Source organism: Aquila chrysaetos, chromosome 5 (genome assembly GCF_900496995.4).
Source record: "Aquila chrysaetos chrysaetos chromosome 5, bAquChr1.4, whole genome shotgun sequence".
NCBI classification, from domain to species: Eukaryota; Metazoa; Chordata; class Aves; order Accipitriformes; family Accipitridae; genus Aquila; species Aquila chrysaetos.
The window spans coordinates 34944465-35016063 of NC_044008.1; the positions used below are offsets into that span (position 1 = coordinate 34944465).

Genomic DNA, 71599 nt, shown 5'->3' on the forward strand with positions numbered 1-71599 from the left:
GAGGAGAAGGTGTGGAGAACTGGGGCTGGGTGGGCAGGGGCTGCCGGCTGGCAAGGCACCCAGGACAGGACAGGGGGATGCACAGGAGGGCCCTGCAGTGGTCAACGAGGTGCATGGGCCACCCCATGGCACTGGTGGGAGAGAGAGGGAGTGAGCAAATGCACCTCTTGCCAAGATGAAAGAAGAGATGAGGGCATGAAGAAGAGAAGGCTGCCAAAGAAACTGAAATTCAGGACCGGCCCACAACTCTCATCCTGACCAAGGGTTGCGACTGAGCGGCACTTGGCTGGTTTTTGTTGCGAGGGAAAACCAATGAGCCCGATGGCGTAATCTGAGATCAAAACAGGCAGATGAGCCTTCAGCTCTTTCAGATGAGTTGCCTTTGTTCCAATGTTTCGTCTGAACATGAAACACAACCAAAATTCAAAGTGAGAGTCCCACAAGCCTGCAAGGCTAATCCCATGCTTTGACAAGGCTCAGAGCAAATCCCCCTCAGACAAGTCGCATGTGTTGCCTCGCTGATTTAGTGACATGACATGTTCAGCAGGATCCCCTCTGCTCCAAAATTAAACCCAAACAGTGCAAAGATCATTCCTCCATTCCCTCCAAGGATGAGAGGAATTGGCTGGTGGCTAAATCCCTTTGAAGCAGGAGTTGGATGCAGCTGCACTGTGGACGAGGGAAGGGAAATTGCAGTGAAAGAGCAGTTGTATTGGCTTGTGAAAAAAAAATGCAAGCCATGTTCCGAAACACTGTGGTAAAGTCCAAACATTCTCCACTATAGGGGTTTCAAATTTTAAAACCTCCTCATGCTTCACTGATGTAGCACTGCCAGATAGATGACTTCTAGAAAGAGGCCGCATCTGCATCTTTCCTCTCTCCCATCAATACGTCTAGCTGCCAGCACACACATCCTGCATTAACTTTCCCTTTCTACTTTTTGATTATGCCGAGAGCATAAAATAATACAGGGCATATTCTGTCACTGACAAGTGCTTTTCAGCCTTCAACTGGCAAAGGCAAACCTGACATTTATTTCCCATAAAAAACACTCTTGCACAGCAGTAAGCGGACTGTGAAACCATGGTATGCTTTCCATGGCTAGCTACTTTTCTTTCCAAGTGCCATAATTTCTGTTGTGATTATTGGTGGAACCGCAGTGTTTCTGAAGCAAAGGCCCTGTAACCTGAGGTATGGTGCCCGGCACATACCCTTGTGCATTGCCCTAGACCTTTCCTGTGCATCAGTTTCAGGCGATGGGTAAAGTTGGATGGCAACTGGGTGCCTCACCTGCTCGGTGGGAGCAGTCATAGCCTTGAGATGCTGAGGGAACTTCTGGGTGCAAGAGGAGGTTCCCAGTGCCTTTAGGTACATGCTGACACTGAGGACTGTAACTTTGGATCTCGTATCTAAGCTAGGATTGTAATTTTGGAGTTGGTATCCAACTAGCTGAAGTTTAGCCATCTGAAAGTTAGCTGTCTAGTCTATTTAAGATTCACTTTTACTAGTCCTAGTTCTTCATGCATGGCACACACTATGTAATGCAGTTTAACTGCTCAGCTACAGCATCCTACCATGGCAGCTCTGCAACTTCTAGGTCTAAATTACTCTATATTTGTCTGGCTGTTATTTCTCCATGTCCAGGTCCTATGAAATAACAGTCTGACTAAAGATCTGACTAAAGATTTTTATTCCAGATCCTGCACAATCTGGAATAAAATAGTCTGCAGAGAAGGATCAAGCTAACATCAAAAATATCCTGAAAAGCTTCACATCCAAACTAGATAGGGCTCTTCAAATGCTTTGTAAAGAATATGTTGACATCCCTTCTTAGGCCCCTGATTTTGTCTATGTGATAGCTCAGGGAGCCTAGGAACCTCACTTCAGGCTCCAGATGATGAAACACCAGCAGTTGTATCCAAAGCTTTTCTGCAATTAATTTAATATTCTTTGGTTTGCACATACACTCTTTCAGTAAATTAGTGATAATCATGATGAGCAATATAGTGATGTTGTTATATTCCAGTTCATGTGGACTCCTTTCCTCGATTTACAGCCTTATCTTTTTATCTGTAAGTTAAATTTGAAACATTTCCTCCTGCCCCCTTAATATCTAGACTGTTTATTCTCTGCAAGGTTTTGCTGGGGGGGAAAAAATCCTTTCCTCTGAGAACAGCAGTAATGTGAGAGTTTGATAGGGTCTTAATGACCTAAATTGACCAAAGTTCTTCTTGATGAGACAGCTCTGCAAGCCATTTTTATCTTCAGTTTGCAGGAGCTAATTAAACTAATTTGAAGACAGAGAAGACAGCACCAAAATGCAAAGTCAGACATGATTGTTCCCAGAGGATAAAATATTCACAATGTCTTTAGCCAAACTTTGGCAATATTCAGTGTTAGGCTTTGATTCAGACCCACCTAGAAATAACTAATTATTTCCAGAAAGTCTCTGCTTGAATACTGATGAAAGTGTCACTTTGTAAAAAGCGTAATGTTTTCCATTTATTTTCTTAACAATTGATTAGTATTGGAGAAACAGTACACATAATAACAATTGATTCATAGAAGGGTAGTTTCTTTTATTGTGTATTACTTCCTCAAATCAAATGTTCCAGTTGTGTTGGCCACGTCAGGCTAACAACATCTCAATTTTCTGAACTCAGTATTTTTTATTTACCATAATTGACATACAATCTGCCCAGAACAAACATCAGCTTCAGAAATCCCCCAGTTGTCATTGGTAGCCGTTGCCTCAAAGTAGTCATTAGCTTAGTAATATTGATGCTTAGGGCTTGAAAACAATGGGATTCTTTCTATTCACTTCAGGAAAGTCTTCCTCAGACCCCTTTGTGAGCGATGAATACTGTGGTTATTAAAGCAACATTCTTGGATAATGTTGCAGCTTTTACATTTCCACATAACAATGAACAACTTCTCCTTAAAAATACTTTTGAGGAAATTACCTCAGCACATTCAGTTGCACAAAGAGGAAAGAACATTTTGGTGACCCCCATCACACGCCCACCAGAGTGTTTCTGTTCAACATGTACGTGACACCGCGTGCAAAGGCAGCGAGGAATTCCTTCGCTTTCTGTGCCTGTTAGAGATCCCAGCAACATTAAAACGCTAATTTAATACCTATTTATTTTGTAATCCCATGCACAGCACACAGTAAACTTACATGCTGAGTAGGTGGGCAAGCGGCATTTTGAATGCACCACAAGCAGTCTTCCAGGACTGACACAAACCGCTGTGATTAGACTCCGAATGAGAAAAGAGGTATGTCACCCCAAGCACCTGTACGGTTATAAAACAAGCAGCCACTCTTTCTCCAGGGTCAATTCCCCCCCGCCCCTAGAGATTTCAACATGTGTTTTAATGTATTTGCAGGGAAGCTTCTGTAAAAGCTGTCACATGAGGGTCACGGTGTCAGTTTGGAACAAAAAGACTGGGGCACTGTCTGGAAATATATCAGGAACTGGAAAATGGGGAACCAGTCAAGAGCGTAGTACAACCGTGAGACAACCGGTTTCCCAAATTCTAGGGTCAGGGTGATAGCAGAAGCACATCTATTCAGATATCTGCTATATAGTTAGGGCCAAACTGTGCCATGAATTTTATTGATAAATATTTATTCTCAGTTACACTCAGAAACAGAAACAGCACAGATGTAATCTTCCTGCAGGACACTTGCTAATAAAGCAAGATATCTTGTTCAGCAGAGGAAGAGCTGCTGAATCCTCTATGAGCTGGACACACTGAAAAAGAGACATAACCCCCTTGCTCTGTGATCGTCTGTGACGGCTGTCGGTCTTCCAGTGGCTCAGGCCTATTTCTGACGTGTTCTCATTGTATAAACTTGTCCCAGACTTCTGAGCAAGTAACTCGGCTCTGAAAGGCCACAGGAAGGCCTGTAGAGAGAATGATGCAAAATACGAAGGGTAAAATTACAGACAGAGACGGGGGAGATGGTGTTTGTTGGCAGCTGACAGATTGAAAAGAAAAAATGTCAACACAGAAAGGAATCAAACCCTAAAGGGAGAAAGGTGGAGTCAGCAGATGACAACTCGTCAGCATGGAGGTTTCAATCCCGGGGCAGGGGCCAGCTCTTTCCTTTCCGACTGTCACCTTCTAACCAGCAAAACCTCTTCAGGTGTCTTTTCAGGGCAGCGAGCACGCTAAAGCTTAGACTTGTAGCATTTGGGAGTGATAGCCAACAATTGCTTTACACTATAAATTTGTGCATTTCTTGCTTGCAGAGTCTTTTTGCCCACAGCTCTTTAGCTGGCTCCTTCAGGCTCCTTTGAGCCTGAGCAAAGTGACCCAGGAGAGGGTTGCAGAGGTGCAAAGGGAAACCTTGAGATAAGTCCGTCAAAGCTCGCCCACCACTAGGAAGGATGTAGAGGAAGAGGAGATAAACATTTTTGAAAGAATAGGTTGCTTCAGGTTTCTGCCATTAATCCTCGCCTCTTCTTTATCGTGATCCACCCCTTTTCATTGACTGCCCCCACGAATGCTTGGGTCAAACCTCCTTCTCACCCCAGAGGTCCATAAGGAGGAGTTAAGCTATGACAGTCAGTAACGGGATAATTTAGGTTGGAGAACTAGAAACTCTTGTGCCTGTGGTTCAGGTGTAAAAATACTCCAGGCCAAAGTGTGAGGTATGAGTCTGCTACTGCTGTGACTGGGTCTGTAGAGAGTTTATAGTCTCCTGCTGATCATGCAGCTAGTCCTCACCCAGGAGACACCTGACAGTATGAGGTTGATGGAGAACAAAAATCCTTACATACTAAGATGTGACAGAATGGCTATCAGCAGCACAGAGCCACTAAAAGAGCTACCTTCCCCTCTTTTTCTCTTCAGGAGTACTCCTAGGTATTTGCACAGCACTAACACAGATGACAAGCCAAAATCTGCAACCAAACTAATGCTGTTTTCTAAACATTGAAAATATTCATGGCTTTTAATTTTACTTTTTTTTAGTACCATCGAGAAAATGACAGCCACGTCCAGTAAATCGCTTGATAGTTATTTATATTTTCTTTTCTGTTCCAATTACATGAATTAAAATGCATGATGTGCCAAAGATATGTATTTGGAAGGTCTTTTGAACTAAATATTGTTAGCAATGGGAGATTGTTGATTATATTCACACAGCTCAGCTAGATATTATTAGAGGGTTTTTTTTGTTACGAGTATTTAGTCATATGCCATTTTGTGAATCTCTGCTATGCTTTGAACATTTCACAACTTCTACTAGCTGAAGAGCTTCTGATGTTTCAGACTTATTATTTATAAATCCCTATGAGGTTGCAAATGACATTCAGTGGTAATTAGAAGAAAGTTCATGGATCAAAAACTATGACTAATGGAGACAAATTAGACATTGTGTAGCGCTTTAAAATTAAACCCCACCAATATTAGCCTAATCAATATTGTTTATAGAAAAATGACTTGCATACTACAAACTCCCCAACTTACAATAAGAGACATTTTCCTGGAGCAAATGAGCTGTATATCAATAGACAAAATAATTGCATATTAAAAATGCTACCAAAACTGCATTTTCACCATGGAAGAATAACTCAAGAACAAACAATTTTCACAAAACTCCCACTAACAGCAGCAGTTCATTATAATCAGTAAGTCAAACATTCACTTAGCATCACTGATGCTGACAATTAGTCTTTTGTCTTTTTCGCATCTGGTGCTTTTAGCAAGATTCATTTAATCAAGAAGTTTATCCAGATACTAATTTATTTACTGATACACTCTTGGTTTATTTTGCAGCTTCCATTCATGATCAGAAGATCCTAATTCTTTCCTTTTTAAGAGACTCTGATAATGACTGTATGATTTAAATAAGTAACTACATGGATATACTAAATACATACATAAATAAAAATTAAAGGTTTGTCTACACTGACTTTAAAATAAGTGATATTAGGAATACATCCCAGGGTGTGATTTGTAATCATTTTTGTCACACATCAGAGCAAAAATCAATACAGATTTGCAGGAACAAAACAAGGTATGTCTTGATTAAGGACCAGATGTTACTCTCCTTCATTAATCTGGAAAACAGCGTGACTATGGGTGACAGACTTAGGCTCATTATCAGTGCTTGTATCGTGAAAATATTTTTTTTTTAACCAATGGCAAAACAGAAAAAAAATCCTTTAACCTAAAGAGATTTCTTCTCTTTTTCTTATAAAACAGCTTCTCTCTTCTCCCTGCCCTCTGGAAAATAATGATCAGGTTGAAAATGAATTGTCCATGGTGGGATAATTGAAATAACCTTTGAATTTTTCATGGTTGTATCTAACTAGATTCAATTAAACAGTTTTTTTAAGTGCAGCATCAAAAATATTGAATAAAATGTTTTAACTTTAAAAAAAAATTACTTTTTTTCTACCCATTAATAGAACTCAACTCAATTCTATGAAATTTTGATGTAGACTGTATTTGTACTAAGCAAGCTGTTTCTCTGGTGCATATTGCCAGTTCATAATCCGCAACACTTTTCAGAATAGCTAATTCTCACGTGCGTCACCCTCCTAGCAGCATCCCTTCAGAATGCCACGCAGCATCACCTCTCCTGTAAGCGTGCAGAAACATTTTCTGCACTTACTTACCCAAATTGCTTACAGCAGACTCCCAACAATGGTCGTAACCTGGACATCTCAAAATGTAACCTCTGAGTTTATACAGATCTTCACACAAATAATCACCTTTCATGATCAACAGTACTGTGGTTTCCTCTATAAGAAAGCAATTTATGTAATTCAAGAAACTCAAGTGAAAATAAGCTTCCTTTAAAAGAAACACATTGTTTGTAAGCCACAAAAGAAATAGAAATTGAAAGTCAGTCTTCTTTTTTTGGTGCAATATCATTGATGCAGGTTTTGCTAGCAACTGGAATTATGTACTGAGATAGGAAATAAAAAAAAAAAAAAGAAGAAGAAAAAACTAAGCTTTTGAATAAGCCGTCCATCTCCAAATCCTAACGGTTCAAAGCCAGAAATAACTTTCCCAGACACACCCCATCCTTCTGCTGAGTAATTCCTATGCACATTAGGAAGGATAGGTGATTTTTTGCCAAGAGATAAGAATTTTAGTTGAAAGAAATTAAAAGACAAGAAAAGAAAAAGGTCTGACAACCACCCTGGTTACTTGACATTTACCCATCCTCTCACCTACTAAATTTCCCAGTAAAATGTTATGCTCATTTATGGCACTGGGATTTACCTTACGATGAGAAGAGCTTAGGGCCTGTCCTGTAGCTCGGGTCTGTAGGACTGCATCCATAAATGTACTTTAGTAAAATAGCAGCAAGGAGTAGGCAGTGCCGGACAGCAAACATTGCTCCTGGCGTGGTTTTGGTGCAGACATGATAACACATTGTCCCAAGAGAGCACCCAATAGAGCTGGCAATGGCAACCCGCGCGCAGCCAGGCTGCTGGGGAGAGGAAGGGAATTTAGCTGTCAAGTTCCAGTACCGCCTGGCTGCATTGCAGAGAACCGTCTCCAGCCTATAGTCTTTAGTAACGTAGCTCTAACTTTCATTCTGGCACGTACCTGGAGTTTTAAACCGAGAGGCTCTGCCCAGCTCCCCTTCAGGCTTCCGAATCCTACTCAGCGTACACAGAGTTTCCTATACTTCATCACCCCTCAGGCACAGCAAAGTGAATTTGTTTTATTTTCGCCTGGAGGGGTATCCAGTTCTCAAAGGACAAAGCAAAATCTGTAAAGGAAAACAAAACAACTTTGGAAATGCTGTACTTGATTACCCTCCCCGGACATGCAGGAAGGTAGATGGAAGGTAGGTCGCTTTCCCTTTGAGTGCTAGAAGTCCCTAATGGGAGCTCTAACAACAGAAGAAGTATTGTGAAGCCAGCTCATATAACAGCTGCTATTTCTAAGGGTCCACAGAGCAAAAGAGAGAGCTTAGCCTTGCCTCTTTTCTTAAAAAAAAAAAAAAAAAAAAGAAGGGAAATGAGGTTAGTTTTGTACTGACTTGCAGCTGTCAGCACAAGGGTAACATTTCATTGCTGGCTAACTTCACTTACTCTTTCAAAACAGTAGTGTAGCCATCTAATTTGGGGGTCTGTAAGTTCTTTTCTCAGGCATATTTCTTGTGTCAAAGAGGAAATGCTTTATGTACCTTGTGGCTATGTAAATGTGTGCCATTTCTTAGTCATGTTTAGTCTAGACACATATTCATACGTTAAAAATTTAATTCCCCCAACATCGGCATAAACAAATGTAGGAAATGTGTTCTGGGTGTTATAATGAGATATTCTTATCCATATGATTCTCTTAAGAAGCTAATAGATGTTACATGAGACAGAAGAAGGTGTATGAAATGACTCGTTTTCAGAGTTTGAAGGCTTAAAAAATAAAATTACCTGGGTATCCACAGGCTTCCTGAATAAAGACAAATAACTTGTAAACTAGCAAAGTTTCAGAAAAGTGACTCCATTAATTTAAAGATTTCAGTGAAGTGTAATGAATTGGCTTTCTTCACAGTAAATAAAATTTGTAAATTGTAACCTGACAGATGCCCTTATAAAAGCTAGAGGAAGATTTAAAAATCACATAGCAAAATAATGTCTATATTGCGGTATCTTAAATTGTATGAAAGCAATAGCACAACATTTACAGTTATTTAGGTAATGACAGCTTATTAGGGAAAAACTGTTATTCTCTTTATCACATCTTCACTTGCTCCAAAAGTGTTAAGGCACTTGTTTAATATTGACACAAAGCAGTAAAAATAAATCACAGCAGAAAAGATGAGCATATCTCTGGCTGGACAGGGCTGGGATTTTGAATGAAGACACATCTTGCGGAGCTGACACACATAGTGGGAGTACAAGAATGAATAATCACAATTCTAGGCCAAAAGTCTCCCATTAGATCAATCCCTTTATTAAATAATGGCTCTCGATCGCTTTTTTCAGTGAGTTTGTCTCATGACATACCAGAATAGCTGTAATGCAGCCCTCATGCTGATTTAACTCACTCTAAGAGCAACCAGCAAGTTGCACGGGAGTGATGGAGGGCTTCCTCCTCCTCCTCTGCTGCCATCAGGTCTTGCATGTGCAAGGCATGCCCTACCAGATGGGAAATAACTAAGGATCTCGCTCTAAAAATGCAATTTTTCTCCTTCGTTTTCCCTTCATTACGCGGCTGTGGGTGGCGATTTGCACACACTCAAGCAGGTTAAAATGAGACGGCTGCGTACCGTGCCTGTTTACCCACCGCCCCCTCTCACGGGCATGCCATCCCCTCTGTGGCAACAAGTGAACCATATGTGTAACTCCTGTCAGCCCCCACAACTAAATCAAAGCTTCTTCTGGGCTGTATGAAGATGCCATGCTGTAGGCTGGAGACGTTCAGGAGCTGCTTCGTGTATGATGAAATGGTTCCACTGCAAGACGACTTAGTCTAACAGCTTCTGGACAGATTCAAGCCTCCCATCACTATCTGACGGCCTTTAGAAATAAGTTCTCCATCCTATCATTATTGATAGTCACAAAGGTATCACAAATGTTGTCTGCAGTCATTTGAACCAAGAGTTTAGTGGTTTGACAGGTCTGGTGATCCGACTGGAAGAAGCTTGGTATCGCATATAAAGTTTTCTGGTCTCATTTCTCACACTTTACGGGAGTGATATCCAAATATATTTTGTGTTGGCACAGCTATACATTACTTGAGAGCAAACCTGTTCCCCCTGTTCCCATTAAAAATTCTGAGGTGCAGGGAATAACTCAGGAATGACATTTACTCCTTCAATAATAGGTTAAAGAAATTGCAGTAAGAGGGATGAAAATAACTTTTACAAAGTCAAAGAAAAGGCTATGGCATTGCTCAGGTGTTTTTGGCCAATGTTGCAGATTCTCCATCTAGAAAACATACTGATTTTTTTTAAAACCTTGCTGATAGTTTAAGGAATTATATAACAAGGTTTCAGTTTTCACAGCACACTATTTCAGAATAATTTCTGTAAGGTTCCCTTCACTATGTTTGCAAGAATTAATTTTGCCATGAAAATATTATACAGAGGAGGTGTCTCTCTCATATGTTTTGGGAGCTGTTTATTCCACTGTGCAATGTGAAAATTGCTCATGAAGTGATCTAGATATGATCACATATAACAGCAAAGGAAAAACACTTGAAATGGGTAAACTACATGTCATTGGTGAAGCAAAAGAGGTAAGAATCAGATTTGGTGACAAATATGAGCCTGTTCTCTTGTTTTGTGATCTGGTTTATTTTTATACCATTTTATTGCTTGATCTGTGTCTGCTGTTCCAAATTATGTTATTTTAATTAAGCAGAGCTGTTCTGCCAGAAAGCAGAGGGTCCTCAGCCTTTCTCCCAAACATCGGACCTAAAATAATTGAGGATAGCATGAGGATGGCAGGATGTTTTTTGAAAATACTCTCATGAATGATTTTCCTTTAGTGAGATTTTTTTGGTCATTACTATGTTACAGCACTAACCATATGGCGATGTCTTAGTGAGAAATTTGCTCTTGTGAAGAAGACTTGAGCAAACGTATTCAGTGTCCACGTCTGGTCAGGATGTAGTGGAACATCTGACTGGAGAAATGCTCCAACCAGGTTGAGAACTATGCAAAAATGCACCTTACCTTTTTTTTATTCAATAGCTCTGTAATGAGAGGAGTCACCCAGCACAGGACATCTCTAGACTACTCCCTCTTTTCTCTGAGGAAATTCAGTCTCCGTATCTCATCTGATCACTAAACTATGAGCCACCCTGACAAGACGGGCAGAGAAAGAGGCTCTTAGTCTCTTTTTTTTTAACTGCATCCCATTTCAAACAGGCTAATTGAAGCTTTATTAAATGAAAGGAAGAGAGAACAGTTAGACAACCCCTAGGACATTGGAAGTATGAGATAAGACTTTCAATCCCTGCTTCCCAGGCTAAAGGAAAGATATGAACTTCTTCTCTACCCCTTGTTAAGCTGCTCCAGCCATCAAAAGACCGCGTGTTTGCCTTTGGCATGTCGTGTGGGAAAACTGGCACAGGCATCTGGGTCTGAAAGAGGCTCAGGGTCATGAGCTCAAACCTTCAAACGGAGGACAGGGGTTCAGAAGGGAAAACTCTTCTTGGTCTTTTCTGTGGTTCACAAAGCTCCCTATCAACCTGTCTGTCCATCCGTTCTTTTCCAGGCACTGCACAGTAAACCCTGATTAGAAATAGGCTGTAGGTTTTTCTGATGCTAGCACAGATCCCAGTAAAGTGCTGTCTTTTTCTCGGTCGGTTCCTGGCATCCATATGTTGTTTAATTGATATGGAATGTGTGTGCCTTTCCAGTTCTAATTTCAAAAAGAGAGGCTGAAGGCAAAACTGCCACTTGTTATATTGCTTGCTTTATGGATACGCAAAGTTAGGGTTACTAGGAATGTGCCTGCAGCGTGCAGTTTTTGTGCCTCACTAGTTAGTTTCCAAAAGGACAAGGACATTGCTAAGGAGGAACGGAGCTATGTAAACACAACTTTGGCTTTTGCAGTGCTCCCAGGGAAGATACAGAAAGAAGCCAAACAAGTCAAAGATGATAACGGATTATCTGTAGCAACTTACACTTCCACTTGTCAAGAGCTCTCCAAACCGAGGTCTTGACTGAGCACAGCTGCTCCTTCTTGGACCATCTCCTACACCCAGGGGCTTCTATTCGGAAATACCGCAGGCAACACCGGCCCCGCTCAACACATCCACATCCATGGAGTGTTACACCGATGTGTGTGTTGTCTGGACAGAGAGAGGTATTTAAAAGATAAGATTCACACTAATGCTGAGGCTTTTAAGACTGAATGCAATCAAAGATGCTTTAAACTTTACACCTTAGTTTAATTCTCATCTTATATTCTCATCTATCGTTTATGGTTGGACTCGATGATCTTAAATGATTCTATGTTCCCTGATAATTAAATCTATATGTTAAATATCAAAAGGTTGTGGTGGAAGAGATGTCGTACTGGGAGGCACTATAGAAGTCTGTCAAGCTCATCAAACTTGCCAAGACAGTTTAAACATTACCAATGAGCATTTTGGGGAGAAGAAAATCAGAGGTACTGAAGAGCTCATTAATGTACCAGAACAAAAACTAATGTCTGGAAGTTAAGCCCAAATCCAGCTAGAACCGAGGTACTGCCCCTTTTAGTGATGAACTGGAATTTAGAAACCATGACCAAAGAGCAGGTGGTTCTCCTTCTCCTGCCATCTCTAGATCACATCCAGATGCCCTCCTGTGATCTGCTTTGTCTGAATACAATTAGTGGTCTCGATACAGGGCCAGGAGAGAGAAACCTAGTTTGTTGTCTATGGGATATCTCATGGGAAAAAAACCAGTGGTCCTGAGCCACACGGCTGCAGCCTCGGTGGCTTCAGGTGTCTGGAGTGAGGTGCAACCTTGGGAAGAAGCCGTGACAACCCAGCTCCAGTCAGGTGTGGTGATGGGCATGGCTATGTCATGGTGCACCACACAGAGATACTTGAGCCAACACTCAAGCCTTGCTGAGATAAAGTCGGCAGGGCCGTACTTACATTGCTTCAGGGGTCAAGGTAGTACTTTTGGGCTGTGCGGCACTCCTGTACCTGGTGATTGGCTTCTTTAGAAGGGTCCTCAAATTCCCCCTACACTATAAAAAAAAATTGGTAAGACAGCTTGAATTTGTATTGTTTATGACACGCAAATAAAAACTGGAAAACCAGTTCCTGCAGCAATAAGTGGAAGTCCTCTGATTATTTTTCATATTCCGTTGACAGACTGAATTTCACCCACAACTGTATATTCATTTTTAGAGGTGGGACAAGTAAAGATGGGCAAGGGGAGAAAGAGGCTGGGCCTTTTGCTGCCAGTGCAGCTCAGAACCATTCTCTTCTCCTCACAATGTGATACAGGCAATGGATGCACACAGACCATGCATTTTAACTGGGAGAGGGCTGTATTCTTGGCTCAGTAAATTCATATCTGATTTTCTTTTTAATGCAAACTGCAGCGTGTGCCTAAGAGATTAATCAAAAAGATGAAGTAGTTTTGGTATCCATTCAGGAAATGCTACATTAATCACTGATTTTCATTTACATTACAAAAAGAAATTATCTGAGAGGCCTGACGTCAGGCACTCAGAATTCCATATATTTGTTGCTAGAAGTCTAATAAGAAGATAAAAATTGCTGCTTTTGTTTTGCTGCTGTCCCACATCAGTCTATTTCTTCAAGGCAGTACCTGGTTGATATACTTAACACTTTATGTTTAAGTCAATATTTTTAGTTCTACTTAGCTTTTGAAATCCAATATTCAGAGACTTGACCTGTTCTTCTGGGCAAAATGACTGCTTCGGATGCCTCTATTAAAATATTAATGTGAATTTAAGATTTTATTATAACTATGACTTTAGTCTGCACTTTTGATTCTAATTAAAAACAGTAAATCTGTCAGAAAAATCTAATTCCATACCTTCAGAATCATAATAAAACAGGAACATTTCATACCTCAATATTGTTTTCCAGTAATTCAGCTTTAAAATAGGAAGAAGAGTTGTTTTTAATGACAACATCCCAATAAAGAATTTATGTTACTGTCTTGTTCTTAATCATTAATAGTAAATTCTCATATTAAATCACCAATGGGTTTTATTTGAAATTAAGTTTTCCATTAAGGTTGTCCATCCTGTATTCCACTGAATAGAGGCAAAGCGAAAAAAACCCCCAATGCATCCACAGTGGCCATACTCAGTAAGGTTTTATATAATATTTTCAACACAACTTGATGTCAACCAGTAGTTTTAAACAGCTTCTCCTACAATGTCTATGAGAGGAAGGGTGCTCGAAGGGATTAAACATGATAGTTAACTTCTCCTGCTGCCTTGTTTTGTATTCATAGTAATTGATGTTGCTATGTATTTATTAATTCCTTTACCTACCAATTTTCTGTGACTCTCTCTGGGGAGCAGTTTCAAAGCCAGAGGGGTACGTGTGGAGCCGTGTCTTCCAGAAGCTTGACATGAAGTTTGTAGTTCATAGCTTAAAGAAACAAACATTGTGAAATGGGCTGTGAAGATCTCTCCGGTAAAAAGGGAGAGAGCATTTTAACATAAATACCTGATAAGGTGTGGAAAACTGTCAGCCACCCTCATACATACCCAAAGGTTTTCGCAATAGCTATTTGCAGAAAAAACATCCACAGTTGTGAGATTTTTATGGGCAGACTATCACTCAAAGGCTGGGAACAGGAATTATCTCTGAGTATGTAGGGCTGGTATTAAACTCGTGAGGTTCAGGCACAGACCCTCTCCACCCTGAAACTGCCTCTGTCAGGGAAAGTTTTGAGCATTACATAAAGAATTCAGGTTTTCTGTTGCCTATTTTCTCTCTTGGGTTCTATGGATCACAAAATCATAGAAAAAAAACCCAGGTTGTAAGGGAGCTCTGAAGGCCTCGAGGCCAGGCCAGCTTCTAAGCTAGGTCAGGTTGCTTGAGGCCATGTCTGGTCAGCTTTTGAGTTTTTTTGGGGATGGAGCTTTCACAACCTCTCCGGGCAACAGGCTTTAGTGTTTAACCACCTTCATTGTGGACATGTTTTTCAATACATGCAGTTGAAATTTCTCTTGTTACAACTGGTGTCCATTGCCTCTTACTCTATTAGGGAAGAGACCTTCTTTATGCAGCTATGAGAAGAGTATGGCTCTACCTTTTCTGCAACTACCTTTTAGGCCGTGGAAGGCAGCAGTCAGGTGTCCCTGAAGCCACCTCACCTCCAGGCTGAACCAGCCCAGGTCCCTCAGCCTCTCCTCACAGGTCAAGTGCTCCAGCCCCAACCAGCCTGGAGGCTTTCTGTTGAACTTGCTCTGGTTTGTTGATGTTTCTTGTACTTTACAGTCCACAAATGAACCCAGTAGGACAGCTGCAGCCCATAGCTGCTAAATGGAGATGAAGAGTCATTCCCTCAACCTGCTGGCTGCATCCTTGCTAATACCTTACGAGGCTGGCCGCCTTCACTTCAAGGGCACACTGCTAACTCAAGGTTCAACTTGTCCATCAGGACAACAATTCACAGGTCCGTTTCTGCAAAGTGCTTTCTAGCCAGCCAATGCAGAGTCTGTGCTGTTGCATAGGCTTATTCCGTTCCAGGGGCTTTACGTTTGTCATTGCTGAACTTCATGAGGTTCCTGCCAGTCCATTCTTCCAGCTTGTTGAAGTCTCCTCAAATAGCATCTTTGCCCTTCGGTGTGTCAACTGCTATCCCCATCTCGTGCCATTCACTACCTTGTAGATTGTGCATTCCCTCACATCATCCAGGGGAAGACACTGAATAGAATTGGTCCCAATATCAGCCACTGAGGAACACCAGTCATTACTAGCCACTCGGTAGAGTTCAAGTGATTTATCACTACTTTTGAAACCTGAAGGCCCATCCAGTTATTCACCCATCTTGTAGCCTCCCCATCCACCTACACCTCCTGAGTTTGGCTACAAGGAATTTTGCATCCTTCCACAGAAGGAAGCCTGGTTTCAAGAGGAAGGATGGAAATTGCTTCCTTCCTTCCTCCTTTAATTTCTCCTGTTCCTGTCTGTCTTTACTGCAGATCGCTCACTGTGGGTGACTGTTGTAGCATCCCATGCTTATATAAAAGGTGAGTGGCAACATAGACTTTTTGCTATAATTTCTGAATGAAAGAGGCTGTAATTCTATGCTGTTGCTGTGAATCCAGGGAGGTCTAAGTATGCCTACTGTAGTAAAGACATCTGCTCGCTGTGCTATATTTGAGCTGGCATTGAGGCTCGCCCACAGATTGAACATGGCTTTGATACTGAGGCACTTTCTCTCTCTGATAATTTATGTCTGTGCATGGATTCCTACTGCGCCTAAAAACACATTGGGCAACACATACTCTTGTTCCCAGCACATTGCTGGTTTTCCATCAACCCTCTTCCTTCTCTGTTATGAGAGAGAGATGTGGGAATCTACACTGGGACTTTGTGCTACAACACAAGTGGAGACCTCAGTGATTTCCCTAAGAATATTATTTATTTTAACGGGCTCTCCAGCAGAAGACCACCACAGCCTGGTATTTTGGGATTTGACCATCCAGACTGGAGATCTGCCTGGAAGATGCTGTATGTTCCTTTCCCCCTGAATCTGGGTTTTATTTCCACAGGAGGAAGAAGGAGTGAGACGGGAGATAAGAGAGGGTGATACACACCCAAGCCAGAAAGCCAGCATGCACACCGAGATCGACTGCTGCAGGTACAGCTAATATTGGGCAAGGAGACGTTATGCAGATAACATCATGTTTTGTTTTCCATCAGCAGCCCCAGTTTTAGCATACGTGGCCCACATGCTGGAGACTGCTGCTGTAGCAATCAATCCAGTATTTATGCAGTTATGAACTAGTTATGAAATTTGTTCTCAGCAGCTGGAGAGAGATCAAGTTTTGTATCTTTGTACTCGACCATGTTCTTCCACATCTTTTCAAAACAGACAATGATCCATGCCCTACAAGTCCTTGAGGTGACTGGTAGTCCCATCTTCTTGTAAATCTTAACTGTAATGCACAATTTCCTCATGCAGTCAGTATTTTCTGTGTTGTCTATTAGATGAGTATATACCAGTCTGTGTCCTGTCAGGGCAGCAAGAGAAGAGAAACATCTCAAGCAATTATTAAAAAGTATAGAAAGAGGCACATCTTAATCTCCACTTCCTTGAAGACAGCACAAGCTAACGCGTCGCTTGGTTGAGATTCCTGTCTCTGCCTGGGATTTACACAATTACTAGTTTCCTGTTAACGCTCACTGCCTTTAAAACACCTTTATAGCAGTTCTTTCTCATTCTAGAAAGATGTCAGGGTAGGACATCTGCTGTTTGACATCGTAAATAAGCCAGTAGTCAGGGCAAACATACCTGGAATTGTATAAAGCTGAGTTCAGGTCTTCCATTCGCCCAAGTTTACACTTTCTGCTGTACCCCACCAGACTGTACAGTAATCTTCAGGTGGCAGGAGGAGAAAGGTGGCTCAATATTGCCTACTGAAGGTGCTGCCCTTTGCATGTGAAAATGTGAGTAAGAGAAGTTCCTTTTACCAAATATTGAAGAGGACATTTGGGGCATTTCAATTCCTATTTTAATATAAATCAGGAATTTTACTGTAAAACTTGACCTCTGATTAGATCATGCAAAGTGGAATTTTCAGAGGGATTTAGGACCCATTGTCCCAGGATGTTCTAGGGCACTGGCTTGTGCTATAAGGATGGAGAAAGGAACTTGAACCAGGATTTCCCATTTCGATGCTCATCCACTGTGATCTTAGGGACTGCGTACAGGCATCAAGATTTCCCTTGAGGTATGGTTAAACTAGGGAAGATAAAGAAATATCCCAAACCGGTTTCAGCATCAGGTAAGTGTAGTGCAACTCTATCCTGCCCAGGTGTTGGTGGTCTACATGTACTCATTATGAGGAACTTAAGATGATTGTGAAAATTCAGTGGCAGAACTTGATGTGCTGAAGAACTTTTACCTCATGGGGGCAAGAGAAGAAGAGGATGTGATACAGTAATTTGGGTCCCAAATCCTCTTTGGGTTGTCAGACCTCCAAAAAGCCTCTATTGCTGAGAACACCTGTATATCGCACCCTTCAAATCACCAACATGCTGCTGCACTTACTGAATATAGATTGCAATAATTTCAATAATTAAACCACAGAATTATTAAATGACTTGAGAGACTCCAGCAGGAATATTGGAATTTTAATGGCTTATGACAAAAAGCCCTCTTAAATAAGAATGTAAAATAGCAATAGTTGTGCTCACAAGTGCAAGTTGTACAAGTCAAGAAGGCTGAGTGTAGAACAGTTTGAAAAGAAAAAAGCCAGACTTTGTTTTTATCCTAATTTACTTTCAAAACCTGGGCTTTTGGGCACACTGCACTGTGCTCAGCCTGATTTACTTTTATTATTTTTGTTGCTGTTTTTGTTCTGTCAGTTTTTCTGTGGGCACTCCCCCCCCCCCCCCCTTTTTTTAAATAATACTTTTTGTATATTTCTTGTTCTCAAAGAAGATTTAGAAAAAAATTACAGGCTACAAATGTAATAATGAGGCTGGCAGTAGGGTTATTCTGACTAGATATTCCTCCCTGTGTGTTTCTTTTCTAGATCAGGCTTAATGCTGGCTTTCGCAGCACAGTCTACCAATCAAACAGAAAGTCACAGGGTACTTTTTTGGTGTGACCACGCACACTTAACCTCATCTTTCTTTTATTCTTTGGCATAAAGACCCCTTTGGTGGAAGCTATTCTATAAAACTATTTATTGCTTTGCTTTTTCTTCCATTTATGTTCACAGATAAAAGAGCATTAAGAGGAAAAATCAGTGTTGCTCTAACCTTGTTTTTCTTCGTGTCGTGAACAAAGCTATAGTGTAAAGTCCAAAGAAGCACTGAAGAATCATGAAAGATTCATATTTGTCATGTTTTCACAAAGTGGATTTAACTGAGGAAAAGTGATTTTGAAACCACAGAAGGGAAGTATGTGTTGCATACGCTATTGGATATTCTCAGCTGGTGAGGGGAATGTGTGACATACAGCTCTATGCCTGAAAGCAGTGATTTTCATTCATTCTTTGTGTTTTGCAGACCTGCCTTTCCACAGGAAGAACTGCTGCGCTTTCAACAAATGGGGGGGTACAAAGAGTCAGACCCTGGTGCTCCTTTATACCCCCCCAGCTCTCCCTTTCCCTCCTTGCTGCTGCATGGCACTGCTGCTGCTGCTGCTTGCCATACAGAAAAGCGAGCTCAGCCTGAGAGACGCTGTTTCTGGGATTCTTCCAGGCCCTGTTCTATGAGCAAGGTGGAAGAAACGGAGAAATTTGGGAAAAGCATTTTTCAGCCCCATGCAGCTTCATTCTTGCAGCTTTCCCTCAACCTATGCCTATTTTACATAACATTCATTCTTGCCGCATGTCTCATTTAGCCTCCGGGCTAAACGGAATGCGTAATACTTCAAGCCAGTTGAAGATTGTTCCTTCATGCAATAAAACTGCATTTGCTTCATTTGCCATGAATGATAAGCAGGAACTTCTGCAAATCAAACATCCCTTCTTTTTTTCTCTGTTACACAGTGGTTCATAACAAGAATTTAATTTGTTATTATATTAAAAGATTTTAATTTCTCCAAATGGATGGCCATTTCTATTCTCTCTTTCCATTACTTGTATTTATGCTAACACTGTAAAGACAATCCAACACGGGGCCTTTCATCAAAAATGCATAAAAAATAAGGAAACAAATGATTTCTTCTCAGTGCCATTTTTTTGGCTATTATGTTGCAGAATGTAAAAGCTCTGAAGACCTCTTTTGGTTTTGACTGCCTGCAAAAGAAGGGATGGAAATACAGACCCATCTCATTTGCTGTTAGTGTGGAGGCAGTGAATCAACCCATTTCTCCCATTTCGTCTTTACCCAGAAAGGACTAATCCTTCCTCTCGGTTTAAAGTCTCCTTCATCCCAAGGCACTCCCATGCACCTCCAATTACACGAACTCCGCATCTTCCTGCTGAGCTGGCTCTCTTCCCTGCAACATTTTGCTTTCACTCTGTCCTCAGATGCTTTGGTTTTTTTCTTGAACGCGGTGTATTTTCAGGCAAGGTCGGAGGACGATGTCGCAAGTCGGAGCCAGCGCGGCTTCAGCAGGCTCCCGGGAAACACCTCTCCTCCTGGCACGCTCTCACTCGCTGCCACGGCTGAGCACCGATGCTCTTGCTTCTTGCAGGCTTGCTTTTAATTGCACAGCGTCGGCAACCCTCCAAAAGGCTGTTAAATGGAGCCGCTCTCACCCTGTCTGGCCGACACGAGGAGATGTGCTGGGTTTGGCTCAGCTGGAAGCGGTTCTCTCCGTGTCTTTTGAGGTACTTTCATAAAGCTCATGGCTTGTTCATTAGGAAAGTGTTACGGCTCGTAGGCACAGTTAATTAGCACTTATGAATAAAAGAAAAGTAGGAAGGAAAATTAGAGGTAAGAACAACTGAAATGAACTGGAAGAACAACAACGTAGGTCTATAAGAGCAAAGCACTCAAAAAATTAATAAAAAATATATTGATACTGTAGGTTTTACAGTGATTTTTCATTCCCAGTCTAACATAAAGCAAGTACTATGTGGCGTGTAGTCCGGCTGAACCAGCACACACACACAGAGGTATGTCTGTCCGTCAGCCAGGGCCCTCTCTGGTGCCAAACAGCCAGGAACAGCAGAGTACTTCAATAGGGAGAATAGACTGTGTGTAGGGGTGTCGTTGATGCTATCATGACATTTTTAACAACCAGCCAAACAAGGACCACTAGTCTCACTTTACTTTCCTCCCTGTGGCTGCAACCCACTGTTAAGATTTCTTTTTGCACAACTGTATTACGAAAAGCTTAAAAGCAGGAACTGTGCTGCAGAAGAGCAGAAGAGACAAGTTGCCTTCTTGATGGCTAAATACAGGCACTAAAAATCTTCCTGGAAAAAAACTATAGTCTTTCAAACAATCCACTGACTACAGGAGGATAAATACATTTTGAGCCTTGCTCCTAGAAGGCAAGAAATTGGGTGTGGCATGTAATTAAAGATTATACCATGGTATGAAAAATACAGAAATGGGCTGAATAAAGGCTAAGTATCACTTTGGGCATAACTGACATTTTGAGCCTTTTGAGTGCTTGACTTTGCAATTCTGCTCATACTCGTTTAAGGAGTGTTGTTTCCATGATTGCATACGAGCATGATCAGTAGGCTCAGTACAGCCAATGCATCCTATTTATCCATTAATCAATACACACACTTTACATCGTCTAAGAGAATGAATCAGTAATCAGAAGAAATTTCTGCATCAGCTATTGCGGTACCTCAACAATTCGGGGATAAATCAGGGCAGAAACAGCAAGGAGTTGTGGCAAACTTTGCTCTTCCTGTGGGAGCAGGAGGCTGTGGCTCTCTTCTAACCTTTTTTAATTTCCTTTGACTCTGAATAGTGCCAGCGAGTCATTTCAGGGAAGAAAAGCTGCCCATGAACCATGGGTTGGCCACTACTGCCTCTTTCTATCTATCTGTTTATGCTGGGCGTTCACACCCTCCCTGCGCGCCTAATCGTCTTGTGCTACCCTTTTAATAGCAACAGCGATGTTGCAAGACATGTTAGCCTGGAAGACGCATTTCCAGTTTGTGCCGTAGCTGTCAGGGGTGATCATTTTCCCCTGATACTGGATTTTATAGCAATTCTGTGCAGTTCCAAAATTTCCTGTCAAAAAACGCCTTGTCAGTAGGCTGTCGGGTAAGAAGGGAAATCGAGATTCTCATTTTTAGCATTAGGTAGAAGAGGAAAAAGCAACCATGATCCTGTATGACAAGTCAGATGATCCAGGACTGGGTGATAGGAAACAAACATCAGGCTGGGACTGAAATAATTGAAGAGCCAAAGGTTTTCTTTCCTAGCAGAAATAATCCAGTAAAGATAAAGGCCTTGCGCTCTCTTTCCCTGCCAGCATTTCTTTGCTCCCAAGCTGGGTCAGACTCAAAGCTTGTCAAATATTTAAACAAATCAAATATAGTTCATAGCTTTCGCTTCACAAAATTCACTTCATAAATAGTCTGTGGATATTCCTGAATCATTATGCCAGCTCTATAATTAGGAAGAGAAATGGATATTTCATGCAAATTTCATCAAATACGATCTTCAGTGAATAGCACTCTTAGCTATAACATGAGCCCCAAAGTTGCTCTGAGGTTTTTCCCTCCTAATTCTCAGTTTTCACCTGGCTCCTGCAAGAATCTCCTGCCCCACTGAGAGGTTCAGCACACCTCCCTCCGCCCCGACTCTCCCACAGACTTAGAGCTGCGTCCCCCATCAGCAGAAAACTTTTTTACCTTTTCCTGCCAATGAAGAGAATCTCATCTTCTACACTTGGGAAACAGTCTTCCTAATTATCTCTGAAAGCCTCAGATGCTCCACCTCCTGTGTACGAGGGGACTCCAGCTCCACCATCACATTACAATTTCACACGCTGAGGATTTGTTTTAGGCAGCAGTGACAGCACATGAGCAAGGGGTACAGGTACAGTGACATGACAGAAGCCTCAGGTCATCTTGACACCCCCCCCCCCAGTCCTCATTTTGGGAACATTTTGATCTATTTATCTTTCTGAGTGCCAGCAGCTATAGACCTAGGCGAGGAACTTAACCTGGAGAAAGACTTAAATTCAGGTTTGCAGCTAAACAAACACTTGAGGTCTGTAAAAGGAGTCTAGTTTTCTATTTTTTTTTAAAACCGAGCCCAGGGTCAAATTTGACATGGTTAATAAAGTGTGTAGGGCGATGAGAACAAGAGACATCAGGAAGAGGGTGAAAGGAGGCATCCCCCATCTAGTGTGCACAGCCTGCGAAACAACCCGGAGGGATGAGCAGTCCAGTGGGGCCACAGGGCAGCGGCATCGCTGGAGAGCTGCTGGGACTGCCTGCACGGGTGGGTACCGGCTCTGCAGGTAAGACAGGCAACGAAGAAAAGGAGAGGAGATGCCCTCTGGGCGAAGAAGCAGCTCAGAGGTGCAGAGCATTTCCATGGGATAGGCGACGGGCTGGGCGCGGGCTCATGGGTCACAATCAGATGAGAAACCAGCGAGGGTGGCATCACCGTGGGAGGATGCCACCTCACCTGATCAGGGTGAGGGCAAACACGAAGACTTCTTTAGACAGCTCAAGCCTTCGTATCACAGACCCTTGTTCTTTGGGGCACTTTCACCTCCTTTCATCTGCTGGAAGGGCAACACAGCAGGACACAAGTGTTGAGGAAGATTTCTAGAGGTGTCAGGGAGAACATCTTGATAGAGGTATTGGGTGGACCAAGCAGGGTGATGCTCCCCAGCACTGACAAAGAAGATCTGGTGGGGGACAGGGCAGTCGGTGGTATCCACGGCTGTAGCGACTGCTCAATAGCGGGGTACAAGACCCCGTGAGGAGTGAGAAAGGACTGCAGCACAGACCTGGGACTCCGGGCGAGGAGGCTGCTGCTTGTTCGGGGAACTGGTAGGTGGGATGCCATGGGGCAGCTCTGAAAGGATCTCAGGAGAGCTGGCAAGCCTTTAAGGACGGAATCCTCCAAGGACAGGTGGGGCCCATCTTGATATTCTGGAAGATGGGTGGATGTAAGAGGAGCTGGCTTGGCTAAACAGGAGACTCTGTAGACTTTCAGCACAGAAAGGCAGCATACAGGAGGTGGAAGAAGAGACAGTCTAAAAAAGAAGAGAGCAATTATGGGGAAGACAGCATTTATTGGAAATATTCTCTTTTCTCCAGGGAAGAAAGTATTTATAAGAATCTAGAAAAAAAACCACAAAGAAGTCACATACCACTCTATCTTCAGGCAGAATTATCTGAAAAATATTTCCTGAGGGAAATCAAGTTCTCTCTAATGTCTCAAGTCATAGATGACATATGGAAGCTCCTCTAATAATTTTTGGCCTGAGACACTGGGGTAGCAAACCCAGAATGCTTTCAATAATAAAAGAAAAATAGCAAACTATCAACACTTGCAAATTAGCTCTTTGAGAAAGGTTTTATAGTGCGCAGGGTGACACAGCCAATTTCAGTTGAGAGAGAGACCTTCTGTGATGGTGTCTTTTCAATTTTCCACATGACTTTCAAACTAATCAAACCTGCTTTGCTCCTTCATGAACCTAACAGTTAGAGGAGCGAAAGCCTAAGCAGAAGGATAAAACAGCACAGCCATAACTTATCAGTAAAGGTGAAAACAAAAAAAAATTCCAAATCTTGAACTTATGGGACGACAACTAATTTCTAGGAAGGAACTTGCCTGAGGCACGGGGCTATACAGAAAAGCAGGGCAATTCTCAACGTGGGGCAATTGGTTGTAATAATGGAAGATAATGATGGAGGGGCTTGGTCTTGTCACTGACTTCATCCCCTGGCTTCCCTTCCTTTCCCAAGCACTGATTAGTCCAAGTATCCCTGTGGTCTGTAATAAAGCTGGACCTAGCACTGCTCCCATAGGGCGGATAATGCAGCTGTTTTTTCCTGAGATTCAGAGGCATCTAATTGTCACTTGTGTCTTTGGCAACCTCCCAACAGATGCTCATCAGTTTGGAAATAGCCATCTTGTTAAGTTTTGAAATTTGTCAGTATGCAGTACTGTACCTGGGAGAATCCTGTACACAGGGAGGTCAAACACATAGAGGCACCTAAAATGCTGCTTTGGTCTATTGTTAATCCGACCCACCGAAAATGTCCCTCTTGCTCTGAAAACAGCATGGGCTGTATTCAGCCCAGAACCGGCAGTTACAGAGAACACAGGCAGGCTGAACGATGGCAAGTATCAGCCTAGAGGGAATCAGCAGGGGAAGAAGAGAATGAAGATTAGAATAAGTACTGTTTTATGCATTAGGCAACTAGGGATGATAAACAAACTTCCTTCATCAAGCTCTGAAGTCTGAGAATCTTAGGATGAAGATGTTGTTAGGATGTTGTTACCACAAGTAGCTGAACCGGAACAAACAAGACCCCTAGTCAGCCAAGACCCTGAACACAGCAGCTCATCCCTATAATGTTATTTTGCTTTGGCATTATTGCAGTTAGAGAAAGATGCCTTACAAAATGAGACTGGAGCTCTGGTGGTGTGGTACAGTAGCTTCCTGCTTCCATCAGCCCAAATCAGGTAGGAATACAGCCGAAGAGTCTCTGGGTGTTTTATATGCAGCATGTGGGTATCCTGATCAAGCCAAATTTCTTCTTTGCTTCTGAACCAGCAGAGCTCTTCTGACAAAATCTGATAATGGGAACACTGACCGCAGGAATCTGTCCTTAGTAACGCTGGCTTCACATAAAGCTGGTATGTGACAGGCAAAAGCATGAAAGGACAAAGACAAAGACAAAATGTAATTCTGAGAGAGGAAAGCTAGCTGAAGTTACTAAAACAGACCAAGGGCTCAAAAAGGGCTAGTGGGGTTTGCTCAGTTCCTAGCTTCTCCAAATCAAATGTTAAAAATGTTCATTAATGTTTAGATTTTACTGAAGTAGCGAGAAATGTGAAAACACTGAATACTGAGATTTAAATATTTAGTCTTAAAAAATATGCTGACTTTGAATCCTGTGAAACAGAAATTCATGTCTCCTTCACTCCCCAGTCACTGAGTTCCTGCGTTACGCTGGGAATGAGCTGTAACTCACACTAGTAAAACACATCCTCTTCTGCGTGCCAGATGACGGGATGTGTCAGCTGATGGCCCTGTCTCCAGCACAGCCCAGGAACATGTACCATCTCTCGCCCCTCTCAGCTGAGCAGCCCAGTCCTTCCCACTCCACTTCAGGGAAAATCGAGTCAGTTCAGACCACGCACAGAAAGGGGTTTACTGCAAAAAGGGAAGCCTCTCCTCAGCCTCTCCAGGCATTCAGTCCCACATCTCTAACAGTGGGAAGACTACGCTACACGATGTCTGTTTAGATTGCAGACCCCTGGAGGAAGGACTTACTCTGTGCCGTCATAAGCCAGTGACCACAAGATGCTGGTACGAGTCCCTGTGCAAGACCCACAGGTCATCTGCCTCACCCCCGGCTCTGTGAAAGCCAGGAAGACAACCAGAAAGCAGAGCCCCAGGGACTGCCAGGGCTCTGTATTTCAAAGTATGCAACACACAGTTTGAACAAAGCAGGCAAACAATTCATCAAGCTGCAAAACATTTGTTTTATCCAGGTGTCATGTTCAAAATTTAAGACAAATGAAGTAGAGGTTGCTCCTCAGCTCCTCAAAAAGGCTCCAGCCACGTACGACCCCACTTGCTGTGGTCTGCACCATTTTCAGGCAGCGTTGAGTCACTTGCAGCAGTATTTCAAGTGCTACTGGGAGTGGGATGCAGGACAAGGGCTCTCTCAAGGTCAGAGCAAGCCAAAGCTTGACAGTTGCAACCCAGTGCAAGGGCTGAATCTACTTCTCTCTCTTGCTTTAATTTTGAAGTCTAGGGATGATAAAAATTTAAACAAAAATGATGTTCTCCTTAAGCTCAATTAATGCTTGCAGATTTTTGGGTGAGAGATGCCAGCTTTACCAATCAATCAGACAATCTTGTCCACAGAAGAATCAAACATGAAGCAGAAGAAAATCTCAGAGATCTGGCAAATTCTTAAGTATTTATTTCATGTCCTTTCTTTGTTACAGATTGTACGGAAAATATTCCCTAAAATGTTTTTACCCATCTGTTGAAAACACACACATTTTCACTTAAATAATACATTTAATAAGATGTAACCCTGTAATAGCCTTGCTAATTTTCACAACCACCAGAATCCAATCACAAAATGCAAAGAAATCTTGACACCAAGGTCAGAATTGGGAGTCCTCAAGGCTCATGTGCTACATAGTGTTACAAACACAGGCTTTGGCATACAGCAGTAGCTCATTACTTCCTATTTCAACAATCTGAACTTCAGGCTATTTTAGAAAAAGTTGGCAGCATTTCCACTTCCCAACAAAGACTCTGGAGTACACTTTTCTGAAGACAGCAAACTGTTCCCGATTTTTCCAAAAGTGGTAGCAATTTGTTAGAAACCAAGTTCAAGCACCACTTGTCAAGCTGAGTACTCAGCTTGGTGTAGCCAGAAAGACACCAGATTTCAGCTTGAGGAGTCAGATACTATTCTCCTATCACAATCACAGCTGGGCAAATCAACCATTTAATCTTGCTCTGCTTTTTGGCAATACTCATACTGTCTGCCAATTCTTTAGGGAGGAAGCTGCCTCCAAGTACATGCCCTTGCAACCTGAATTACAAGCAGTCATCCCTCTAATACACATACAAGCAAAAAATCTGGGGGTTTTTTTGTTTGTTTTTTGTTTATTTGGGTCTTTTTGTGGGTTTCCTCACTTAGACTCTGATCTGCTGCTCAGCTCATTGTGGCAGACCTGCCCAAGTATGTAGCCACAAAACAGGACTTTAATAGTTTATACAGAACATTAATCTGTCCTATCTCATCAGGCATCAGGACAAGGAAGACTTTTGTATACTCAGTTGTTGGTTAATGTAATCAGTATTTGTGCTAACTCTACATTTCTTGCTTTAAAACCCAGGTAGACTTATTTGGCATGAAGGAACAAGGAATCAAATTTATCTTTTACCCTGCCACTTTAAACTTTATTAATGGAACAACTGTTGGAAGAGAGATTAGGAAGTCTGAAGTTTGAAGATGAAGTCTGGAAAGCAAACACTTTCTGCTACTATTGAGAAAGCAGAAGACTCCAGTGTATCCAAACACAACTGAATGCTGCAACAACTTGAATAGGAAGCAAGGAGAAAAAATTTAAAAGAAGAAAGAAAAAGGAATTCCCTTGGTTTCTACGCTGTACTCGCTTCAGTTTATAAAGCCAGACGTTAGAGTGGAATATTCCTACAAAATGGAGCCTGAAGAAGCAGAGCTGTTTGAAGGAGCTTTCAGAAACAAAGAGCCTTGAGCAGAAATTTTTAGAAAACTAAAAGGAGCATTCATATGACACTTTTAGAGGCTGAGCTGCTTGCAGCTAATGGCAGGAGGGGGAAGGCAGTGGAGAATACAATGTTTGGAACATGATGGAAAACAGAGAGGGCACAGTGAAAAGGAAGACTGAAATTCAGAGAGAGGGAGTCGGCACATGGTGACAGATGTAATGAGAAAGATCTGATACAAATGGTTCATGTGAAATAGTACAAAGAAAAAGGAACAGACAGATGCATAAAACCCACACAACTTCACTGCTGCAATCAGGCTCAACTGCATACTTAAGAGATGTGACAACAGTGAAAAATACAATTTCGCCTTTTATTCCAAAAGTTTTATTTTCCCTAAGCCTAACCAGCAAAGCAGATAAGGTCAGATTAATCACTAATGCAATTCCAGGTCCTTTGGCAGACTTGTACCTGCTAATATTAAATGAAGACTAGATTCAAACTTAGGACGTGTTCCTGAGAGGTTAGGCTAGTTTCCTGCTCTCTCAAGGACAATCAATAAAGGTTTTTGGAGGGCAATTATATCCTCTGAATAACACAACCCTTGGAAATACACCTTAAGGAAGTTACTAAAGCATCATGCAAAGGCAGCAGTGATACAATGCAGTTCAGAACACCATTGGCTCTGTAAGATCCAAGAAAGAAAAATAGAGTGTGACTGACAGCTGCTACAAAAGAAAAGCTACAGGGTGAATCTTATCTGGAGAGAAGTGAGAGTCAACAAATGTTACATCCCTCTGCTTTTATTATAGCCCTTCTTGCTATCCCTAGAAAAGCACTGATTTACTGAAAGAAAAAAAAGAACCCTAGTGGCAGAAGACTGGTATAGTCTCCTTGGCTTACAGTTACTATCAGATGGGACATAGGCGAGGGAGAGAAAAGAGGATGTATACTTAATGCCCCAAATTCTTAGTTTCTAATACTGACAGTAGAGCAATCTCAAGCTGCCTAGACATCACAGCACCTAAACGCAACTTTGAAAGCTTAATGCACTTCTCTCTACTCTCTTCTCTCTACTTCTTCCTCTGTTCTAACACTGCCCAGTAAAGTTTCACGGGAGGAAAATCTAAGGGCGGAAAAGGGTACAGACCTGGCAGTTCCCAAACAAATGGTATCAAGACGATGAGCTAAAATTATGCCAATGGAAAAAAGGATAGGAAGTGTAAAAAGGGACCAACCTGACCAACAAAGAGCTCTTCAATGATCTCAGAAAAGCATGCAAGTAATGGAAACGAGGACAGGTTATTTAAGAATTATTAAGTAGGACCAACAAGAGAACACTGGGACCATATCAGAACTGAAAGAGGAAAACAAAATAAGCAACAGTTGACAAGAGTAAGAAGAGACTGCAATGTAAGTGCACCTGCATTAAAAGAAAAACAAGGGAAGTGTTAGTTATGCAAGGTGGAAGAAAAACAACTGACAGCTGATGACATTAGAAATGAACTGTTCAATAGCTGTTTTCACTTTAGTATTCCCCAGTGATGACAACTGCAAGCAACTATAGTCACATCATTGACAAAGGAAGATCTCTGCCCAGTAAAAGAAAAGAATGGGTTAGAATGTAGGTTTCTTGAAGTTTGATGTTCACAGGTTCTCAGGGCCCCAAAGACTTCTCTATAAGGTATGTCGAAAATTGGTAGGTTAATCTTATATTAATGATATGTTAAAAAGTAGCCTCAAAAACACTAGTAGTATTAGTTATATTTGAGAATTGGCAAGCTGAAATGCCTATTTTTAAACAGAAAGACAGGGAGAAGCAGCAAAAACTTCTTGACCAGAGTCAAGACCATTAATTTTTAATTCTAAAAAATATTTTGGAACAAGTACTCAAACTACACTTGTTTATGCTTTCCACAGTAAACTGACACAAGTCAGCCAAGAATAAGTCACATTAAAATCCTTTCTTCCACAGTAGTGTAATGAAAAAGCAGTAGATGAAGTATCTTTATCTTGCCATCTGACTGTCACAGGACATTCTCATAAGACAAACACAACTCAGATTAAACTATTACTGTATGAATGCAGAGCTACCTAGAGTTATCAGAAAGGAAAAAAAACAAAGTCACAGTCTACTGTCAAAACAGAAAGCTGTAAGGATATTCTGCAGAATTATGTTCTAGGATCAGTTCCATTGATATTCTAACAATCTAGATGATGAAATCAATAGGCAACATGGAGTTTGAGTGTCTCCCAGATCTACTGGAGGACAACACTCAAATTAAAAAATGATCTTGACAAGTTAAGAAGTTGTTTAGAAAAATATAACATTTAATACTGGTAAGTAAAGGAATCATTCAAAACTCAAGTCTGAATCAGTCGCTGCAGCAAACATGACCTCAGATTTTTGACACCTTGAATGCCATAACATAGCAAAGGACTATAAAGTATTCCATACTGTTTAATTGCCTCACACTATTTACCTCAGACCTTTTCCCCTGACACAATAGGGATATAACGACTGAGAGAGTGTTGGATTTAAAAAAAGAACAAAAAAAAATCCCCTTCTCCCCCCAAAAAGAATTCTTGACTTACTTCAGATCTATGAATCTTCTCCATGTTTCATTAAACTCATGAATTTGGAGTTCAGGCAAGCTTTAACAATTTAGAAGGGAAGAACACTGCCATCTCCTGGAGCAAGTGAAGCTTGCAGTTCTCTGCCTGCCTGCCTTCTGCTCTCCATCTTGCATTGTTTTCTAAGCACTGAAAACTAACCTCAGGGACTTAGCAAGTCACCATCGGATGTTGCCTTTAGAAATACAGGCAAAAGGCTACAGTAGCATACTGCTTGCAAGATAAATCTTCGTGGCCTAAGTTCAGTAGCAACATGAATCGGATCTACCCACCTACCTTACCGCATTCTACGTGCTTGAACAGATTCCTTTCAAACAGCCTTCCTTACCACATACAAATCCTGAACAGAAATCTCTGTAAAAGCAAGATTGGGACCAGCCTATTCTCATTAAAAGCATAGCAGACTGGATGGAGTTGTAGGTGACTCTTGGCCTACAGGTGTCAAACCCTTCTGCTATCATCTTGCTTTTACTGTCAAGGATCCATGTTACAATCAGATGTTTTCATCCAACAGCCTTCAAGAAGCAGCTTCTGAGAATGCACCAAATGCTCAACTAGTATCACCTAGTCAGGCATACACCTCTGCTCTACACTGAACAACAACTCATAACAGTCTGTAAGAAGGTACGATGTATCTACAAAGGTGTATAAAATTACTTCAGTAACTACTCCCCCCCACTTCTATTAGTGACAGCAGTATCCCTGATACATTATCAGAAGTGCTTTACAACAAGGGGAAGAAATAGCCAGTTATGAAGTAACTTGGGACACACCTAGTAATAACAGTTCATATTGTAGGTAAGCTGCAAGCAGTGTTACATAAAGGCTCTTCCATTTCCCCAATAATGCTGACTATTCTCCTAGTGCTCAGTTCCAGTTTCTAATTGGAAGCTACCTTAGGGATCTAGTGCTCCATTCATGCCAGTTGCTACTCAGCCCAAAGATGTAGCTCAGTTACATTTTTTTTTTTAACCAGATTATATCCGAACTAGGATAGTACACAGCTGCAAATGTTTTAAAATTAGTTTTCTAATACTGACTACATAGAAGATAACATTCATACCTTTTCCTATTAATCCATATCAGAAGTTTGAAGTCTTTTTGAATGCTATAGCTGTTTAATCATTCCTCTGAAAAAGCACACAACTACCAAAACAAAAGCACTAATGTCAGAAGGCTTCCACAGTCAGAGAAGCATCAGTAAAGCACAAGGGCTGAATCAGGATGAAAGCAAGCTGACAGAATATTAGTATGAGCAGGATGAGAGAGATAGCAGTCAAGCCTAGAGACACAGGCAAATTTTTAGATGCTGCTACTTGGATACTACAGTTAAGTCTTACAGTGTACTTGACAAGTGCTGTTATTTCCTTCTTCTGGTCATGTGAACAGTATGAATAGTTTATTATGCCTACTGCTATTTCCTGTCTCATCTAAAAATTTCAGGTGATTTCATGCCTTTGCCTTCTTCATACCGGAAAGGTATTCTGCTCACCTTCCTGAGGCTTCTTGAGGGCTTTACCTGGTTAGGAACAACTGATGCAAAAGATAAGTTTCATCAGAACATTTTAAAAGTACTCTCCGAAGAAAACAAAAAGTGATTTTACCCTATACTTTTAGTTTCATTCTACAGTATTTGGCTTCCTTCTATTCTGCAATTACAGTTGAGGTTCACAGGAATACCTCAGCTGTCAATGCTAAAACTCAGCTTTTGGGTAAACTCAAGTAAAAGAATTCTGGAATTTTTTGGCCATCATACCTCAGGTTTGCTTTGCACATTACATGTTCTGATGTGGTGTATCCTTAGAGAAGAATGACTTAGGCACCTTAATAAAAAAAAAAAAATCCTTAAAAATTTAGTATCTTTAATTCAACATTCAGTTTATTTTCTAAAATAAAAAACACGCACATTTGTAATATACACCATTTGATTTTTACCAAAGACATGTTTATAAATAATTTTTTTTTTCCTTTTAATAAAGATCTCTATCTACAGTCCCAATCCTGAATGCCAATCTGCCCAATTGTTTTTTAGGCAAACAGATTCCACTGAAGACAATGTACATCTGTATTGTTTCAGGTGCTGGAAAGCAAATGTACCTGCAGAAGTAGATAATTATCTCTTCAGGCACTTGCCATTTGGCTAAACCAAGTTTAAGAGTTTCATTACTTATACAAAAGAAAATTCCAGTCCTTACAGGCTTCTTCAGCTGATTTCCACACGAAAGAAGTACGGAAACAGAAATTTACGTCAGTCACCTCACTAGGAGAAAATGCCATATTTCTTCTCCAATTCTTCAACAGAAGTATCTTTCAATCCCATGTGGTTCACATGATTGAACAGTACCTGTGTAACTGTAAAAGAAAATCCCAACATAAACTGTTATTTTTGTTATCCACACTCTTCAGGTAAATTAGTCCAATTCTTCCCTCAGTGAAAGTCAGGGTTGGATTACATAGCTGAAATGCAAGTAAATTTTTAGAACTACCGAGAGGATGAAAAGAAGTAGCAAAGGGAAGCTCTCACTCTGTTTTGATGCCCATGAGCCACCTAACATTTCCTTAAACAGGTATATAATCCTGACAACATAAACAGACAACTTTTATTTTGTTTACTATCTCGGCATTATGCCATTAAATGCAGAAGATAAAAGTTAATGCCAGATGGCAGACAAAGCTTACATCAGGTTAAAGACGTGAATGCAATTCATAAGAGGAATTTACTTGCACTCCAGTACGTTAAACAAGTAATTTTATTGTAAGGAGATTCACATATCAAAATTTTCAAAGTATAATGGTTATTAGGGAAACTCAGCTGTAGATAGCAAGTTCAACATTATTTGGTCGCAGAGGAATGTTTTGCTTTTAAGTGTCTCACTGTTACATAGTCTCTCTGGTGTTTTAAATAAAGAAAATGTTTGAGACAAACCCCACTGTTATAAACCATGAACCCAAGTCAATGTCAACCTGAATTGCAAACTGATTTAAGTGATGCCTCAAGAACAGGACAGACGACCAGGCTGAGTGGTTTAGAGACGTCTGCATTCTTTTTGCCAATTGTAAAGTCAGGATTGCCAAGAAATGGTCATAAATTATGGAAATTGTAATTTGGACACCTTGCAACTCAGATATAAGATTTCATACAAATTCATAGATTTGTAACATTACCAGCTACAAACTGAAATCCTAGAGAAGCTTAGTTTATAAGACTAAAATGCAGTAGTATTACTGATAAAAACAAAAGGATTTAGCTGTAGTTTTCAAGTCTTAACAATTAATAAGGAATCAAAAGATTAAGAAAAATTACATTCATATTAACTTCTAAAGCAATCAAAAAGCTAGACAACTAATCTTAACTGATTATTACATGGAATAAGTAACAAGAATAGCACTAAATTTTACGTATTTTTTGCTAGATTCTACAGTATCACGAATGAAATTTAAAAAGACACTACCAAATTACTTACTTTTTTTCTCTGAGCCCGACATAAACATTACTGCCATATCAAATCTTTTTAATTCAGATAGCCTCTGGAGGATTTCAAGGATGAGAGATGGCTCCTCTTTCCTGAAGAAGATTGTTAGAAATATAAAAATAACTACTGTTTAGAAAGATTCAGTAGCTGCAAGCAATATTAAAGACTTCAGGAATAAGAAATTAAAGGACCAATGGAATTCCCTTCTCTGCCTCTCTCGTGTTCCCTGCCTTTCCCATCTTTCCTGTTCATTCTTCCACCCACGAAGGAGAAAGTCAACATCCAGAAATCTTTATGCAAGTATCATTCTGATATAGAGAAGAGTGAAGAAATATAAAAACCTAGGCTGATGCAAACTGACTGCTGTTCATGTACAGAATAGCTGCTTATAGGTTTTAATGCTTACACCTTGCCATAATGTCACCATTTCTTACATATATCGGGGTGTTGTGAAAGGAAGTAGCACCTATGGTCATAAGAAGCTCAGCAAAAAGCACCACATTACAGTTGCCATCATTTTTATCAATACAGAAAATTCCTAGATTGTGTTCATTTTACATTCTTCTGGTCAACAGTAAACAGGCAGTGCCTTTGTTACAAATACTAACAACAAGTAGTATTTTTCTTTCGTACCTTGTCCTGTCTCCCCCCCGAAACGTCTTTCACCTGCAAACAATTTCAACTTCCTAGCCTTTATGTGTCATACCACCAAATGTAGGACTGTATCTCTTGAGATGTCATGTTTCACCCACAGGATGGATATCTACTTTTAAAGCAACCAAGGGAAAGGCTAACATTGATTTACTTTTGCTTTTCTCCATAAAACACCCTAAAAACATTCTGAGTGTGTGCTCTCAGACAGAGTAATTCAGAGAAGCGATACACTGCCTCTGACAGGCAAAATGAACTTTAAGACTCAAATGGTAGCACGGATAGAAATTTCAAAAATAATTGTCAGGTCCTGTCTTATTAGAACTTCTACCTCCAATACACATTTACTATAGGCTACTGTAAAATGCTAGCAGGTAATTAAAAATAAAAGCCAGAATGCATCACCATAAGCACTGCACAAAAATGAAACCCTCTGTATTTCTCAGCTTTAGAAAGTTAATATAGAAAGCTAATATTGTGCAATTATATATGATAATAGAACATACACAGTAATATGAACAAAAATTATTTCATACAGTCTAATATTCAGTTTCCAATGTTATTTAGCAGAATTGAATTCGACAGCATACAGTAAAGGCTATTTATTTCTTTACCTCTTTTCTATCTGATTTTTCAAGATACATTTAATTTCTTAAGAAGGAAAAATTGAATCATTCCAATTATTGCATCATGCTCATGTAATGCTGCATGCTGGAAATAATTTTGTAAGCCCAAGGGTAGGGCTAGGGAGAAAAAAACAGAAAGGGCAAAAAAACAGAACAGCAATAAGCGATGCAAAACAAAGGAGGAGTTAAACTTACTCAATGTAGAAATCATGTAGAATTTTCAGTATCTGGTTAAACAAGTCTGGATCTAAGGATTTCTGGAACAGTTTTGGATAAAGCGAAGGCTCCATTTGCTTTGGAAAAATTAAAAAAGTATTACTTTTAGGCAAGAAAATACAGTTGAGTCATAAGAATTAGAAATGAGTTTTTAGGAGGTGTTGGACAATGCTGAACTGCATGAAAGCAAAAAAAAAGAAAACCAAATCACTTGCACTATTTGACATTGAACATTAATTTGGGGTTTTTTTTGTGATGACGATTGGTAACTGCTTTTAGAAGTATTCTAAGCAATTTTTTTTTGGAAAATATATATAAGCATAAGTACACATTAAGTAGATTGATGCGTTTCAAGCATTTGTTCAGTTTAAAGAGATAAGAACGTTGCTATGTCTAATTACCCTAGAAGCATTAATTTGAAAAATTAGAATTTAACATGGTTACTAATGTATTTATGTCTTTACAGAATCAGGGCCTATGTTTGAAAGAAGAGACAGATTATGCAGAGACTGTACTCAAAGCGAGGTAAGTGAAAAAGTCAGGCACAAGAGAAGAAATACTCAAATGTGGATCAAACTACTTAGAATTATGTGAAGGCAATTAAAGCAAGGGACTATTGTACACTGTTAAGACACTCTAAATATAGCTACCCCTTTCCACCTAAGTTTGTGCTATTTCTTCAATGTCAGTTGAAGAAACTGTCCAAGCACTGTCAATCAATACTACGTTTCATACCTTCAGGTACAAGTACATATTTTCTGGGCAGTCTTTCAACTTCCTGAAGTCAGACTCAAGCTGGAAAGAATTTGCAGGAATGGCAGGGACTGGAGAAGCAGATGGAAATGACCTTTTGATTTCTTTTTCTCTCTCTTTGTTCACAGGGAAAGATGGATGCAACACTGATGAAATTCCTTTCACGCTAGCGGGAAGCCTGCAGAGAGATTTTGAAACACATAATCAAGAAAACATTTAAGGAAATCTTACCCTGAGACCTAACTGGAGATTCTGCAATTCATTTAAAATACCAACAACATTTTTAAAAATAACGTGGTTTAGTTCAAGCAGGTGTCTTAAAAAAACCTTCAAATTATGGAAGCTTTACACTTGATTCATCTTTTCTAAAAAAAACCACACCTGCAAACACTTACAAATATACTCAGCCTTTCTCTACTTTGTTTCTGGAAATAACTGCACTTTATGGTACAGATTCCTACCATACACAGCTGCAAAAAAAAAAAAAAATAACATTTTCTGCAAGTTCACGATGCAAAACAATAAAACGTCAAACGAACAAACCGTTTTCAACACTGATTACAGTGGAGCTATTTTTGTCCTATAATTTGTCAGTTCACTCCATTTATTTTTCAGAAGTTACAAAATTGTTAAAAAATACACTTTTTTTCTTCAACACTTCACAGTAAATCCATCTGACTGAGCTGGAAAAGGTGGGTGCGAGACTGTCTTTCTCATAGAAATTCTTCAATCAGAATTCCATAAAAAGCATTTACTGTTAACAGAACGAGATGATGCCAATGCATACAGAGTTTTCCTAAGCAGACAACAAGTAGAGTTCCAGCAGGGGTAAAATTAGGATAGTGGCTTCTATACTTCAGCCTAGTTTCAGCCAGCCAGACTTGAGTTTGCCTAGCTGATACAGTGGAACTTGGAGCAAACCTGAAGTTATCGGCTACCTGCTCAGCAGAGGGAAGAGTGGTGACACTCTCATCTGCTCCTTTTCTCTCACGTAACTGGTGTGCAAAGACTGTTTGAACTCTGCTCAGAATCTACTCTAAAACATTACAAATAAAAAACACAGCTAGGGAAGATGAAGTGCACAAGGAAGAGATATGGCATACAGGAAAATATTATGAATTCTTTACATTGGAAATGTAAGAACAAGACTAGTTTTCCATCTGACAATAAATAGATCATACTTGTCTCAACCACTCCATGACCAAAGAGGTAGATGTGTAATAACTATAATTACACATAATTATAATTTGTAATATATATATTACATGTATTATATATTTGTAATATATAATTGTATTTGTAATTATATCTATTATATATTTGTAATAACAAAGAAACTTTGTTTCTTTGAATATCTTCTTTTTGATTCAAATTCTCCAAAATATGTTTGATACCTCACCACATGTAGAATCTGAAAATGAAGATTACATTTCAACTATATTTACTTTTTAAAAGAGGATCAGAATTTTTATACTTACTGTAATGGTGATGTATCACTGATTTCTTCTATTTTCAAGTGCTTTGCTTTTGGAATGTCTGTTGTAGTCAACTGATCATCCTGATCTAGATTCTCTGTTGCTTCAACACTCATTGAATTCCTCCAGTTATTGACTAAAGAAGTAGTGCTCAGCAAATCACTGTTTGGTGTGTCATCATCAATTTCTTCAATGGCTATTCTTCGCAAAGGCTTCTGAACAGAACACATACCTCATGTCATGTGTAGCCTCAACATCAGTGTATATACAAGCCCCAGATAAACAGCTATGTTTAATTTTAAATAATTTCATGACAACCACTTTCATTTGTAGTGGTGTACATGGAAGATACTTTCAATCAAGAAAAATGGCAAAAAAAAAGAAACTTTATTACATTCTGCAGGAAGCCTTGTATGACCATTTTATGGCTTTACTCTCATAAACCAGCGTATCCTTACTCTAGAGGATCTCAGAATCTGCATTCTGTTTTCCCAGTAATAAAAAATACTTTTTTTCCCCTACTAAGGTTGAATGGGCAAGGACTACCATGTATTTTGACCAATGATCTGGTCAAGCTTTGTAATTTAGCTAAACAAGTAAGTATTCAGCAACACAGGCCTTCACCCTCAACTTAAAATTTTGAGATAAATATCTGTAACTTAGCCCTGCTGGTTGACCAGGTTACATACATCACAAGGCAATTAATTTCACCACTACAGGTCGTGCTAACTAAAATGCTTCGGCTTGTTTAATCTCTGCATGATCACCACTATTTTTGACTTTCACAGGTCTTACAAGGAAGCACCATGGGGAGCGGGGGGGAGAAAAAAAAATTCATCACCTTTTACTTTGGAATTTTATTTCCTGAACATGAACATAGTATATATTGGTCAAGAAATACAGATGCAAATACACACAATTAAACATACTCAACAATTTAGAGTTCTAGAAACAACAGGTTTCTCTGTCCAACTCTAACACAATCCCATCATAAGTCTTCACTGCAGTTTGCAAGCTGCTTTAAATCATGCCGAAAAAACCCTGTCTTGTTGGTGTATTGACAGACGATACACGGTTTGCTTTGACAATATACTATGTTATCATTGTGCTAAGACTGGGAGGCTGCCTGTGGGTATGAAACAAAATTACAGTTCTCTACAATCCTTGGGCAGTACCAAAAGCATAGATGGTTCATCTATACTTTGTTCTACCTTAAAGACTAACAAGGAGAAAACAGTCAACCTAGTATCTCCACTTAATTTAGAAGCCAAACTGAAAACTCAGTATAATTGTCTATAGTATTTCAGTTACTTCAGAACAGATTCATTTAGGTTTCAAGAAATATTGTATCTGGTTATAGAGAACGCATAATACTGTCTGCCCTCCCCCCAAAAAAGGATCAAAATATCACACATTTTCTACTAAAACTATCCATCTGAATTAAATATATTTAATGGAGATAAACAAACATTTTGAAACCATCAAGAGCAGAACACTACAGTACTCCATACAAAGTGTGAGCATGCTTTGTATTTTCACAACTCACTGCTGAATGTATAAAGATTAAATGTACTAAAAGGGGAAGCCTAATATATAAAGAAAGCTAATATTACTCCCTGTATGACCGCATTTTGCCACGTGCAACTCATTAATCTGACTATAACCACTGGTAATTCATAGTCCAAAAATACTGCTTCTTGAAAACCAATACCCAGCTATTCTACAGTTTATGTGAATGAAAATGCCGGCTCAAGGCTTCTGCAGCATATCACACGGGTAAGCACCATGTCTTGTTACTTCTACAGCTGCTACAGAAACTGTAAGCAGCAGATGAAAAGAAGGGAAGTTTACCCAGAGCTTTCTTCAAATCTGCTATCAAACACAGACTCAACTGCCTCCCCTTTACTCTCGACTGCAGTGTTACCTCTGGACCCAGGACAGGGTTGTGGGGTTGCCTCCCCGTTTCATATTACAGATATGGGCGTACACCACGTTTCCCGAGTGTGGTACTGCAGACTGAATGCTTACACCACTGCTACTGTTACACACACGGCAATGCTCAAGTTACGTTCTTGAAAAGTATCAAAGGAGTAACTGTAAATTTTGGGCTTTCCACAGGCAAGATGTATCTGTCAGGAGTTAAGTCTACATAAATAAGCAAGAAGTGGGTTTTAACTTTAAGGTCTACCTTTCCCATCATTACAGAAAGCAACTCACAAAACAAAACAACTTACCGTTGATTTCAGATGTAATGGATTATCAATCAGTTTCACTATATTTTTTATTTCTGTTTCTTTTATCAATACTGCAGGATATTCTTGATGAGTCCACTGTTCTTTCTCAGCTAATTTCTGAAGAAAAAAAAAGAAAAAAAAAAGTTGTCCAAAAGATAAAAAGTTTGACGAATAATTATAAGGTATGTTAAAAATTATGTAATAAAGAATGAAAACATACTACTGCTACTATAGGCTTACCAAAAAAAAAAAAAACCCAAAACACAAGTATACGTACATTCCTTATTTTAGTGAGTTCATTTATTGCTTGTTTATTTCCAGGTTCCAGCTTCAAAACAGCTTCAAAATCTGAGTGAAAAATAACATATGAAGACCATAGACATTTCAAGTTACAAAGTAATCCTGGCAAATTTTTAAACCTTCTATTTTCCTCTCACAGCTCTAAAATAATTAAAGGCAGGTAAGTCATCCTAATGCTTATATCATGACCTAGTTTTTAAACACATTTTTCAAACTATTTCTTACTACTTATCATAAGCAACAATAGTTGTAATTTCACACAAAACTGCCTTCTGATCATGTGGATACCAACACAAAAAACTTTATACATATTCAGTGAAACACAACAAAACCCCACCATTCTTAACTTTTGCACTGATAAGCTCAATCAGTCACCAATTGATTTAATTTCTATTAGAAGATTAAAAAAAATCAGGATGTCCTTATGTTCATCTCTTACCTATCACACTTTGGCTAATTCAAAGTCATACCTTGCATAGCTGCTTTTAGCTTTCCAAGAGCAACCCTGGCAGCTCCTCTTCTGGCAAAGGCTTTAGAATAGGAGGCATCTAAGAGCAGAGCTTGTGTACAGTCATTTTCTGCCTCTTCGTATCTCAACAAAAGATTAGTACAAAATTAATAAATCAGTTTCAAGAGGCAGTTTCAACTGAAAAGACAGAGCTACCCAAAACAACTAAAATATGAAGACAGATCTTAATTACCTATATACATGTAAATACACACCACTGAGCTAAAATGTAAAATAAAAGCAAACATATAAAATATGATTTCTCAGCACCTTGAAATTTCAGCCAAATCTTTTGGTATCTCATGACACACTGCTGACTCTCTTTTTATCATCACAGAGATATTCACTTCCTCTGTGAAAATAAACACTTAAAGCCTGTCAGAGCAGAGTCCACTTTAAACATTAGATAGCCTTAAAATGAAAGTCAGCATCATAGCTTTGTACTTCTGAAAACCAGAAATACCGTTACAAACAAGCAAAATACAACAAAGGAGAAGCAAGCATATATGAGAATAAATTTCTCTAAATCTGAATTTCTGCAACTTGTCCTTAACTATTTCAGAACGAGAAGTCAGTATATCCTTGCATTAAAGTAATTTGGTTCATTGTAAGATCAAACTTCCTCATCCCAGTTATATTTAGTTGTATTAGATCATGATTCCACTATGTGCATATTAAATTATTTTCATTCATTCCTCTTCTCCTCCTTCAATCTATCATTAAATTTATGGAAACAGTATTTTCTTTTTGCAGTTATCAGTTCTAGAGATTTATAAGAATACCAATGAGCTTCTGTCGCCTTTTATGTTTGGGTCCTCTCTGAAAGGTAAAGACCCATGATACACTGATTTATCATACAGAATCGATTTGCTAGCTTGGTTGTTCAATTAAAGTATCACTTCCTCTGATTCTCTGAGAACATTATTTGCATTATGCTGTCCTCTATGGCTTCAGTACTGCATTATAAATGTTGTGTCAGAAATACTACCTGTGAAATCTATTTTATAATCTCATAATTGGAGATAAATGTATTGTCTCTACAGATACCCAGCCACGTCATGTTAGAACAGATGACCAACATAATGCTCAGCAATCTGCTTCTCATGCTACCAGTTTAAAAGGTTTAAACTACCATACCATCAGGGAGTCAAAAAAAATTCAGACTTCCAAAATGGTCATATGGAATTTCTCTCACTTGCTAGAAAGTATGCACTTCCCACTGCTACTGGATTATTTGAATAAAGCTTAATTAAAAATAAACTAACTACACATACATATCTCCATTAGTGGAGTTAAAGAAAAATATTTTAAAAGATGACAATTTCCAGAAAAAGCTCCTGTCCATTCCCTTTGAAGTCAGAAGTTATAATCCACTTCTTTTTACAGTGCAACATTTAGTAGCTGACTGGGTTTTATAGTCAAAAAAGACAAAAAGCTTTGGGCAGGTCCTTTGAGAATGGTGAATATCTAGAATTTTACACACACAGAAGAATGAAAATCAAACTTGAGAAACTGTTTCATACTGATCCTTTTTTATTCTCTCAGAATTTCTTTCCTATGAAATGCATTGTCAGATCACACATATCGAGTTGTTCTCTCTCCCTTACTGTTTTCAATACAATTTATTCTACACTGAATTCTAAAAAGAATTAGAAGGAGTGACAGTAACTTAAACTGAGTGAAAATCTACTGGTTCATTCTTCCATCTAGTTCACAACAAAGAACGAAAAGGTATAGCACAAGCAATCCTACTTACTTTTCAATCTTTAGATAGGCCATGGCTCTGTTAGCTGGCAGAAGCGCATTGGTGCCATCTGCTGCTATACCACGGGTATAACAGTCTATTGCAGTCTCATACTTTCCTTCTTTGAAATAACCATTACCCTGTAATATTTACATCAGAAAAAAATAGCGTTCAGAAAAATCTAGTGCAATGAGCTTTTCTTATCCTTTTTAGTAGACAGGGTCACAATATCAAGAAAATGGATCACAAAGCACACCCACATCAGGGCAGATATTTATGGCATATTTCTTCATATCTAAGCTTGGAGGCAGACCACAAAAAAAAAAAAAAAAAAAAAAAAATCTTAAATTTTTTCTAGTACTTCAAGGATAAAAAAAATTTGCTACATGCATAGTTTAAGTGCAGACTTACAATATCTTTACTCTTGATGTGCAGGATAAGCCACCCTGTACCTCCTGAATTTAAACACAAGCTGAACAAAGCCGAACCTTTACAATTGCCCCTTCAGGATGACTTTCTGTACTGCACAAATCCATCTTTATCCTGCTACATCCATGAAACCGTTACCCTCAAATATTACTTGGGCCCAAACGTTGCTGTTATTTTCTAAGTAATGCTCCATACAACAAAATTACATTACTTTTTTTGTTTGTTTCCAAGAGACTAAAATTATCTTTTGCATCTCAGTACTAATACAGAGCCATGTATTATCTTCTCTGCTACTACTGTACTCCCTGGCAAAAAAAGTGAAGGCCACAGCTTAGACTTGACAGGATCCATGTTGCCAGGAACAGGCCCACAGTGAGTCAACTCTGCTACCAATGAAGTATTGCACTAGACTGAAATTTCTTTTCTGTGGCCTCTTCAAACTTTTGTTCCTTTTACCTACTTAATGTATGCTTTCATTTTTTTTCCTGCTAATTACCGCTCACAACCACTACAGGAAACCTGAATATTGATAAAATGTCAGAAGTTAAATAGCTGGGTAAGAAAACAGAGAAAATTATGTTTTAGTTGATAATGTTGTTTCTTAATTGCAACGGTCAGGAGAAGGAGAAATCAATAAGCTAACTGGGAGTCAAGACCATGTATCCAGAAATACATTTTTATTGCCATTGTTGCCTGCACTCCCTGAAGTCCTTTTTATAACTACTTCTCACCATGTAATCAGAGGTTTGAAAACACAAGAAACAGTCCACAACTCTATTTGGACAACCAGTGGTCAAGATGCATATAATACTGGATAAATGAGATCTTTGTATAATAAAGTTCAAGTTCTACTTATCTTACTACATATTTGAAATTTATCATATACAATTTGGGCTGTAAAAGCTACCTTGCATAATTAATCCTCCAGAAGAGTCTCAACAGAACTCACTGTCCCCCTCCCTCTCTATAAAGTCCCAAATGGGAAACAATTAAGGTTACATCAAGGACACTGTATTTATGAAGTTCAAGACAGTATCGGGTTTAATTTACACATTTGCACGCTAAGAGCACAACACAACACTCTTCTTCGCTAGTTCTCTCCTGTTCCACCAGAACCTGTGACTTACCAGATCTTTCTCTGTAATAGCCTTCTGCTTGAGCTGCTGGTCTTCAATGCGCTTCTTCTCTTCGTCCGTTAATTCTGGTCTGACCGCAACTTCAAACTCTTTCTGTTCTGAACTTTCTTTTGATGACAGAGCCTGCAAAGATGTAATTTTTTTCCTCAGTAAATATTTCCCCCACTTACACATTTTCAGAACATAAAATTACGACAAATTCTAAACTTTTAAGATGAAAAAATCTGCCAAGCATTTTAACAGAATTGCCTGTGTTGTAAGTTGAATGCAAATTGAAGAGACCATTCTAAATTGTTCTTGAAAATCTTATTTCTATGAGGGATGGCAAGTCAGAATATTACCTGGTAAATAAAAAGTATGTAATTTCTGAAGCACAACGTAAAATGACCCATGGAACCTGTCTATATATATTCCAATTCACAAATCATTTATTTCTTCAATTACTGGAGACTTTGGGTCTTCATTCCGAAAATAAATTTTTCAAGCACTTTCAAAATACAGCACACAGTAATGACAGGTGGGCTTATATTTACTAAGGTCATCATAATCAACATTCTCTCCCTGTCATGAAAGGGATCAGACTTGCACTAGAGTATTATGTTCTGCCAGGCTTAAACCCACTTTCTGGTTTGGCAAACCACAGCCATCAGTGCGGCTACAAGCAGGCTAGCAGTTTAGCTTTACGGCCAAGAGAACACACAGGTTCTCTCATATGTAGTGCTACCTTGTACCAAAATACTAAGAATGACTGAAAGAAACATTAACACAGGAGATAGAAAAAACATCTGAGGGAAGATTTAAAAAAAAAAAACCAAACAAAAACACAGATGGTGCACACATCCAGTCTTAGTCTGCTAATCCACCATTACACTGATGTGTGCATGCATGCTAGTTAATCTGGAAGAAACTCAACTACAGATTTTAACCTCAGTGAGCTTCAAATGCCAGAAAAAGCTCATGAGATTTTGTTGAATTCAGTTCTTGTTATAAATATAAGTTGATACAGATACAAACTGAACAGGGTGTATTAATTTATGTTAGGGCCTATTAATCTTATTACCTGATCAATTTTCTTCAGTTCACTTTTTGCTTCAAAGTTGTTTGCATCCAGCTCTAAAACTTTTTCATAATCTATCAGAAGATCAGAAAACAATGTTTCAGGTAGGAACTACAGGCTAGTAACCAGAGTATAAAATAAGAGCATTCTTTTGAGATAACCCTTTTTTGTAGTTACCTAAAAAGCCAGAGATACTACAAAGAACACATTATTCAAAGACATTTAAAGCTGAATTATTCTAGAACTTCTAATACCCACAGTAATCATTTAGACCTGCTGCTTGAATTTTACCTTGCCAGAAGAATATGCGATATGGTTATTTCACTTCTTTGTTTACAGGAAATGAAAATTAAATTCCTACAACAAATAGGCAAATCACACAAGCTTTAATCGAGCAGACAGACAAACAGTGTGTATGTATTTTAAGAATTTTAAAAAAGACCCACCTTCTTTAGCACCTTGAAGATTTTTCAAAGCAAAGCGAGCAGCCCCTCTTCTGGCATAAGCCTTTGTGTAATTTTTATCTAAAGCAAGTGCTAAATTGCAGTCAGATTCTGCAACAGAATACCTATCGAAAATATGAAAGAGTTAGTTCGGACACATCTAGGTAACAAAACCCAAAACTTCACCCAGTTAGATTACTCTGAGGCTTTACAGGTTCTCTCTGAAGTGGAAATCTTACATGCTTCAGAAGGGGCACAGAACAGGTATTTAAACATCTCTCAATTCAGAACACATTAGAACAGGTAAGGAAAACAGAGGTCAACAATCTCTATTGCAACAGAAAGAATAACCAACTCTCCTATACCCTTTCTTCCCCCAAAACAAATTAGAGCCTTAGAAATAGAGCTCTCTGAATCTGAAAGGCAAATTAGATACTGAACTTTTTCCTCCCTCTTTTTTTCCTTTTTTTTTTTTTTTTTTTTTTTTTTTTTTTTTTTTTTTGAAGTCTTACACTGAAACACAGAAGACAGTGAACTTCCAACATGAAAGCAGAGGAAAAAAAGATGAGAGAGACTACCAGATTCCTTATCCTGGCAATTCCTATTTTACTTTGAAACCACAAAGCAGATTGCAACAGCAGTCTTACACAGACTATATTACAGCATGATAAATAATACAATCAAGACTTAAAACCAGACAAAAAATCTGAAGGTAGCATTCGAAAGAAGAAAATATTAAAGATTTAACAACATAAGTCTTACTTTTTCATTCTATAAAAAGCTGATGCTCTGTTTGTGGGCAACACTGGATTGTAAGGATCAGAATGCATGCCTCTAGTGTAGCATTTTATAGCTTCATCAAAGTTCCCTTGTTTAAAGTAGTTATTACCCTGTGAATAGAAGAAAGTCTTATTAGTGAAGTATACATTGACAGGCACATTACTAATTTTTAGTGAAAAAATTCAAAGCTCGTATTTGAGAATGCTAAAACATTTTTGTTTAGCATCCCTCACAAAGTACTGCTTTCTCTAAAACATTTAATTAAAATATTCTAAGCATCCCATATTAAATTTCTCACGATCTATGCAATAAGAAGGTTTTATTATATACTGATTTTCAAGATCTGTAGGTCATTTATAGAAACCTATAACAAGCACATACATAGCTGCTTAAATTGCCATAGAGAATTACCAAAGTTTTTTTGAGTTTTTAGTAACTAGATTGGGCGTCTTTGCTTTCCAAAGTAAATATTCTCATTTCTGCCTCCTTTGGGACACAACTTTTATCTTGTGTGCCCTCAACTGCTTCACCGCAGCCAAGATGATAATAGTTAACGACATCTCAATTTCTCAGTGTAGACTGCAGATTATACATCAGGGAATTTCTACAGCAGCAGGGAAAGAAGGCAGATGTCACCCATGCAGACAATAAAAAACCCCTAAGAAACTCTACTGAAGAAAATTATGGACTGACAAATGGTCTTAGGTGATTGTTTGTAAACAAAGAAGTGTCTCAGAACTACAGAAGTTGCCATACAACTAACCTAGCCTATCTCACATGGCAATGAAGCACAAGATAGGTCTTGCTGTATTCTACTTGCAAAATAAGCTAAAACTGAACCGATACCAACTTGCCATTACCAAGGCAGGGAAGACATGCAAGTTCGCCCATCATTACCAGATGTAGTGGCCTCGCAAAGGAGCCAATCTTAAATTCTTGGTGATTTAGTTTGGGGCATTCAGACCTTGTGTTCAGGTAAACACCAGTTTGTTCCACACGGCAATTCTATACAGCAATCCAACTTCTCAAAGCAAAAAAAACCCCACTACATTAATCATCATAAGTGCACATTAAGCAGAGTCTGACAAGCTTTGATGCAATTGGTGATGAGAAGAAACAGAAACACAGTGAGAATTCTGGATGTTGAAATAACGGGCAGGAAAACAGACATACAAAATTCCAAACAGGCAATTCTTCCACCAGAAGTGTAGTCTTAGTGGACAATCTTTTAAAAGAATCTACAAATGCTCCTATGTCTACCTCGCTACTCTGCAAATCAGAGAATCATAGAATCATTCAGGTTGGGAAAGACCTTTAAGATCATCAAGTCCAACCCTAAGCCTAACACTGCCAAGTCCACCACTAAACCATGTCCCTAAGCACCACACCTACACGTCTTTTAAATACCTCCAGGGATGGTGACTCAACCACTTCCCTGGGCAGCCTGTTCCAATGCTTGACAATCCTTTCGGTGAAGAAATTTTTCCTAATATCCAACCTAAACCTCCTCTGGCGCAACTTGAGGCCATTTCCTCTCATCCTGTCACTAGTTACTTGATAGAAGAGACCAGCACCCACCTCACTACAACCCCCTTTCAGGTAGTTGTAGAGAGCGATAAGGTCTCCCCTCACCCTCCTTTTCTCCAGACTAAACAGCCCCAGTTCCCTCAGCCGCTCCTCACAAGACTTGTGCTCCAGGCCCCTCACCAACTCGGTTGCCCTTCTCTGGACACACTCCAGCACCTCAAGGTCCTTCCTGTAGTGAGGGGCCCAAAACTGAACACAGGACTCGAGGTGCGGCCTCACCAGTGCCGAGTACAGGGGGACGATCCCTTCCCTGCTCCTGCTGGCCACACTATTTCTGATGCAGGCCAGGATGCTGTTGGCCTTCTTGGCCACCTGGGCACACTGCTGGCTCGTATTCAGCCGGCTGTCGACCAACACCCCCAGGTCCTTTTCTGCCGGGCAGCTTTCCAGCCACTCTTCCCCAAGCCCGTGGCATTGGACGGGGTTGTTGTGACCGAAGTGCAGGACCCAGCACTTGGCCTTGTTGAACTTCATACAGTTGGCCTCAGCCCACCGACCCAGCCTGTCCAGATCCCTCTGTAGAGCCTTCCTACCCTCGAGCAGATCAACCCTCCCTCCCAACTTGGTGTCATCTGCAAACTTGCTGAGGGTGCACTCAATGCCCCCATCCAGATCACGATAAAGATATTAAACAGAACTGGCTCCAATACAGAGTATAACAAACAGTTGTAATGCTATAACCTTTTCTTTCTCTGCAAGAGCTTTTTCTGCATCTATACGGATTCCATCTTCCTCAGAGTCCGATTCTGGAGATACAGAATCATGGGTACTATCTTCTTTATCAAGTTCTTCAAGTATTTTATCCTGAAATCAGATAAAAACAAATTATCTCATTAGAATTTAACAACACAAAATAAATCAAGCAAGACTTTTAGGAGAACTAGTAGTGCATTTTTAAAAAATCTCTATTGCTTAAGTCCTCTTTACCGAGGAGTATTCCACACTTCAAAAGTAAGAGATCTGTCCTCTAATACTGCCAGCTGTGTTTAGTCTTATATTCTGTTAAAATTATGACCTTTTAATAGATGTATCATTAAAATGTTTTGGGTTTTTTTTCCTTAGTCAAATTCAATCTGCTGGATGAAAGCATGGTCAATAGAAAACCAGTATTTCTCAATATCCCAAATTTTCAACCCATAACCTTTTTGGAAGAAAGCTACTTTCTATGTTCACACAGTACAATACTAACTTGACTGAACTCTCAGGACAGTAAGAAAATCTTATTTAAGACAAAATCAACTGGGGATAAGACTCAGTTAACAAGCAAATATTCTGACTCACCACATCAAGTTTTCCCCATGCTTCATAATCATAAGACTTGATCTTGTTTTTCTTGTTTTCCTCGGTGGTTATCTTCGAAGGGACTTTACTTTTGCTTTTCTTCTTTTTCTTAAAAGCCCTGTTTCGAATTGGTGGCAAGTTCTAAATTGAAATAAGTAATTTATTATAAAACAGATGTGTGAAAGTCACTTGTATTGAAGAATCTATAGTACCTATATCCAGATACAGTATCTGTATCTACTCGCTAGCTTTATTTTAGAAATCCATCCAGCAAGCTGTTCTCAGGAACTCTACAAAACCACTAAGGACAGCAAGTATAAATCCTTCAATAGATAATAATAGCAAATATTACATGTATGGTACAAAGTTAAGTTTTAGAAGACAACTCTCTGCAGAGTATCACTGAAGTATCACATCAATACATTAAAAGTCAGCAATAAATAAGTAATACTGATGCTGCAAACACAAATATTCTACCTGGAAGTGATTAAAAATTTACTGGCCCCACCACCTCCAGAGGCTAATGCCCCACAGCTGTTGGTGGAACAGTTTACAGAGGAATCTTTGGTCTGCTTCAGATGGAGAACAAGTCAGCTGGGTGACCTCATACCTTCTATTCTGATATTTTAAGTCAACACAGGTAATTTTGCTGAAGCAAAAAGTAACTACTATAACACTATCACGTTATGAATAGCTCGGTTAATAGCGACACTGGACTTGTGATTTTTACCTCTTCTGGGACACCACTCTGCTTCCTTAGTTCAGAATCCACTTCTTTAATATCTTTTTCCCAGCTCTCCAACTCTCTCATAAAATCCTGCAGCTCTTCAGCATTTTGCTTCATTTGCAGCTGTAGTTCTATCGCTTTATTTGGTGCACTCATTGTAATCTGCCAAATTTTAAGGAAAAAAACTTTCTAAAAAGAACTTGAACATATGTAGTGAAGGAAGCTAGCTATTTCAAAACGAATTAGTCTGACCTGCGTGCAAGACAGGCTTCCCAATAGCATAGTAGGAACATTAAATAGTAAGAGACTAAGAAGAAACACAATTTAAATGTCTTTGAAAAAACAATGGGAAGCCATGTTATTTAGTTGAAACAAAGTATATCAGAACAAACAGCAACTCATGCTTTCCTAACTAAGTGTCAGGTAAAGGGCCCAACCAGTCAATGAAAACCCTGAAAGTGATAACAAGGTGTTCCTAGTTTAAAGCAATTTATGCAGTGTTTCCCAGAGGACAGAACGAAGGAAAGTTTAACACGTTAACATTTAAGTTTTAACTAAAAAAAAAAAAAAAAACCAAAAAAAACCCCAAAACAATTAAGATATACATGCTGCCTTGTATCTGAACAGAAGCAAGACATCTGACAAACCGACTCCCAAAAGCACTTTTGGCTCCTACAAGTAAGTACGTTTAAATATGCACACATTTTTAGCACAGGAACGAGTAAACACATGAGGTGTTTTATTATGAAGTCTAGTGAATTACAAGTCCAGAGTATTCTTTGAATGTACGCATCCTTGTATGCATCTGTAGCCCTCCAAGCCCCTAAACTACTGTTTAATAATTACTAATACTTAATAGAATTCATAAGTTTTGTTGTCTTAATTTTAGTGTCTTAAGTGAAAGACATTTTATTATCACAGAAGTATCAAGTCACAAGTAAAAAGCAACCTTAAAAAAAGCCTTGGTTACAATTCAGGGAAAAAAACCCACATTTGTACAGTCTGTAGCACAAAAAGCCAAAAGGATGAAGCAAATGTGTTTTGAAAACAATCATGATGAAGTAATTCATGATGAGCTAAATACAAACTTAGACAAAGAAAGCTGTGAATGGTTGATAACTGCAACCTCTTAACCGAGAGCGCTTCAGGATCAGTTACAATCCTCACGTAAGGATAGACAGGCTAGTCACAGAGATAGTACACACAAAATTTTTAAGGAAGAAAAAGGACTAGATTTTTTATTTATTTTTAACATCCAGTAAGACAATAACCTAACAGCACAGACATATAAATATGTATGGGCCAAACGAAGCTAATGACTTCTGCAATACAACGTGCTGTCCATAATTACGGACAAGAGTCTCATAAAAGATGGAAAACCACACTGCACGATGACTAGTGAGCTAACGCTCCCAGAGCAGAAGCGTTTTTTCACCCTCAGGAGCAAGCAGCTGTGTAGATGCCCCGACGCACCAGTCGTGCTTCTCCCTAGTTACCTCCTACACGCAGGTGGTTACTCGCTTACCCTTAGCAACGTATTTTTTCCTCAAGCCTTCTCAATATTTGGCCCATTTGAAACAAAGCGGGAAAGTACTTCAGGCGAAGCCAAAACCGCCTATTTCCCATCGTGTTTGTAATTTTGGTGTTTACTGTATTTTTTTTTCCACTCGCCTCACACAGCTTAGCAGCCACCTTCACCCCCCCCCCCTCAAGTTACAAACCAGGCCCTGACTCCTTCAGGCGCCTGCGGCGGGGCCTGTGGGCCACGGGGAGGCGGCACCGGGCCCGGCCGGACGCCAGACACCCCCGGGGACCCGGTACACCGGTGACCCGGGGACCCCGGTCCCGCCGCGGCCTCACCTTCGCCGGGTCCCGCCGCTTTCTGCCGCCGCCGCCGCCGCGGCCCGCTCGGCCGAGCCTCCTCCCAGAATGCAACGCGGCCCCGCTCCGTCCGGCGGCCGCCGCCGCTCCGCGGCTCCTCCGGGCGGGCCGCGCCCCCTCCGTGACGTAGAGGGAGAGCTGGCGCGGCGATTGGCCATCGGCCTCTTCCCCTTCGGGTCCGCCGCCGCCGGGCGCCATGGAGCGAGGAGGGGAGGCGGCGGCGGCCGAGGGGAAGGCGGCCGAGGGGAAGGCGGCCGAGGGCACAGAGGAGGACGACTTCGGCTACCGGCTCTTCCCGGACCGCAACAAGAAGCCGCAGAGCTTCCTGGTCCGCAGCCTCTTCACCTTCCACAACAGGTGCCAGCTGATGCTGAGGATGACCCTGGACACGAGTAAGCCCTTCCCCCCTACCCCGGCCCCGGCGCCCCGGGTGGATCCCGGGGGGGGGGGGGTGTGGGTGGGTGTGTGGGTGGGTGTGGGTGGGTGTGGGTGTGGGTGTGGGTGTGGGTGCGGCCTGCCGCGGTGACCTTGGGGCGCCGGGTGTCGGGGCGGGAGGGGGGGGGCCGGTTGTGGGTCAGGCGGGGAAAATGGCGAATTTCCAGGGCGGCTGTGGGCTTTTTTTTTGTCGTGCCAGAACGCACTTCTCTGGCTTGTTTCTCTTGAAAATTTGAGAGGATTTGTCCCTTTCTGGTTTGCTTCGGCCCTCCTCGCCATGTAATGTTGACTGTGAATCTTACTGAAAACAACGGTCGCTATAGGCCACTCTCTTTCTGTCCTCTACTAATAAAATAGTGGCAGCAGTGACTTGATTCCTGAATAGCTATGTATATATCACGATTCTGTATCTCTTTCCATAGCTCAAGCTGTAACAGGGTGCCAGCTGCATTGTGTTAGGGTTAAATATTGCAAAGCATAAATTTGTGCATGTGTAGTGCTTTTTCTTTTTTTTTTCTTGACTGTCTTTACATTTTGATTATAGATGACTTTCAAAACTTTTGTCTAGAGAAATTGATTGCAGCAATGTTTTTCTAGATCCATACGCTCAACTTCTTCTTGAGGCTATGAAGCAATCTGGTTGGTACGTAAACTAATTCATCTTGTTCTGTGTTGTAACATCGCCATTGTATGGAGTTACTGGTCTCTTCCAAATTCTTCCCTACAACTTTCTTTGTTTGGTCCTTTCAGCACTGTCTTCAATGACCGGCACTTTTCCTGCGAAAACTGTGATGGTTGTGTCAGTGGAGGTTTTGATTCTGCCACATCTCAGGTAGGCACTGGACATTGTCCCCTTTCAAAGGACTACCGGTTTTTTTAGGGTTTTGTTACTAGGATTAAATGTACTCACAGTGATATCTGAGTTAGTTGTGAAAACAAGATAAATGAAAGGTGTTCCATGGTATTGGAAATAGTACACTGCCGAATGATGAGACTGTTAATGTTGAAAAACACTGATCTAAAGAGTCTAAATGCTGTAGGTGATGTGTGCTGGGTCTCTGAGAAGTAAGGGAGATATTGAAACTTGGTGAAAATACTACCTATATCTTTTTTTTCTACAGATTGTTCTGTGTCAGAACAACATTCGCCACCAATCCCATATGAACCGGGTGGTCACGCATGAATTGATTCATGCTTTTGATCACTGCCGTGCACATGTTGACTGGTTTAATAATGTCAAACACTTAGCATGTTCAGAGGTAAGTTAAAATGCTTCTAATGTTGTCATTATATTAATTACTGCTGGTTATTAGGGGTGCTTCATGTTTAAATAGGCATGCTGTTACACAGACTTCGTTTGGTTTAAATACATTTTGTCCTTTCTGTCAGATCAACCTAAATAGTTTCATTCAGAAAACAAATACTTAGTTTTCACAAATATGGTTAAGTCAGTGCCATATTAAGTAGAATGTGATCACTGTGAGTGTAACCACAAGAAGAAGTGTTTAATAACAAATGAGAGTAGTCAGAGGTGAAAACACATTCACACATTAATCACGTGTTTATAGGGTTCTTTTTCTCACCTGCAGGTCTTGGGATGTTGGGTTGTTGTCACAGAAGTATGTTACCCTTATTTTTGTTTAGATTTTTTTGGTTAACAGCAAACTTGTCTTTTCCTATAACATACATTTTTTGATTAATTGTCGTGTTGCTAATAGTACACTTTAGTTATGACTCCATGGCCATTTCAGAGGACGTAGGAATTTGTTGCTTGAAAGGCCTTAAAAATTGATGCATTAGGAGGTGAAATTACACTGAGTACAGGCTAGGAAGGATTCCTCTTGTGCACATGACTTGTGTGTGTTCATGTGCTTTTAGTTGATTTCTGATGTGATCCCTGTCATTTGACCACAGAAGAACTTACCCTTATGATTAATATTATGAAGGTATGTTCTTGTGACTGTGTGAATTAGGTGGCTTTTAAACTTTTTTTTTAAAAGATGTAAAATGATACAAAAATGTTATAGTGGCTTGTCTTGGGGTTTGGGGTTTTGTTGTTGTTGTTGTGGGGGTTTTTTTGTTTGATTGGTTGGTGGTTTTTTTAATGAGAACATACTTGATTCCAGACTTAAGGTGTGCACAGGTTTCACCTATAAACAGTATATGAGAGGAGCAAAATAATGAGTTTGGTACAGAACAAATCAGATTTCATAAAAATTAATTTTAATTCGTTAATTAAATTCGTATTTGCTGTGGAAGAGAGTCACAGTCATGTATTATCTTTATCTCTTTATAGATAAAACTTAATGAAGTAACCCAATGTGGTATCAGTAAAGCTATTCTGCATATTTGTGGGGAGTTGACTGTGGCTGGCTGCCAGGCACCCACCAAGCCATCCTCTGACTCCCCCTCCTCAGTAGGGCAGAGGAGAAAAAAAAAGATTAAAAAGCTCGTGGATGAGGACATGGAGGCCTTTTGATACTTGTTTTATTATATGGTGTTTACAATTTTTATTGTCAGCTTTTTAATTCTTACTTTTCATATTTTCTATGCGTTTATTCTCATCCTGGCACTTAATTATAGGAAATCTAGTTTTAGTTGTTTTTCCTAACAGAGGGGTAGGGTGTGGAACAGTTGACAGGCAGAAGAAATTACAGTGCACAGGACAAGACAGTTAACAAGCTAAAACATACATGCTCATTTAAATGGGGCTTTTCCTAAAGCGGGTAGGTTACTGCTCTTCTGGGTATTGCCGCTGTAGTCTGTGAAAGGTATCTGCCTTTATTCCTGACTCCTGTATCAGCTTCTGATATAGACTGGAGAGAATACTACTTTCCATGTTCTTCTAGCAGTTTGTGTGTGTGTACGCACATGCACAGACACACAGACACAGACAGACAGACAGACAGACACACACACACACACACCCCCCCCACCCACCCCCCACCCCCCCCCCCATGACCTCTTCGCTTTGGGAATATGTGAGACTTGGTCCCTGGAGAAACTTACAGGCTCTATAGTAATACTTTGCAGTTCATTGAGGCTGAGAGGGTGGATGTAAAGGGTAATATGTAGTTAATGAGTAGAAGTGGCCTTGGGAATATTCTCTACCACAGTCACCAGAAAGATATTGAAGAAAAAAATGTTACAGCTTTTTTGACTTTGTATTTCCATGTGTTTCTCTGATCGTGTGGCTTTTTTTTCTCAATAGATTCGAGCTGCTAATCTCAGTGGAGACTGTACACTGATGAATGAAATAGCCAGGTTTAAATTTGGGTTAAAAGGACACCATCAGGTAAAGGCTGTAGATGTTAAAGTCTGCTGGTTTGTTACGAGCCATCTTTACCTACTTGATCGCAGCCTTCTACACTTTCATAGCTGAAAACATTAGAGAAAGAAGTAGATGCCATGGACTTGCTGCTTTCTCTTAATTAACCTTTAATAACCTGTAATGATTAATGATAATTTTTTTTTCCACCTTGTTATTTTTGTTGGAGTGAAATTCCTCATACCATAGAGCATTACTGCTGACAATAGTAATGGGTAGTTAATAAGAACCAAACAAAAATTGGGGTTTGCAGGAAATGTAGTGGGAATACCTTACCCACTGTAAGTGGGTAAAACTCTAAAAAGACTTTGAAAACTGGAGGAAGGAGAATGACAAGGGTTCTAAATAACCATGTGTGTTAAGTCTTACAGCAATTAATTTTTTTTTTTAATAGTAACGAAGACTACGGGTTGAGTGCCAAGTAGTTGCTCATGTTAGAGTGGCAGTTGGCTTGTAGCTGGGGGTGTTTACATGTTTTTTTATCTTTTAGTAGACAAACTGCGTAAGCAAAAGTTGCCATAAAGAGAGGTATCAAAATGAAGGCCCGTAGAGGAGTCATTCCTTTATGTTTTACAGCATTTCAGCTGGAAAAGTACTAGCTGGTATTTATGGCTGTTTCTTTCTGATGTATTTTCTCCTGTGTCCAAGTCAAGTTGTACAAATACTTGGTACCTACAACAAATGCGCAATTGTATTTTAATTCCTGTTCTAAGGAATGTCTTTTACTTAATCTGGTGGTTTATTTGCACATGGAAAACTAAAATACCTAGTTAACACAGGATGGAGCAAAAATGTACTTCAAGGCTCATTACGGGCATTGTTTGACTCTTCTGCGATATAAAATTATTGTGTATGTAGTAGGAGTTAATACTTGACAAAATCTGGAAAAAAAATTACTTATCCTAATAATGACGGATTTTTCTTTATCTCTAATTCCCACTTTAGGCTTGTGTACGAGACAGAGCAATTCGTTCCATTCTGGCTGTTAGAAAAGTTAGCAAAGAAATGGCAGAAAAAGCTGTGGATGAAGTTTTTGATGCCTGCTTCAATGATCTGGAACCTTTTGGAAGAATCCCGCACAGTAAAACAGATGCAAAACGTGCTTATAGAGACTTTCAGAACAGAGATCGCTATAATGCTAACTTGTAAGGGAAAAAAAACCTGAAAAATTATGTTAATATCTGATTGTTCTGCAACGTCTGGAGTTACAGTATATGCACACAGTGCTGGTGGAAAGGGCAGTTCTATCAAATGTGTCGGTTAATTTCGTAAACTTTTTCCAGGAGCCAACTTCCATGGAAGTAAACAAAGTAAATGAACAAGACAAAAACCCGTGTTTCCTCACCTGCTATTCCAGTAACATAACTTAGTACACCAAATGACTTGTCAAACAATGATCTACACGTTTCAATGCATATTTAATTCGGCGCAGTCTGCCTAGGACGTGGTTTCTAAAAGTTTTGTTGTTACCGAATAAATCTTTTCATAAAATCTTTACATTTCCACCATCTTTGATACACAGTCATAAACTTGATTTTCATCGCTCCATTTTAAAAGGTGGGCAACTGAACTACAGCTCTTCAATCTAGATTTAATAACTATATTAAATTTTCAGTTTAGCCAAACTGCCACAGTTGTTTTTGAGCACCTCCTGAAATTCTTGGAATTCTAGCTCGTCTAACATTAACTTTACATGTACATAAAACCTTTTGGCTTTTGGGGAGTTTGACTGACAATTCTGCTTACCAGATCAAACCTACAAGCTGTATAAGCATTGGCAAGAGTCTGTCCATCAACTTGAACTTTGCTCAAAATGTTGGTGTAGCTTACGGTCATCGTCTTCTTGTTAGGTAAGTCCATCTGAGAAAAGCAAGAGGCTGCTAGCTTCATCCTAAGTCTGAGAGAAGCTGTCTTGTTCCTCTGTTATTTCCAAGTATAAGGTATTATAACCATCGTCATGGTTGCAAGAGAACCATGTTTTCTTCTCTTGAAATTAAAGGTGTGGTTCAACCAGAGGTGTGGTTCACTGATGTAATGGAGATGTGGGTCCCCAGTCAAAGGTCTGTAGGCGTAGCTCCTGTAACAGTTACTGGATCCAGACTGAAGCGGGAACTTTAGTTCCACAAAAGATGAGAGGGTGCCGTGATTGCTACTGTTCCATATGAAGTGCAAAACATTTCAGACAGGCTTTGAACTTCACAGGATGTTAAGGTCCAAGTAGTGGTGGTGGCAGTTTTCCTGTGTAAGGTTGTTCGCAACTGCAGAAGCATAGAATTGCTGAGGTTGGAAGGGACCTCTGGAGACACTACTCTTTCAACCACACTGCACAGAGCGGGGTCAACTAAAGCATGTTGCTGAGGAGCGTGTCTAGTTGGGTTTTGAGTGTCTCCAAGGACAGAGACTCCGTAGCCTCTCGGGATAATCTGTTCCAGCATTTGATCGCCCTTGTAGGTTGCTCTGGGTTTTTTCCTCCTATTGTGGTTTAACCCCAGCCAGCAACTAAGCACCAGGCAGCTGCTCACTCACCTTCCCCCCCTACACACAGTGGGATGGGGGAGAGAATCGGAAGGAAAAAGGTAAAACTCTTGGGTTGAGATGAGAACAGTTTAATAGAACAGAAAGGAAGAAACTAGTAATGATGATAATAACAATAATAAAATGGCAATACTAATAAAAGGGTTGGAATATACAAAACAAGTGATGCACAATGCAATTGCTCACCACCTGCTGACCGATGCTCAGTTAGGTCCCGAGCAGCAATCCCCCTTCCCCCCACCTCAGCCAACTCCCCCCAGTTTATATACTGGGCATGATGTAACATGGTATGGGATACCCCTTTGGCCAGTTTGGGTCAGCTGTCCTGGCTGTGTCCCCTCCCAACTCCTTGTGCCCCTCCAGCCTTCTTGCTGGCTGGGCATCAGAAGCTGAAAAATCCTTGACTTGGTATAAACGCTGCTCAGCAACAACTGAAAACATCAGTGTGTTATCAACATTCTTCTCATCCTGAATCCAAGATATAACACTGTACCAGCTACTAGAAAGAAAATTAACTATCCCAGACAAAACCAAGACACATCCTTGTGTGTAAATGGAGTTTCCTGTATTTCACTTTGTGCCAATCTTCTCTTGTCCTTTTCTTGGGTGCTGCTGAGAAGACTCTGGCTCAGTCTTCTCTCCTTCCACCCTTGCCCCATCAGGTAGTTATGCACATTGGCAAGATCTCCCTGGACTTTCTCTTCTCCAGGCTGAAGAGTCCCAGCTCTCGGTCTCCCTTTGTTGGTCAGGTGTTCCGATCCATTTATCTTCATGGCAGTTTGCTGGACTCACTCTGCTAAGTCCATGTCTGTCTTGTACTGGGAAGCCCAGGACTAGGCCCAGCATTTCAGATGTCTCACCAGTGCTGAGCAGAGTTGGAAAATCACCTCCCTCAATCAGCTGACAATGTTCTTCCTAATGCGGCTGAGAGGGCTGGTGATCTTGTTTTTCTGCAAGGCTGTGTTGCTTGCGTACAAGCTGGTGTCTACCGGCATTGCCAGGGTCTTTTCTGCCCTGTCGAGGTCTGTCTGAATGGCAGCACGAACCTCTGGTGTATCACCCGCTCACCTCAGCGTTGTAATGTCTGTAAACTTTCAGAAGTCGTGCTACTCCTATCTTCCCGGTTGGTAATGAAGAGATTAAACAGCGTTGTCCCCGACACCAGTACCTGGGGTACTCCGCTAGCATCCTTACACGTGTACTGGACGTGGTTAAAGAATTGACATGGACTTAGGAACATCTCAGCTAGATAGCTTGCATACGTGCACTCTGGAGATTTGAAAAGTTTGAAAATATAAATCTGAATTGTTCTGTTCACTTGCCTCAAGTGTCAGAAAGCCGTTCCAGGCATGTTAATTCACTGCTGTAGGTGTGATTATAGGTCAAGTACCTACCTGGAACTTGAGTCCTAAGCACAAGAATCTACCAATCATGTTTTGTTCACATTGATTTCAATTAGGCAAAAAAACACTCTGCCCTGCTACTTATTGGGTTAAAACTATCTGGAAATAGCAGTAGAATGCCACCTGCTACCTGGAGGGGCTTAGACAGTGTGTAAGGTCGCCATGCAAAATTGCAGTTTGAACCCAGACCTTGGGCTTAATCACTTGGAAGAATAGCTGCATACGCACAGGAATTTTATTTGTTCTCTGCTTATTGTAAAATGCAAAAGCATTCCTGGGAGACCTGGACACCCAGGTCCTGCAGCCCAGGTTCTCACTCACCCATTCCCAAAAGAATGTCCCTATCGCAGGACCACAGTTTTGTCGTTCTGCTCGTGCTTTCCTTGGCGCCGTGAGTTTTACTTTCCTCAGTTGTCTTTCTCAACAAGGTTTGGAAAGAAAGTGAGAAAAACTGGATGAGAGTGGAAGTGATGACTCCATAAATATATTGGGAGAGGGAATTTAAGTACAAGGTTGAACAGTTATAAAATGGTCATGGTTAACTTAAAAAGGAAATTAGAAGATGGTATATAAGCATCTGAAGAGTAAACGTGTTCTAAATAAGACAGAGAACAAGGAATATGCATTGTTTGTGCTGAGGATGAAAAGTTTAGGGAAAAGGTTGATCCCAGAATGAGAAATGTTAAGTCCTTTAGTATTCCAAAAAGGATGAACTGAAACTAGGTTGTTTTGTGTTCACATTTATTTGCATGTTCTTTCTGTTGTAATAATCCTGTATTTCAGGATTCCTCCTGGTCATTGGCAAAGTTTGTAAAGGAAAGGGCTATTCCGCCTCCTTTATGGCCTCCACCCCCAAAGATCTATAACTTTGGGTTTCAGTTCTTCACTGCCCTCCCTGGCAGGAGGCTGCAGGGATAGGCTGAGTACGGTTGGGTTAGGACGAGCTGATGGATTTGAGATCTTAGACCCTTATCGTACCACCTTGCTATATTTTACTCAGGTGCTCAAGGTTAAACTAATCACCAAATTTGGGATCAGAAAGGAAATTTTACTTGATTAATTTGATAGGGATGACCGGTACTTCTGTTGAGCGGCTAGACGCTATTTCGCGCTGTTCAGGCACCCGTGCACAGCTTTACATTTGCAGCCTCTGAACGCACAGTCCTGTGTGACGAGTCCAGCGCTGACCCGAGCTGTGACAGTGGCAAGGCCGGGTGCGTCTGATCCTCGGAAATAAGATCTGAAGCGGGCAATTACACCTGTGCGGTCCGGGTTACCCTGCACACTGGGGTGTTAGGAGGGAGCTACGCTTCCCGAGCCTGTAGTGACCACTGGGACAGAGTGGTCAGCGAGAAAGGCAGACCTGGATGGAGCAGCCCTCTGAATCACCCGAGAATTTCATGTTAAGTGATGGTCTTTCTTGCTGCAGGGATGAAGCCCATTGGCGTGACCTCAAATGCTTTCTCTTTCCCGACGGCGGCACATCCCAGCTGGGATGCTGGCCTTTTTTCCATAGGTCTACCACTCGTCGGCAATGGGAAAGCTTTTATGACTTGCGTCCCTTATGCCCTGAATTGCTGATCACGTTCTGGTTGTCTCCGGTGGTGGAGGACTGGGTGTGATGATCGGTGTTGCCTTCTCCTGTTCTGTGTCCCCATATATTTTGTGGCAACGGGACTGTTGGCGTATGAAGCTTTTTCTGGCAATACGTAACCATGAGATTTGGCTGCGGTGGGGCAGCAGAATCCCTGGTGAGACTTGAGCTGGAGCGAGGTGCTGAACGGCTCAGGTAAGGGAAGGTCAGGACATTCACAAATTTCAAGTGCCTGACAGGCGCTAAGGCTGGAAGGGGAAGGTCCTGCCAAGTACCTCCAGAATTAGGCAGCCTCTGAGGGGGCTCTCGTTTGACCGCGGCTTTGGGCTCCTGCGATCCAACTATTTATTTCACATGCCTACCACCTTTTGGATCTGACCATCATTCAGTCATTTCCTCCCAAGAAGAATTTGGTCACGTAATCAGTCTCCAGCCCAGCAGGCTTGCTCCTAAGGTGTCACTCAGGAGCAAGCTGCATGAAGAAGGCGATAGCAAAGACAGCCGCTTCTCCTGTCCCCCGAGCAGAGCCGTCGCCGTTTCCCGAACAGCAGCAAACACTTGGAAAAGATTCAAACGTAAGCGCTGTCCTCGCAAAGGACAAAGTAATGCATCCAAGCAGCGCCCGAGAGGTCTGACCAAGCCTGATTTGTCTGAGTTGTTCTGTTCCTGTTGGACTGCGGGTGGCTTGCAGTTATTCCCAGGTGTAGCATAATTCATACCCACGGGTGCCGTTGCTTCTGCGGCTAAGCATTAATGCAGATCCCTCGGAAAGTCATCCTAGTTGTCTCGGAGGAAGTAACGTCTTGGCCAAGATTCCCCAAACCTGTGATTTCAATACTTTTGTGGAATTTCAGATGGAGATTTCATAATCTTATTTTCTTGGGGTAATTGCATCAGTGACTGACATAATCGCATGGCTGAATATCTGAACAGAAAAAAATGGATATAATACCCTACATACCTATAGAGAAAATTACACATTGAATTCTAAGCTTCCCATCTTTGATGTAATCTAGGTAGACCTTCTGGGTTTTCTAAAATCCCCTGAGGAACAGAGATGCCTTGGAACAGCATAATCTTGTGTGTTAATATTCCCTTAACCTCTACTGCTTTTCAAATCCCCATTTAATCAGTATGATGTATAATACTGAGTTTTTTATAATACTTCTCACACATATTCTGGCAGATAATTCCTTCCCTTCATTATACCTTATTAAACAAAGTCCTACTTTAATGAATGTGTGTGTTTGTGTGGTTTGCACTTATATTGCATTTGGACCAACACGTTGTCTGAATATATACAGTTGTCTTCTATTTGGGATAAGCTTTGTCAAGTCTACTTAGAAATTGCTTTTCTTTAGCATTTTTGATAGATGAACACCATCAAAATCTAGGAAAGAAAGTATTCCGGAGATATCTGCAAGAGATGTCGGTAATAAAGAGTACCCCGAGTTATATAAAGACATAATTATTTGGGAAAAAAAAAAAAAAAATCAGTATGAAACAAAATTACATAACCAGGAAACCTCAGCTTAAGCAACAGATACATTTCAGTTACACCAAGTCAAATTGTAATGGCAGAATATGTGCACTGCAACTCACCAGAAAGCAATCAGAAGAGGCTGATGGGCTTCTTGTCATTCCCTGAGAAAAGGAGGGACAACAATTACATGAAACTTTGCACACACTGTTTATCAATTCGGGCAATCATTTCATTGCTTTCGGCGCAATTTTAATCTGCATCATTTTTTCTCATCAAAACAGAGGTTAAAAAAAATGAGTAAAATCTCATTGCAAATATGAAAAATATGGGAATCGATTAAGCAGCAGAGGGAGCTGAAGGGCCGTGGGAGATCATGCTGCTGTGGAAAGCCACCTGCAGACCATACACAGCTGTTGCTCAGTGTGCAGTTCAGTTTTGGTTTAAATCTCTGCTTTAATCAAATTTGCATAACTCTAACGCTAAAATAGGTTAAAAATTAAACATATTTCAATCGCATTATTCTGCTTCTGCAGAATGCTTGCTTCCTTTAGAAGACTACTGCAAAACATATATGGAAATACTTTTGCCATCTGTGCTGTTTTGGAGTGTGACTGTGTTTGCAGGGGCAGTTAGATAAATACTGGGGTGCATGCGGCAGACCAAAACGTCAAGCTATAAAGACCCATCATCAGTAATCAGAATCATGCAAATTACATTACATTACCTCAATTCTTTATTCCTCATGCCTGAATTTCCACTGCATTTTCATTTTGTCTCTTATATCTGAAAGATGTTGAAGTTTTGGCAAAACCAACAAGAAGGAAAAAAAAGAGCATCATTGTCCAAATAGTAAAGAGATATGATTTTACAAAGGAGAGTAATTTAATAAAAAGTCTTTTAGGTGTTTTCTTTTTCCTAGGGAAGAAGCACTAGCCACGACATACCTCACTGAATAGTTCCTTGGCAGAAGTATTTTTAAAGTTTGTAGTACCTAGCTCTCAGTTCTGTGGATGTGTGCCAGTTACCACAGGAGCCTTCATGTGTTGATTGTAGTTTTTCAGAACTGTTTTAGAGAACAGTAGCAATTATAAGTGAAAACAACAAAAATCATCAGTAAGCACAAAAAATCCAACTCCGATATAATGAAAAGTTCAGAAGTTTTCAGGGGATGTGCAAGGAATCTTACCTCTTGGTAGAACTGAAGAGTTCAGCACCAAGAGGTTATGATCCTCCAGAACTCCATACAAATTCACTAACAAGCATTCCTCCTCTAGCTTGCCTGTAAGCCTGATCAAAAAGAAAACTAGAAAACAAAGATTTACATCATCTTTTTATTCAGTAAGGGGCTTTTGTCGCAGTTCTTTAATGGGACATGAGAAATTCCTTCAGAGCTTGGGAGAGAGTGAAGCCATTACTCTCACTTTCCTTGAAAAGAAGACAGAAGGAAGAAAAAGGAGGAGAAGAAGGGCGTGCACAAAGGGCTGTACGTGCTGGTGGGTAAGGAATCAAGATAGGAAGAGAGATCTTGGTTTCAGCTCCTGCTCTACTGAATGCTAAGTAAAAAGCATTGAAGCACTCGCTGGATTTACACCCATGCTCCCCACTCCCAGGCATCAGCCGGGGAAAAGGCTGTAAACAAGGCAGGGCTGGTGACAAGCCGGGCGGAGTGATGGCTGCAGGGGGAGCAGGAGCCCTTTGGTACCCAGTAACTGTGGTTAGTCTCCTTCCCTCCTTCCCAGTGCAAAGTGGAGCAGCCTCCCTCTCCCCAAAATGCTTCATGGTTGAATGGTTTTCCTTCTCCATTGCCATCCTGCTGTTTTCTCCTTGTTTGAGAGGGTTTCTTCTCAATGAACACGTTACACTCGTGCCTCCTTCCTCCTCAACTTCCTCCTCTGTGTGTGCGTGTGTGAATGAATAAGGGATCGTAGAATCATTCAGGTTGGAAAAGACCTTTAAGATCATCGAGTCCAACTGTTAACTGAGCACTGTCAAGTCCACCACTAAAGCATGTCCCTAAGCACCACACCTACACGTCTTTTAAATCCCTCCAGGGATGGTGAATCAACCACTTCCCTGGGCAGCCTGTTCCAATGCTTGACAACCCTTTCGGTGAAGAAATTGTTCCTAATATCCAATCTAAACCTCCCCTGGTGCAACCTGAGGCTGTTTCCTCTTGTCTTGTCAGTTGGGACTTCGGAAAAGAGACCGACCACACCTCCCTCCAACCTCCTTTCAGGTGGCTGTGGAAAGGCTGTAGGAGTTGTAGGATGCCCTTTCTTCTTTTCCTTTTGCTACTAGTTATCTCCTTCTCCCATTGTGCATCTCCAACGCACACAAGGGAGAAGGGAAATGAAATTATATCCAGGGAATTGACCTGTGACATTACATGTGGGAGAATGAAGGGTATTTCATCCCAGTGTCCTCTTTCGATTTCCACCTCCTAATGCCACAGCAGCGGATTTTACCCTGATCGCTTCAGTCTGGTCTGGTGGGAGCAAACTGGGAGCTCCCAGGAGCAGACTGCAAATGAGGAGGTGAATCCCCTTCCCCTCCGTGCTATTTTTACAGAGCTGCCTTCTCACCTCCGGTCAAATGCCCATGAATAAACGTAGGCACGTGCGTGTGTCTTGACTGCATCTCCCCCACTCCTCCCACAGCCCAGCTCCTGCGAGTGTCCTCCTCCGTCCCTCAGCTGCCCTCATGCCTCCCGCATCCGCAGAGAGCTGTTGTTGGTGTCAGCTGATGGTCCGTCAGGCTTTAGTCTGTTGATTTGACACTGCTGGAATCCATTTGGGAAACCGTTTGGGAATATGTTTCTTTAGTATAGGAACAGTGGCAGGGAATGGAGATTACCGGTCAGACCTCACGCTGGTACCAAGCTGAACTCTTGGCAGGGCTGAATATTCATTCATGGGATCTGAGAAGCATTCCTGGGTATCACAGAATATATATTACCCTTAGGTTTCACACCTGCTGCCTTAGATCTGGTATGAGGAGTAGGAGACTAATTACCTGTAGGACCGGAATACAAGAAGAGAAGGTCACAGGTACACATTTCCATCTCGATTCCTTTTCTGACTGCTGGGTGAGAGCAGAGGTAAAAGTCCAGCTCTAACATAACAGCTCTCTCCTGCTCTTTGGATGCCTCCAATAGAGAGAATTTGTCTGCCAGCCACTAACTGAAGGGGACTGGCTATTACTTCAACTCTTTCTAGTTCCCACACACTTTTACTTATTTCATGCAAAAAAAGGTACCAAGGGTGTTCCCTTCCTTCTCTTCAGAGTACCGATAGTCTGCTAGGGCATTCCCTGAGCGGTGGGAAATCTGAGTTCAAATCCCCTCGGACTTTTGCTTAGAAAGGAAGAAAAGCTCCGTATTTCAGACACAGGGGCTCAGGAAGCCTTCCTGCGTTCAGTCAATGAATCCTGGGTAGCTGAGTCCTTGATGAGGGTAGTTTTTTAAGAAATTGTACTGTTCACAATCCTTTTTGATTATCCACCTTGGGTAGAAAATCAGCTTTTCTGAAGACATTTTCTAGAAACCCACTAACGGTCCCAGAGAGGCCAGCCGTGTAACTTGCACACTGCAAATATCACCACGAAGTAAGGCACTTACTGCATGTGCAGTGCTAGAGTCTTAAGGAGTGTGTCTTGACGTGGGAAAAAAGTAAATGTCAACACTTGCTTTAACATTTCTTTTAGTTTTGGTTTTAGGAAGTATTACAAACCAGTATTATGAGTTTAGTTTGCTTCTGTCTTGCCATGCTGGTCTTTGTAGGTGCTTTTTGAGACACATAACTGTCACCTTTCGTGACATTTTTAACATAAGAAACCTAAACCTAATCTAAATGCTGACATAAAAGGCAGCAGATGTGGTCCCAGAGGCAGGGTGTCTAAGGACAGATGGTCTGAGGGTGACTGAGGCACCTCTGGGTGAACTTGAAGAGAACACTAGGATAACAGACTTGCCTATTCAAAATCACCCTTCCCTGGGGTGACCCTCCCTCTTGCTTCTTTGAGACCCTCGGACATGCTCCTTATCTCCTGAGGGTCTCATCAGGCTGTTGCCTGCTCTCTCCATCACCACTGCAGCCGTGGCCGCAGCAGCTAATCAGTCCTCAGGCACATTTGCCTCCGAGATACCTCTTAAACTAGTGCTTTTGGTAGACCTCCCTCTTATACCATCTTCACTGCAGCACTGGAGGTGTCTATAGAAACAGGCATCTCGACAGTTAGGTTAACAACGGTGTAGAAGTTTTTCAGAGACCTAGGTTTTGTCTAAATTTCTTCCGACATGTTTTAGTCCTTTTTTTTTTTTTTTTTTTTTAACAGAACCCTTGTCCTCTTCAGCTGTAGCCTCATAAAGCAAATTCTCAAGGAATGGGTGAGAGAAAGAATTTTGAGGGGAATTACCTATTTCTGTCCTTGTAAACTGTGTCAGTGAAAAATACCAACCTCTCTCACTGCTTCTGTTTCTCTTCTTCCGGAATCTTGCTTTCAAGGTGTGAATGTCAGGCTCTCAGGGAGGCAGACTTTTACACAGCTCTGGAAGTTCTCATCAGTAAAGCACTTAACCACTTACTTACGTTTAATTATGTCATTTTTACAGACTTACCATTTGTTGTCTTGTGAACCACAGTACTCAGCACCTTGAAGAACTGTGCTCTAAGTGCATCAAGTGCCCTTGGACTTGCTCAATGAGTTATTGGATGTATGGTCCTCTCAAAACACAAAAGGAAGGTCGTTAAATCGATGTGCCACACTTCCTAAGTAGTATGTTAACTTCAGTGGCCTCTTTGCATTTCCATTTGAAGTGTTATTGTCTGCCTGCTGAGACTCTTCCTGCTTTATAGTAGTCATATCTTGTCCTAGAGTGAACTAGACTTTACTGTGCATTGTTATAAACCTTTCACAACAGAGGCTGCTGAAATTCAATGGTGAATGGTAAGATTCCTGTATGTAATTTCTCAAGTTTTTAAAGCACTTGGGTGTCCTTTGTCATGAAAACCACTCTACAAAGGTAAGATCATTATGATTGCGACTTGTCTCCTTGGAGAGAGAAAACACGACTGCTTTAACAAATCTTAGCAGCATCCTCATCCCATTAAAGCCTTAGGTTTTGTTCATTCAAGTCACAAATTTCTGAGCAGAAGTGGAAATAATAGGATACTGATAGCAAATTGGTTTTTTCCACATCATGACTGTAAATAAGTTACCTAAGCCAACTTTTCTAATCCAATTTCAGTAGAAAAGTTTACACCTAAGTCCAGTGGAAGGAATGATGCAGGCGTCATGCAGAGCAAGAGTGACTATTGTTCCTTAATGCTGTTCTTTGATTAATACTTAGATCCCATATCTTAAAATAATGAACATTTCACACAGATTCAGGGTTACAAAGAAGGTGGATACATAAACTTTAGATTGTAAACCCTACATCAAGGAGTGGGGGGAATCACAAATAGGACAAGAGCCATGCTAATAGTAAGGCAATGTATTTGTAGAAATTCTTTTGTCTTCTAAATAAGTTTTTGCTTCTGATATATTCATACCCCTTCTTATATTCTCATTTCTTTTATTTTTTTCCATAAAATTAATATTTACAGTGCTATATTTGTGAAGATATAATCGCATGAAGCAAGAGAGATTTTAGGTGAGGCGGTTGTGGAAGATTAGGTCAGACACTGAAAGAACTGAAGTAACCAAATGTGCTTTAGGTGACCTGTGACACAAGTTCAGGCACTGAAACACGCACATGAAACACATGGAGAAAATGTTGATGAGCATCCCAGAAGCCAAAGTTTGTTTGCATGAAGCATTTCTTGAGCAATTTCAAACCGAAACATTTTCTTAAAAACTGCAGTTTGCCAAAGTACATCTTTTATCACTTGTAAATGTAGAACACTTTTTACTTACATGCAAGCACTGATGGGGTGCTGTAGTCCTTGGTCTTGCCATGAAATGCTGACGGTAAGACCCTGCTTATTGCCATGGACCAAGGATATGACGGAACTTCAGGAGCTGCTCACCACATTCGCTGCCAGTCTTGTCCTCTCACTCTTATTTCACACTCCTTCCACAAAGGGAAGAACGGGTGACACAGATTTGGTTCTTCACCTGAATATTCTCCTATCTGTAGCTGTTTTGTGAGATGGAGGTAAATAGATTAGCTGGGCATTTGGCCTAGAATATGGTATGACATGTGTAACTACTGTCAGAGAATTCCCTTTTGAAACGGATATTACATATTTGTTGTCATGTAGTAGAGTTCATAACACAGATGAACTTTGCCTGGAAATTGATATTTCTTCTCTTTAAGACAATTACATATTTGAAATGCATAATTTTTCCTTTTTCTTTATTAATCTTGCAGCTGAATGGTTAAAAAATCACAGCTGTTAAATTTCTTCTGACTTCTACACATTAGCAAGATCAAAGCATTTAGCATGATGAAACCCGAACTGAGAACCAAAGAACTTCATGTACTAATGAAAAATATACCTTATGTTTGTATATTCTCTAAAATCAAAGTTATGCAGCAGTGATGTATCTAATTGAATGTCACAATATCAGTAATTGTGCTGTCTATGAAAGAAATTTGTTCCAAAGTCAAAGTGTCACCTTGCTGTCAAATAATCCCATAGATTACCATAAACAGAGCTAGCGAAATTGTACTGTGACTGAAAAGATATGTGATGTGAATCCTAGTCATTACCAAAGACATGACTTCCATTGTAATTATCTGCCTATCACAATAGCTTCCTTCTGCCAGCTCTTGCTTACCTGCTGCCACACAAACTCATTAACATTTTTGTCAATGCAGTACCATTTGTACAGTTAACCTTTGTGCAAAGTGGGGTCATTTCTTCATTATGATGGATTCTGTAATACCACAACAACTTGCATTGAGGATTAATATTTCTCTTTTCTTCATTTATGGTTAAATTAGAAATTAGACGAACACCTGGGTTCCATTATACTGAGTTGCCTTGTCATGTGTGGAAAATGCAATTTGGTTTACAGGTAGCTTCAGTCTTCTCCATCTAAGAAGGGATTACTGTTGTCGCTCAAAGCTTCTTTTAAAGGCAGATAAATCCTGGCACATTTCAGCTGGTTTTTGATGGAAAATAAAAATAATTTTCAAAGTAAATTAAAGAATTATAGTTTTCACTTTTAGATATCAAACTGTGCAAAACTTTTTCTATATCTGGACTTCATAATAAAAATGTTACAATTGCTTTTCTAGATGACACTAGGCTAAAGATTGATTTGATATCGGTAGTTCAAATTCATAGTAGCAATCTTAAGTTTTTACTTCATTTTTATGGTCTGGAAGCATAGCTTCTTGTTGCACTTCTTGGACCACTATGAACTATGAAAGGTTTCTGCAATACCTATAGAATGCTTTCCAGAAGTAGTTACTTGATCCTTGTAAATTTACATTAGAGTTATTACTGCCTGACAGTTTTAAGATTGAAAGTAAATACATTTTTAAAATTCACCAGTGCTGAGATATATAAAGAGAGTCTTAGTGCTAGCCAGAGGAAATCTATTATGTTTCAGGTCTTGGGTGGGTCTGTAGAGCTTGTTGCAGTTAGTTTAGATGATAAATCTGACACTTCATCTAGCAATTTCATGAAGATTATTAGGCACCTGGTATTGAAATTAACCCGATATTTCTCATCGTGATGTGGTTTGTGAAGCTAAAGGTGAACATGATGCTAATTCTACATTTATGAGTTCTCGCCTTTGCGTGTAACAGACACTGAGCTGCTTTCTTGCTGATCATGACTCTTCCTCTCCCGAGAGCTCAGACTCTGCCACCTCCCGTTCTTCCCACTATCCCATTCCTCAAACCTGCTTAATCCCTTTTTCTGTCCTATTCCTGCCCCACATCAGTTCCTTTTTAATTCTCTCCTAAGGTTGCCTGGAGTATCTGTCTTCACTTTACTGTGTAAATTTCTAGCCGAGTCGATGCAGCAGCAGGGAGGCTGGTCTCTCACCGACGGCGTTTTGGAGAGAGAAGAGGACTCCAGGCAGCGACGGGCTGTGTTAGGTCAGGACGCATTTAGCACACTGATCAGAAGAGCTCGGTTAAAATCCAGAGCGTGAAAGTTTGCCAGGCAATAATTCAGCAGGGGGATATGATACGATGCAGAGTGATCTGAGGCAATTGCCATGAAGCAAAATGGAAATAAGGTCTGGTGGTTTTTCACGAGATATGGTTATAGTTACAAAACATGCACTTAACTCAGTGACCTTGTAGACTTGCAGTACGGTATTGACATTGCTAGTATCTGGCCACAGGCTTTGAACTGGGTTTGCAAGGCCCAGGACAGAGCTGTGTCAGCCTTGCCCTGTCCGAACTGTTTTTGTTTTACTTAGGTTAGCTTTAAGAGCAATTTTCCTAGCGATTGGGTGGTTGTCGCTAATTTGTTCTAATTTCCTTTGTCTTTGTAGAGTATGATCATAGTTTTATTGAGATAACAATAATAAGCAGTTGTTCTATGTAGAATGAGATGTTTATGACGGCCATAAAGGTGTAGTATACAGAAATACTGGCCTGGTAGGGTAGCAGCAGCAGCAAGAAGTGGAGACATAGGGTGCGGCACAGAGGGCAGACACGGGATGGTAAGAGATGGGCACAGTCTGGCACTGGAGCCCCACGGCTATAAACAACTCACCAGCGGTCAGCTAAAGAAAGGAAGGCCTGGAGCTGGACAAAACTGCTTTTTGGGATAACAAAGAAAAAAAATAAATAGTATCTAGCATAGGTAAAAGGCACCATATATGGTAAATGTGGCTGTAATGTGGAGCTTGAGATTGGTGGAGAAAGAACAAAGCATAAAAATGTGTTAACAAACGTATAAAAATGTCCCCAGGTATATTGTAGAGCGAGGAAGAAGACACCACCACCATGAACATTGTATTCCTCCTGGTGAAGGACTCCAGATACTGACACCCATCATAACACCCACCCCTGCCACCAGGCTGAAACCACTGACCTCAGGACCTGCAGGAGCAGGGGGACCGTGTGTATAACACTAGGAAAAGGGGTAGAAACTAAGTGTATAAAAATGTTAACAACATCATCATCATTATTATTATTGTTGTTGTTGTTATTATAGACTTTTCCCAATAGAAAAGTAGTCTTTCTGTTTCTGCAACGATTAAAACTAAAACCAATAACGTTTCTTGGATTGTGCTGTTATGGTTTTGAGCAAATTCTTGGCTTTACCTATAAGACGTGTTCTCCCTTTTCTTGTAAACAAAATTTTGAGCATAGCAACATTAATTACTGGAAATGGAAAAAGATCATAGGCAGAATTCAAGGAACTAAAGAGGTTCTGTCCCCTTATTCCTGTAGCTTTCTAAACTTTCAGAAGCCCTTCCACAGTCCAGCTT

The 71599-nt window shown here is 40.5% G+C and overlaps 2 protein-coding genes and 1 long non-coding RNA gene across 13 annotated transcripts; 1 reads left to right on the forward strand and 2 right to left on the reverse strand.

The window, feature by feature from the left end:
* Positions 1–19148: 19148 nt before the first annotated feature.
* Positions 19149–25906, reverse strand: LOC121233321. Its single transcript, XR_005932444.1, has 3 exons — positions 24663–25906; positions 21927–23287; positions 19149–20000 (listed from the first exon to the last, which is right to left on the reverse strand). It is a non-coding gene; the product is annotated as an uncharacterized LOC121233321 (long non-coding RNA).
* Positions 25907–26176: 270 nt separating this feature from the next.
* RPAP3 (RNA polymerase II associated protein 3) lies at positions 26177–51517 on the reverse strand. 8 transcript variants are annotated; one of them, XR_005932443.1, is made up of 18 exons: positions 51035–51102; positions 49542–49700; positions 48812–48952; positions 48212–48334; positions 45926–46053; positions 45167–45288; positions 44724–44794; positions 43655–43786; positions 42111–42238; positions 40317–40438; positions 39824–39894; positions 39547–39663; positions 37316–37527; positions 35820–36015; positions 35064–35161; positions 33583–33683; positions 31875–32470; positions 26177–30247 (listed from the first exon to the last, which is right to left on the reverse strand). XR_005932443.1 is itself a non-coding variant. In XM_030015098.2 (18 exons), exons 3-18 carry the CDS (start codon positions 49692–49694, stop codon positions 32379–32381), a joined length of 2007 nt encoding a protein of 668 aa, XP_029870958.1. In that variant the 5' UTR covers positions 49695–49700; positions 51035–51106; positions 51399–51491; the 3' UTR covers positions 26177–32378. The 8 variants fall into 8 exon arrangements, 5 of the variants coding, with proteins under 5 accessions (XP_029870958.1, XP_029870960.1, XP_029870959.1 ...); XR_005932441.1 differs by having other exon boundaries at positions 26177–31264; XR_005932442.1 differs by having other exon boundaries at positions 31182–32470.
* Positions 51518–51580: 63 nt separating this feature from the next.
* ATP23 (ATP23 metallopeptidase and ATP synthase assembly factor homolog) lies at positions 51581–57197 on the forward strand. 4 transcript variants are annotated; one of them, XM_030016006.2, is made up of 6 exons: positions 51583–51811; positions 52452–52497; positions 52605–52686; positions 52976–53113; positions 55066–55149; positions 56128–57197. In XM_030016006.2, the coding sequence occupies exons 1-6, from the start codon at positions 51616–51618 to the stop codon at positions 56329–56331; spliced, it is 750 nt and encodes a 249-aa protein (XP_029871866.1). In that variant the 5' UTR covers positions 51583–51615; the 3' UTR covers positions 56332–57197. The 4 variants fall into 4 exon arrangements, with proteins under 4 accessions (XP_040979813.1, XP_029871866.1, XP_029871868.1 ...); XM_030016008.2 differs by having other exon boundaries at positions 51585–51811; positions 52423–52497; XM_030016007.1 differs by having other exon boundaries at positions 51626–51811; positions 52399–52497.
* Positions 57198–71599: the final 14402 nt, after the last annotated feature.

What these genes read in the sequence shown, in the direction of transcription:
- RPAP3 (XM_030015099.1), bottom strand. Translation starts at nt 49,694, where the DNA reads ATGAGTGCACCAAATAAAGCGATAGAACTACAGCTGCAAATGAAGCAA. An exon ending in AGAGTGGTGTCCCAGAAGAG is followed by an intron (nt 48,953 to 49,541) that starts GTAAAAATCACA and finishes ATTTCAATTTAG; the next exon opens with AACTTGCCACCAATTCGAAA. An exon ending in GCTTTTTATAGAATGAAAAA is followed by an intron (nt 45,289 to 45,925) that starts GTAAGACTTATG and finishes TATTTTCGATAG; the next exon opens with GTATTCTGTTGCAGAATCTG.
- ATP23 (XM_030016006.2), top strand. Translation starts at nt 51,616, where the DNA reads ATGGAGCGAGGAGGGGAGGCGGCGGCGGCCGAGGGGAAGGCGGCCGAG. An exon ending in GCTATGAAGCAATCTGGTTG is followed by an intron (nt 52,498 to 52,604) that starts GTACGTAAACTA and finishes TGGTCCTTTCAG; the next exon opens with CACTGTCTTCAATGACCGGC. An exon ending in GGTTAAAAGGACACCATCAG is followed by an intron (nt 55,150 to 56,127) that starts GTAAAGGCTGTA and finishes TTCCCACTTTAG; the next exon opens with GCTTGTGTACGAGACAGAGC.